At 44.3% G+C, this 72089-nt stretch overlaps 1 protein-coding gene and 1 long non-coding RNA gene across 2 annotated transcripts in view; both read right to left on the reverse strand.

The window, feature by feature from the left end:
- Positions 1–18724: 18724 nt before the first annotated feature.
- Positions 18725–57440, reverse strand: lrrc4ba (leucine rich repeat containing 4Ba). Its single transcript, XM_086185145.1, has 3 exons — positions 56973–57440; positions 26186–26733; positions 18725–21060 (listed from the first exon to the last, which is right to left on the reverse strand). The coding sequence occupies exons 2-3, from the start codon at positions 26429–26431 to the stop codon at positions 19102–19104; spliced, it is 2205 nt and encodes a 734-aa protein (XP_086041271.1). The 5' UTR covers positions 26432–26733; positions 56973–57440; the 3' UTR covers positions 18725–19101.
- Positions 57441–66146: 8706 nt separating this feature from the next.
- Positions 66147–72089, reverse strand: part of LOC147244735 (uncharacterized) — a 15921-nt gene continuing 9978 nt past the window's right edge. The window contains exon 7 of the long non-coding RNA XR_015110081.1: positions 66147–67152. This is a non-coding gene — a long non-coding RNA (uncharacterized LOC147244735). The remainder of the gene's footprint in view (positions 67153–72089) is intronic.

Consider the following 72089-nt stretch of genomic DNA (forward strand, 5'->3'; position numbering starts at 1 on the left):
TATTGCAAGAGGGCTACGGCGACGAATGTCAGGAAAAGCTGTGAATTTCTGCGCCTCTAAATGATGTAGTAAAGTCCAAGAAGGTATAAATTTTCTTCTTTTCCCACAGAACCGGTGCAGGTTCTAGGACTGGTGCTGCTAAAGATGTTCAGACCCTGGGCTCTGTCCACTGTACTGGTTGCACAGTGAGAGTCACACACCTGGCAGAGCTGCGTCTGCACTCACGTCCCAGCCAGGGCCGTAGAGGTGATGGAGAGGCTGGTGAACTGTAATATTCAGGCACCCACATACAGAACAGATCACACAAACTAGGATTCGCAGTTCCCAGTTGGAACAAATGAAAAAACGGGACGACCTGAGACCCGACATGAAGCGGTTCCCATGCTTAGGGAAGGCCTGTTGGAGCTCTGCTGTCAGTTTAAAGTTGCTGGGTAGAACTCCCAAAAAAAAAAGTTAGTGATGGAGTCCAAATACTGCAGGTTTTTTTTTTCCTCTTGCAAATACAGACCTGTTCAAGAACTCAACACCTATCTGCCTTCAGTAACTTCCCTGTCAGCTGTCTCCAAAGAGGAAAAGCTCCATTAATTGTTTTTTTTTCCCTCTCCGGCAGTGGTTGTGTTTTCCAACTGTAGTCCGTCCCCTGAATACCGAGGAGCCGTTTTTATCAGCAGCATCCACTCAAGAAACTTTGTTTCTTCCCGCACTCTCGTAGCAGTGAACGTCCCACAAGACTTCGGATTCCGAAACTCAATTTCACTAATACAAAAATATAAAGACAGATTTATCTGGCAGAGATTTATCTGGTGGTGACTTAATCAGCATTCCGTGTATCTGTTTGGTAAGAGGTTCAAAGTAGCTCATTTCTATTTTTTTTTTAATGTAAAATTCCAACGTTCCGGCATAAACTTGGCGTGGTTAAAAAGCTGGTTCTCTTTTAGCTGATGACATCACTGACCTCTAACATACAGCAAGAGAGCGAACCCTTTCAGGTGCACTACATTTTTGTGCTGCTTGTTTACCTCCTAAAAAGCGTCTTTATTCATTACTAATACAACTAATTTCCTCAGCAGGATCCCGTAACAATCAGCCTCTCTCACTGAGTGGGTGATTTTTTTTGTTTTTGTTTTTGTTTTAATGATTTGTAGGGTTAGAAGCATTACCTTCCTAAGCCTTGTCTTGTTTGGTGCTGTGGATCAGACAAGTCTGCAGCTTCTCAACCTTAAAATGTCATCCTTTCTTTCTGGAAGCTGAATGAAGTGGAAACAAACATAAAAAAATGAAGAAAAAAAAACAAAACCCAGGACAGAGGTGGAGCAAGAGGGCCAAACTTTTCAGACACGTCCCGTCCTGGGACGTTGATATCTGTTTGCCTGTCACAGCCGTGTGTAAGCTCACCCGTGTTTATTCCCTCCAAACACCTGATCGCATTTCCTTTTTTGCAAAATATCCACGATGAAATGAAATGGAAACTGAAGCTCATCAAATATGGACATGAATCATCCCAAGTCAAACCGTTGAGTCCCTTCAGCTACGGTGAAACATTCCAGCTGAACTGGAAAGATTTTCACACTAAAGTAACAATTTGTGTCACCATTCCTCATCACTACCAGTAACATCACCCTTCATCGGTACACTAGCTTGATCCAGCATGCAGGATGTGTCATAGGTTGTATGTGTCATCTTGTCTTCTCTCTCTCTCTCTCTCTTTCTCTCGAGTCGCATTACCTCTCCTCTGCAACCTGCGCTCTAATCGATAACTCATCTCTCAATGTCGATTCGCCTCTCCCCCCACAGGAAAACAAACGTCCTTCCACAGGACAAACAAAGAGAGGGGAGGGATGTGTATGTGTATGTGTGTGTGTGTGTGTGTGTGTGTGTGTGTGTGTGTGAGTGAGGGGGGGGGCTAAAGAGGTAGGCAGATAATTGAGAAAACACTGTAAACCCCATGAAATAGCTAAATAGCCTGTTGTGGGGAGGAGGAGGGGAAGGGAAAGGTGGGAGGCGAAGGTGAGGGGAGGTGTGAAGAAAAAGCGAGGTGGAGAGGTGGGGGGATTGAAAAGGTATATGGGATGGATGATTAGCCCCTGTCTCCAAGGTTACACTTCACAACTGTATCACTGCGGAGCGGCAGAGCTGGTGAGGGAGAGTGGATGAGGGAGGGGGTGGGCTGGGGGCTCTGGAGGGGTGACACGGATCGTTCATCACCGGAGACTAAATTACTGGAGACAAAGGCACCTGTTTCCCAGCTCTGACCTTCACATCCAGCCTTGACCTCCAGACGAAGCTCCCCTCCCGGACTGACCACATCGACGACCACAACCCATGTTGACCGCCAGAGCAGAAAACAAGAGACAAATGGTGGCGAGGATGAGAGTGACATGAGACAAGCCCCAGAGGAGGGGGGAGGTGAGGGGGGGGGGACACTTAGGTTTCAGTCAACTGCAAGAATTGGCATTTTCATGAAAAGGGGAAGGCAAAAAAAACAAACCAAAAAAAACAAACAAAACGGAAACTTGTTTGCTGCTCATCATTAGAATTCTCCCCTTCCTCCTGCATCCCTCCATCCAATCACAAGTATTTGAAGCTAACGAGAGCTGAGAGAGAACGAGAGCCTCGTGATTGAGTTGCATGCTGTAACCTCTAAATTGCGCTGGATTTCATGCACTCTGTTCCAATCTTAAGTACATACTTGCTCTTCTACCCTTAAGCCATGTAGATACGAGTGTCAGTGAGGTGAAAGTGAAAATTGTTAGGTGGTTTTGCATAATCAATTTAGCGCAACTGGATAGCATGTAAGGGAACAGAGGTGGTGTCGCATCAGCATTTTGAGGATCCGTCACATGACTCCCACAGGAAGAGCGCTTGAGTTACTGATAGCCTTCTACCAAGAGAACATGTCACACTTTTTTATATGGTAATACAAACCATATTATATTCATGCACTCCAGGCCTGCATGCTTTAACATGGATTGTGTGTAGACATCATGCAAAATAGGGGACAGTTTTCTGTCTCTTTTTTTTTTTTTTTTTGCTGCTATTTCTTATGCACACGCCCACACAAACGCTGGAGGAGTAATGACATAATGTGTAACTGGATTACAAAAATCTGATTACAGAATTTGCTGAATTTTTGATGTAAAGAAAAAAAAAAAAAAGAGAGGGAGAAAAGCTAGTTGCTAGAATCCCAGATTAAAAATATTAACTGATACACAAGTTTAGGCAAATAAGTCCTCACAATGTCCTCATTCAGACCGCACTGATCACACCCACTTGGCCGGTGGTCCTGAGTGACCCTTGATGTTGCCTTCAAGCATCAGTTTTCAATAAATTTGCGGCCATTTTAGCGCCTGAAGTACAAATAAAGCAGCCTTCAAAGGCAAAACATCTTAGAGTCAATGCTGTGACTGAGGTCAAGCTTCGATCACGTCCGAAACACACGCCAATGAACGTGAGCCCCGTGATGGCTGACAGTCAATAATCATCATAATCGATCGGCGCAGCTACACTTGCCGCTATAGGAGGATTTTTTTTTTTTCCCATCGCGATCACACACCAATGCAGCCCTCCAGGCACCAAAGATGACAACGTCTCCATAGAAACAGCAGCAGCTTTAAAAACACGTTTCATTCCAGGTGTGTTTGACAAAAACACAGACGAACAAACCTCCACTTGTCAAAGGGTTAGAAAATTCACTCTGACTTTGGTGCTTCTTACTTGTTGAATGCCAGAATTTTGACGTCGTGGTTACAGTAGCACGCTGTAATGCGGGAAATGTCGTTCCCCGCCGAAACTCTGTCACCATTGTTGACAGCGACGAGTGTTGAGGGCACTGATGCCTCCTTTCACTCCTCCTCCGAGCTCTGCACCGCTGTCCCTGCTCTCCCTAACCTGAGTTGATACTGCTGCCACCAGCCTGTAGTACTGCTACTGCCTGATTCACGCAGTATCTTGTTGTGTTTGACTTTGTCTTGGTCGGTACTTTGATGTTAGCGTATTATCCTGTCAATTCCACTGATGCAGGTCAACATGGTCATTTCAGATCTGGAGAGCAAGTTTTCCTCAGGAAAAAGTACTTTGGTGTAGAATTACTACTCCACAAGTTCCCTCGACATATCATCTGTGAAAGCATCACCGAGGTGTCATTTTGTCGTTGCAATTTTGGAAACAAACATGAACCATTATTTGTGTTGGATAGAACTAACCTCCACTTTCCGCCCTGTCTTCTTCTACAGATTTAAATCTCACACTTACACTGTTGTCTTCCACCAACAACCAACCCCGCGTGAGATCCAGAGCGAGACATTTTCCTGAGACGCCTGCTTCTTTTTCATAATAGCCATAATAGTGTTATAAAAACAAAGTCAGCCTATAGGTGTCAAAAAACAAGTATTGTGTTTTTTTGGGGGGGGGGGGGGTTTGAAAAACTTTTTTAAATTTCTCCATTGCTGCAATTTGAGATTGTGGATTATAGTGCTTTTGCTCGATATTCCCCGAACGTATTTCCCTGTCAATCATTTAGGTCCAATGACATGGAACTACAGAGTTCTCCTTTAAAGTTTCCCCAGCATTTTAGGTCGAATCACGTCCAGTGTTGAGAGTCACTGATTATATTTCACAGTTCAAAACCTGGACATTAATAAAGTCTATTTTCACTGTAATTCTGTTCCATCATCCATTGTGTTCTCTTCAAGCAGCAGTGGGTTTGAGATTATTCCTTCAGTGTTACAGGCCAGTGGACGGATGTAATCTAATCCCGTCTTGCACCCGACAAGCACATATAACCACACATAGTAAGCCAATAATTGTAACCCTGAGTTGGTAGCATTCAGAAGCTGACCCTTTGGCAAACCCCCAGCCAGCACAAGCTAAGTGTTCACCGCAGGCTAAACAGCATCCTACAAATAACACTCCCACACACACACATGAACACAAAGGCACACATGCGTACATGTGGGCAGACGTGGGGCGCAGGCGTAGGTCAGCCACATGGGTCACGGTACACACCCTGCAGCCAGCCGGTCCGCAGCCTCGGTGTCAAATCAGCTTTAACACACTGACACAATGCCTTGGTAACACTCACGCACACTCTGCAACACTGCTGAGGCACACTGAGAAAGACTGATCCCGACTGAAGGAAGAGGAGGCTCTCGGGAAACTAACAGCGACGTGGAAGAACACGCAGATGAATTCACTTGAACACACAGGCAAAATAACCCGCAGACACACGAGGCTCGTCGCTGTTGTGCTCCAATCTGGCACACATGCTCCTCCACTTGCTTTCTGTCTTGATGATTTAAGCTAAAGGTTGAGTCTGATCTTTTTAAACACAGGCCCTATTTTCACATATTTTGGAGAAAAAAGAAAAAGAAAAAAAAAACAGAGCCAAAAATGGACTGGATTCAGTCCAAGATTGAGTGAAAATGCTTAAACCAGCAGCTGCAAAGTAATCCCATCAGAGCAGGTCCCATAAAAGTGATTGTTTTCTGACACCGACAGCCTCTGACAACATTGTAGAAAAGATCCTTAAAGATGCTCCTCTTTAAGTGCGGAGGCTTCCTGGTCACTTCTGTGAGGACGCTGTGTGTCCCGATGTTCCGTGTAAATTCCACGTCCCTTCCGCCTCTCGGCTTCAGCCCTCAGGATGATGCAACGGTAGAGTCCACTTGAAAGGCAGAAGGCAAAGTTGGTGGGTGAGAAGGAGGAGGAGGAGGCGGAGGAGGAAGAGGGACATTAATAGAGCTCACTTGCCCCTGTAGTCATGATGGATTGCCGGTCAGTTACTCTGATTATCTGGTTATTGTTAGTTACACCTCTAGATTGTTTGCCTGTTTCGTCCATTCACAAACTTGGCTTTTAATAAGTTGCTCAATGACATCAGAGCGGGAAAGACGAGGAGGCCGCAGCGCTTTGTGGGTAACGAGCACATCGGAGTTAATGTTGTAGTTGACTCACTCCCTCAGCCCTCCAAGGGTCCCTCTCACAACGCTCACTTGGGCCTCCAGAGAACTGGAACAACGCGGAGGTTAACCCTGCTCTTGTAAAAGCATCTTTCTTTCTTTGAGAAAATAATATCTTCGTGTTGTGTCTCCCCCGTTTGCCTGGCAGTCGTCAAATGGTGAAATACAGCAAATTGCAAGAGGCGGTTTATTGTGTTGTCATTCCTGCGTAGCACAATTAGCCAGAACTTGTTCCACCGTGTGGTTTGTCAGGCGAGGCGGGTCATTTAGTTGCAACGATGCTGAGCTAAGCATGTTTGAAACGTTTTCGATTAGGGCTGCGACGAATGATTGTTGCAATCATCGATTTTGCTTGGAAAAGAAACAAAAACACTGAAACGATGAGTCAGTCATAGCTGGTGGTTTCTTTTTTTCAATTAATAGTCGCAGATCTATTGTAGACATCCTGGTGCCGCATCCGCTACGCGCCGGCTCTGCGCTGCCACAGCCTGACATTCTCCGCTCGGTTGTGGAATTCTGATTTTATATTCAAAAATCAAATCGTTGTATTTCCATATTAGATATTCCTGCGTATTTTTATCAGTCAGATAGAAAGAACAACCAGGCGAATTGCAGTTTCCGTCGTCGTGCAGACTTCCATATTCTACTGCATGCAGAAGGAAACACTCTTCATCTGATGCGACTGTACAACTTCATCATAATTAGTGTGAGAATTCTTCCATCTGTGGTCAAACTCTTTTTTTTTTTTTTTGCAGTGACCTTGACCTCTGACGGAAAAAAAAAAACCATCTTTGAGCCCAAGACAACACGTGAAAACCAATTTAAAGACCATCATTAAAACGCAAAGTTAAAATATCATTGAATATGCACAAAGCCTGATGGATTCGTTAAAAAAAGAGAAAAAAAAATCAACTTAAATCACATCAAATTTCTCCAAACTTGAATTTCGCAGCAGACGTCCTAACTCCCGACCACACAGGTCCTCTGTCATTAAGCGCGATTGCCCACTCTTCCTCTCACGTTCCCGCAACGACTCACCTCCTGTCAGACTCGACATGGAGACCAGGGTTACATGAGGGACACACATCTGGGATCCTCTCCATTATGATGACACTAACAATTCCAATCTGAGCCTGTCAGTGGCACACAAAAAAAAAAAATAAAAAAAATACACACACATGCACATTTTACTGTGACACAAATACTCACCCCACGGGAATATTCTGCAGCCATTTCAGTCATAGCATTCTCGCCCAGTGTTGGACAGGTCCCAGAGTATTTTGGGATGGGAAAGATGGGGGCTGCGGTTTTTAAAACGCTATCCTTTAATGAACCTACAGTCAAAAATAAGCACCACAATTTCACATTGGATTTTTGTGAAAAAACGTTATTTTTATTTCATAAATTTCTCAGTATGGCACATGAACAGAGATTGAATGTTCTGAAAAAAGATTTGGCACAGAACCTTGAAGCAGAACGAATCCACCCTCCTCCACACATACACACACTCTCTCAACCACACACACACACACACACACACACACACACACCCCAGTGACATGTTCCTCCAAGTGTTAATATGCACATCTGTGGTTAAAACAGGTTAAAACACAGTCTTTAGAAGCAATCACAAGAACAACCATAGTCAATATTGCAGAAGAAAAGCCGAAGCGAAACAAAGAGGCAGATGGAGGCCATGTTTAATTGAACAGAGGGAAGGAAATATCAGAAGCCTTGGTTTGTTGTTCGGTTTGTTTTCCATTTTCCTGAGAGAGGATCGGAGTGTTGAAGGGGGCCAACGGGAGCGTGGGAGAGTGTGTGTGTGTGTGTGTGTGTGTGTGTGTGTGTGTGTGTGTGTGTGTGTCAAAGGGGTTAATACAGAGCCAGAGATTGACATCTAGCTGCAGGGAGGGTGAAAATGGGAGAAGGTGGGAGGAGTGAAACAGGAAGCATGAGGTAGATCGAAAAGAGCGGAGGAGGGGAACGGGAGGGTTAAGGGGATGAGAAGCACGAGAGGAGTTAAGGGGAAATAATGCAAGATGTACTCTCCTAAGCAAGCGTCTATGTGTGTGTGACTCAGTCAGAGAGAGAGAGAGAGAGAGAGAGAGAGAGAGAGAGAGAGAGAGAGAGAGAGAGAGAGAGAGAGAGGGGCCATGACTGAGGCTTTAGCTACATTTCTGAAGGAGAGGGTGAGAAAAAGGCATAGAAGCAGGAGAAGTCAGCCGTGCTCCTCCTCTGCATCCCCTGGGTCGGGGACAGAAAGGAGTCACTTCTCCTCAGGCGCTTGGTGACATATAAGCGCCGCAGCGGCCCTTCCTCCTTCATGTCTTTATCTCCGCCGCACACAGATACACAAACACAGATACCGTGCACACTCCAGTGCACACAAGTACGCACGCAACCAACTCGGACGTATGCATAAATATGCATACTTATGCCTCTCATACAGATATAACATACACAAAGCACAGAGAGGGCCTCTGTGTGGCATATTAAATTCATGCACACATGTGCAAACAGACTGCATGGATGTGATATGGAGTGACAGCATGTCTCTCAGTGTCATCTTTTATTCCTCCTGTCATCCTTTTCAATCTATCCATCCATCCTCTCTCTATTTCTGTCTGCCGCGTCCTCCCTTGTCACTCGGTTTCCTCTTGGCTCCAAGGGTGGGGAGGCCCGGGGCGACAGAAGCTGTTGCGTAGCTCTACTGTAGGCTGCGTCGTGTAAACATGGCACAGCCATGACGGCCGGCGCAGAAAATTTGCAGCCCGAGTACAATGGAGGTCACCGTCGTGCCTGGCGAACGTTCCATGCAGAACATCACAGGTAAAAAAAAAATACAACTCGGGAGGTTGATGTCACTTTGACTGAAAGCAGAAATGGGAACAGAATGAGGGAAAGGACATCGGCTGATTTGCAGTTTCTTCACCATTAAAAGCTGCAAATCAATCAGTGTTTGCTTGCTGTTGCTTGATTCGGCTTCATGTAGCTGGAAGACGCGTGTTGAACCCATTTTTACTTATGAAATGAGGTTACAAAGGGCCAGACCAGATGAATAAATCAGCACCAATGAGAAATGCAGTGCGCCTCACTGGCTGACATGTGCGGGTGGAGACAAAAAGGGTAAAGAAAAATCAATATCTGCAGTCAAAGTTTATTTCATATTGATGCCTGTTTACAACCCTTTGCTGTTTTTTTTGTTTTTTTTAAACTTCCTTCCCCCAGAGGACGCTGCAGGTCTGATTCAAAGCCCAGCTGGGGAGGCTGCTGTCTGGGTCAGGCCTCGTTGCTGCTCCGGCTTCACCTCTCTAAGCACTGACAACTTCTGACCCTTGTTGTTGACGTACAGTCTGGCTTTGACCTGCCATCCTCCTGGGCCTCTGCCACCTCAGCACATAGATACGGGTTAGACAAGTCTATTATCAAACCAGCTTATATCCATATGGCTGTCACTATCTTCTCACTGCCCCCCATATGGAGCTTGAACCAGACCTGAATTTACACTTCAAAGCCTTGAAATGTACTCTATGGCCCGCGCCGAGCTTCAAACAAACATCAGACACAGCAGAGTGTGATTATGATGCCGAGCCAAGGTGCCCATAAACAGTAAATCAGGGAGCCGGGCTGCTGTGGGTAGATGGGAATGTGCATTTGGAAACTTAACTGTGCGCCCGTCCTCAGAGAGGAGCACAGCTGCTGGGTCAGCACATCCTTTAAAGGTACAATTTGTGAGGGGATAATTATAACCCCAACAAGCAGGCAACGGTCTGGCTTGTTGTGCAATATCACTTTGTTCCTCCAGAGGCGACAATGAGTCACCGTAGTGCCGCTCTCTCTCCAGAACTCTTCAGCCAGTGATGATGTGTCACTGTGGCGGGAAGAACCAGCCACTAAAGCCAGACTCTGAGCGAGAATGAACACACAAATCAGTTTCGCGTCTGACAAGCTCCATCTTAAACAACCCAACATGGTCGAGGCAGTCCTGCTCAACTCAAAGCCCCATGCACCCACTCACTGTTGGCGCCCGCGCCCACTGCTGCACGCGTGCTCCCAGTGACAGCTGCGTGGGTGTCGCATGCAAGCATGGAAGGCAGGACAACCAAGGGAGGAGCGCCGATTATGAATCTTTCAAACTCGGGTATCAAAAAAGGAGCACTGGTGGTCGTGGGTCACATTTCTGAAACTTAACACTGTATTGAAAATCCAAAGGTTCTCTCACATTTCTGTGTATAAATTAAAGAACCATAAGAAGAAACGGCCCATGGTTAATCAGCCTGATGCGCAAGCGAACAAAGCTTCTACTCCACCACAGAGAACTGTTGGAATGTAGAGCAGCTGCTCAACTGCTGCTCTGAACATCTGACGTCGAGTGCATATCCATCAGCTCTGGGAGAAGGACCTCTCACCTGGGACTCCCCCTGAAGTTTCTGCATTTTTTTTCCCCCAGGGGCCTAAGACAGAAAGATGCTGCATTATAAAAATACAGTAAAACCACGTGAGGCAAATTCTGATTTGTGATTTTGAAAGTTTGATTGATTAAATTTTGAGTTTCACCCTCAGTTCATTCTAAAGAAGCGAGCAGCTAGCTAGTTTCTTACAACACAGGTGGATAAATGACCCTCTGGTATTATACTGCCCCCTGTAGGCCAGTAGTGGGACATGAGTCAGTCACAGATGGTATCTTTAATAGTTACAGATAACACTGACCTGAACTTCCACTTAGGACTTAACAACCATAACAACACAGGCAGGCTGGGTCCCTGCATCTCATCACACCCTGCAGTCTTCCAGCTCCTCCCATCTGGTGGGTACAGAGCACCAAAACAGCCAAACAGTTCCTTCCTGTGGCTGTCACCAGATACAATGGCAATCGACAGTGCCAAAAAGTCCACTAACGCATGCTGATTTGCAGCCTCACACTATGTTGGAGTCTAAATACTCAAAGCCTCCTTTGCCAGTCAAGCAAAGCGGGCTCTGGTTCTTTTTCTTCTTATTTTTTTAAGGTGTTTGGTGTCCAGGTTATTGGTGCATCACTGCCACCTGCTGTTCTGGAGAGTGAACTCTCATTATCACAGACCCGATCACTTCCAGCCAATCATATGGTGCATCTCTAAATATTCTCCCCAGCCCACGAATCACATTGTGTGTGAGGTCAGCCAGTTTGTTTGACTGACTCACACACACACACACACACTCACACACACACACACACACACACACACACACACACACACTCACACACACACACACACACACACACACACTCACACACACACACACACACACACACTGCTGACTGACTGCTTCAGTACACTTCTGAAAATGTTTGCCTATTTCTGGTAATGACACAATAATTCCCCTAGGAATAAGATCATTTTAACACTTTGGTTTGATTTCTGAGCTTTTCTGGCACCATTGGCCATCAGCTTCAGGAACAACCCTCATAAAATCATCACCGACTGTACCTTTTCATTAAAGTAATTCCATATTTACTGTTAATAATTGCACATGTTGTTAATAAACCCATATTTATTCCAGTAACTTTGCAACCTGTCCCACTGCCCTATCGTCCACCAACCTCAAGTCGACTTGACATGACTTACTAAAGATTTGTTGTAATTTTTGCACTCTTCAATATTGCACCGACCTGTGAATATAAAAGTGTGTATATCTGTGCATAGTTTCAAATGTTGCTTTTTCCAACCTGTTGTCCTTGTTTCAGCTCTCTGTGAATCCTGTGTATAGCAGTGGAATAACTGGAGTCAAACTCCTTGTATTTATGCAAAAAAAAAAATTTTCAACAAATAAAGCCGATTCCATTTCAGGACGAGTCGGATCGCATCGCCAAACTGGAGTTTTGTGAAGCTCTCCTGGGGGAGGCGGTTGCTCCAGAGGAGCTTTCTCAAAAACCCATCAAAACGAGCCACGGCAACCCAGACTGAGCTCAAATCTTAAATCTGTGTGTTGTGAGCCCAATCTGGTCGTAGCTGAGTAAAAAACCTTTCATCAAGCAGCATCTAAGAAAAACTGCCTTCTTTTGAACTTGGTGCAACATACTTCTGGAGTTCACCCTGTGGAGTTCTGAAAGGGTTTCATGAGCACAAAGACTGTGGAGTGTTCTCAAATAATAATGAAAAAAAAATTTTAAATTTCAGGTTTCGACATGAAGATTATTCCTGATATTTTCTTTATAAAGCATTCAGGAGATGTTCTATGTTTAAGCATTCGTTCCCTCTAATGGGAACTTTACAATTACATGGACTGTGAGCGCGTCTCATTTTACTAGTTCGCTGACTTTTCTCGGTTTTCTGACACACAGCTGAGCGACACGGACGAGATGAGACACCACTCATCCCTCTCACGTCACAGCCCACACACACACACTGACAAGCCCCCTCCAACCTCCTCATAGCTCAAAGCTCGCAAGATGACCAAAACGGACATCTTGCGACCGACGGCACGGTTACCAAGGCAACAAGGAAATAAGCCATGTGCTAATGTCTCATCCCTTCTCAAATTATGGGCTCTTTCGCAGGATATAAAGCACATGAACTGAGGTGAAGCGCAGCGGTTGAGAGGTTTGTGTTAACCTCCACTGCACTCAGGCTGCAAATTGTTTAAGAAAGCCCCACCTCAATCAATAAATCACTCAGTCAGTCAGTCAGTCAGTGTGTGTGTGTGTGTGTGTGTGTGTGTGTGTGAGTAGTCAGGTTTGATAAGTGGCTCATGTTTTCCCAATGATGACAAACATTCACCTCATCTCAAACTCCAGCAGAAGCAGCAAGGACAACAACAACAACAACAATAAGAACAACAACAGCAACAAAAAGCCTCATTCTCTCGTCACCTGATGGAGGAGAACGACCCGGCTTTCAAAAAACTGGTAGCATCGAATATGGCTCAACGACACAGTGTCACACAAAACACTCCGAATCTCAGCAGCCGTCATGAGAGAAGATGAGCTGCAGCGCTTCATCACAGCCTTGCTGGCCATGTGAAACTATTAACAATAATGTTGCATATAAATTACATCGGTTTGATGCTTTTGGCCTCTGTGAGAGTGAGAAAATTAGCACTAGTGCCTCAGCACATGCATCATTGACACCATTAAGTATCAATAATGCATTGAGCTCTGCTGTCACTTCCCGGCTATTTTAAAAGGGAGGTGTCAGAGAAGAAATTAAGCACTGCGGAGCTCACAGCGAGCTTGTACTTCCAAGGTTAGCATGTGTGCAACACCACCCAGTGGGACAGGCACAAGTGTGGACATGGTTAGACACCGTGTCCAGAACCTGCAGATGCCCCCCCACCCCCCACCCCCACCCCACACACCTGATAAAAGGGACCTGGTCCAACATGAGAGAGGAGCCCCAAATCATTCCCGTCGTTATGATTATGACTAAAATGTGATTGAGCATAAACACAACCACATTAAAAATCACTTTACCAGGTGTTAGGCTCATATACGCCTGAGCAGGGAAAAACAATAAAATCAAATGGCACCAATCAAACACGCTAACCTTGACCAGATGGCTAAAGATGTAAACAAAAGCATGACCCTACACTCTTAAAGGGACAGTACTCCCAAATATCCAACTTCAATCATCATCTACACACCATCACACTAAGGGAAGGGCAAATTAAGTTTTGTGTTTTTAGTGGCTGCTCAAGTTTTATAGGAAAAGGTGTTGCAGTAATACCCCATAAAACTGAAGTGAACGGGGACCAATTTTCAAACATTAAAAATATATATAATAAAACCATCAAATGCCTCCATGCTGCTCATCAGAAGTAATCCAAGTGTCCCAAAGCCTCGACGTGCCAAGTTGTTGGAAATTCCTCAGCAGTCACTTCAATTGTTTGGGAGATTATTTCATTCTATTTCATTTCTTTTTTTCTTTTTCTTTTTTTTTTTGGTGGGGATTGATGGAAATGAATAGGAAAAACTGCAAACTCACAGTATATCTAAGCGTCGCAGCCTTTTTAACCACTGCTAGTTTTCATCATCTGTCCCTTGAAGGGCCTTTAAAACATCAAACACTGGTAAAAACAGAGCGTACACACAAACAAGAAACTCAACGTTGTGGTACACTTTGAAAAATTGATCAGAGTTCAGTACGTCTTGCCAAAGTACACATATATTGACTATTCATAAACATCCATTGTACTGCAAAGCCTCTTCCAGTGAAAGTCCAGCAGTGTTTTCTGGACTAAAAGTCTTCACCTGACCCTCCGTCTGTATGAGGGTGAGCAGGTAATGACTGTATCTCTTTTGTTTCGGGGGGTGAACTCTTCCTTGAAAAAGACAGTGGGAGTGTTCCACTAAGAGCAGACAGCGTTCATCAGTTGGTTTATTCCAGTACACACAGCGAGAAGAAAAGAAAAATGTTTCTAGTCGGAGTGTCAGCGAGAGGATCATAAACGCAGCCTGAAGCAGACAGACAGAGCTGGTTCAAACTGGGGATTTAAAATGGAGGTCTGACCGCCCCTCCTCCCTCCATTCCTCCTTACACAACCTGGCTAGCCCACCTAAAGACACACACACACACACACACACACACACACACACACACACACTCACACACAGCAGTATTGCATCAACAGCATGTATCATCTTTTGCCATGAACAGTGTACTACCACTTCACATCATTTCCTTGCATCATTCAACTGAGCTGAATACACACCAAGCACACGCACGCACACACACACACACACACACACACACACACACACACACACACACACATGAGGGATTTCATTCACTGGTTTCACAAGGGCCACTCCTGAGGGGCCCACGAGTTTCTGTGTGATGACGGAAACTCTCATTGCTTCGACTGAAAAACTGACTGAAGTAACTACTTTACCTCCAAAACACTGAAATTTATTTAAGAAGGAGTTCATTTCCAAGCATCTGCCTCCATTTTACCTGCAGTAAGAAACAATAAACAATATAACAAGACTCTAACAGAATATGTAAACTTAATCTTTACCAATAAATGTTAACGTTATTATCTATAAAAGGTGTGATAAAGTACCATGTATCATAAATACACTTCTGTTGTTGTATCAGGGTTGAATACGAATCAAGAAAACATCATCAAATTACAAAAAATATGCGTTACAATCACCTTTGATTACTTTTTAAAGTGTGCATTTAGGTTATAGTTACATTTTAAAGGATTATTTGATCATAAATTTGATTCTGTCTGTAGAAGGAGACATATTTAAAACCTATTTTCTCTGAGATACACATGGAAGGAAAAAAATGTCACAGAATTGCTTTTTTTTTTTTTATTTTGTAACCAGAAATCATGAGAACTATTTGTTCTGCGTTGAGAGCAAAGGAGTGATTGCATATTTGAAATGTGCATACGACAATAAAACATAAGCTAGAGGTATATTTGGAGAACATTTTTATTCCCTTTCAGATTCTGAGTAGTTCACGCTAGTTTTCTGTGTTTGTATTTAATCTTTCAAAAATAGTTAGATGTTTAAAAAGATGGAAGAAATGTCTGAGGGAGTTTTTAAAGGGCTTGGTTTTAAATGTTTAATTTTGAAGTAAACCAAGGATTACATTTCCAGTCACCAAAACTGCCATGTAATCTCTGATTGGTACATATATTTCCAAGGTGTCTGACTCACAAACACACAAACCAACTGCCTGAAAATTCATTCGGATGGTTTTGAATTGGGGATCGACCTCCTGCCTCCATTTGCACAGCTGGCGGCCGCGTTGACACGCGACATTCAACGAGGAGGTAATGGAGCGAACAAAATGCAGCATTTAAAATTGTAAATGTGTTATATTCAATTGAGTGGTAGCGGCAAAGAAAAATGTCTGGTCAATGCTTAGTTTCACGTCCTTGTCTCTGCCCGTCATTTGTGCGTTTTTTCTTTCTTTTTCTTTTTTTTTTTCAGGTCCCTCCCTCCACAGCAGAGTATTTCCATCAGAGTGTTGCGAGTGTGTTCAGTGCTCGGTGACTCAGACACTGTGGCTCTGTGAGTGTGCGTCTCCTGCTCTCTCTAACACCGAGTCTCAATAACATGGCCTTTGGTTTGTGCCACTTCATCGGCGCTATAGGGGCTACACAACGCTTTCCAAAGTGATGAGCTACTACAGGCGATAGGCAGGGCCCGAAGTATCAGAGGAATTGGGGGTAAATAGCTTTTGTAACAGTCCTTGCTTTCAGCCACCGCTGTACACAACACACACACACGCACACACGCACACACGCACACTGCACTCATACCCACTAGCATGCCCACATGATAATTTCTCCGTTATTTGCACACACCGAGGCAAATGAATATGTAAATAACTTGTGAGGGTAATGTGGATCCCTTGTGCTGGGGAAGGAATATGTTAATGACTGATGCAGCGTGTGAGTGTTAATCACATGTGTGGGGCCTATGCAAATGAAATGCATAGGGGATAGTGGCATATAAATCGCATGTTTCACTGACAGAAAGTCAGTGGTGTAAGAAATATAGATGCTGGTGTAAACAAATCAAATACATTAAAGAGGAACATCATGGCGCCAATCACCTGACAAGAGGGGTGGGGGTGGAGGGGGGTGGGGTCCTCTAAGATGGATGGGTGAAATTCTACTCTGTCTGCTCCCGTCTATTTAGCATTCGAAACCAAAATCAAGACACTTTGATAAGGGCTGTCGCAGTGGCAACAGTTGCCAGGGAAACCTGATGGCAGGATGCTTGTGGAGGGGGCGCGAGGAGGGAGGAGGAAGAGGAGGAAGAGGAGGGTACAATGCTTAGGTTGATTTGCTACCATTGAAGGAACACTGGCCGCCTCATCAAGATACGGCACCTTGAAGGAACGTGACTGACAAGGGGCAACAGGGTGCCTTACGAGGCGCCGGCAGTGATGCCGTTTGGCGCATTAGTCTGAGTGAGTAGTCATGGCAACGAGGTGTTGACATAGCGCAGTCGCACCGTGATGGTGATGACATTCAGCACAGAGTGAGTGTGAGTGAGCTTGTAAACCAGAGCAGGGCCTTTCCTGTCCCCCTGTGCAGAAAAATAAGCACCCAGTGCTGACCATTTCACATTCGCTATGTCTCATCTCAAGCGGAGCCAAATGGGATACAAACAGTGATACTACAATTAAAGTTGAATAGAACAAACAAAAAAAAAACAAAAAATATCCACCAAATTTCACAGATGCCATTTATGTGCCAGGTTTTTTTAATTTTCAAAGTGACCTCTGCTAACAGAACATCTCTCATAATTATAACCAGTGTAATTATCTAAATATAATAACAATAACAATATTACAATAATGATAACACTTGATTTAAAAAAACGGAAAATAATCAAACTAGATAAAAACCCAAAATGAAAAACACTTATTGTAATAGTTTTGTTTTTTAAAAGATCTATAAGGTTCTATATTTTTTCATTTAACTGTCCTTTTTTAGAAAAAAAATCCACCCGCCACTGTATACTGTACTGCATGTCACCTTCTCCTTCACTGAACGAGGTTTGCTTACCTTTAAAAACGCCTGTCGTCCATTTAGCTCCCTGCTGCCATGAAATCCACTCAAACACGATAACACTGAGATACAGTTGTGAAATAATCCGCTGCAAAGGAGCAGTCTTCATCAAAGGTTCATGTCCTGTCTTTAAGATAACATGAGGAGGTTCGGACTGCGTGACACATCCCAGCAGTCGAGTCACTCAGGGTTGGACTGAGGAAGCCATTTTGGAGGGCTAGGTTATTTCCCCGCTGACGCATGTGAAGTCCATCGCACTTGCCGTCCCTTCGCCAAAGTCCAACAGGTTCAGTCATAAAACAACTACATACAAATGAAAAAAAAAAAAAAAAACTCATCAATTTGTAGGCACAAGTAGTGATAATAATGGTCATACGAATGATAATAATGATAATCATTTTGACATTTTACAGCATGCTAAGCTAGCTGCTTTTTAGATACACCGTTTTGAATTATAACAAATAAAGCCTGTTATCATTACTATCATTATGATCATTATTATTAATACTACATTGATACCAAATGATGCCGTGAGCTCTAGTTCATGTTTCCGTCGTAGAGCGTGACGATCTCCCTCCTCAGACGACCCTGTTTGTGTGACAGGAGAGGGAAAACACTCGCGTGTCGCTACAAAAAAAAAAAAAAAAAGGTCAAAATAAATTTACTCGAACACAAGTGTTTTGTTTTAGCTCCCGCTCAACTGACGCCACGCCAACGTGACCTTAAGCAGCACAGTTGGAGCGGCCATCTTGTTCCAAGTAGAGAAAAGTCGAAAGGGGCGGGCCACTACAACAACTGTGTGTATCTTTATCTTTATTTTTTTTTAATATATTCTTCGCACGTTGTAGTTCTCAGTCAGAAGCTTGATAAAGATTCTTTATAATTTATTTCTTTGAATGAAAATATATTTACGGTATATATAATATGTACGTTCAGTCTCTCTCTCTTTTTTTTTTTAAATCTCTCATTGTCCTTTATGCTGCAGGATTTGTCTGCTCCCACTCTGTCCTCCCTCAAGAGTAGCCAGTAAAGGTGTGAAAGGGAAAAAGTGTTGATGTTCTTTTGCCTCGCAAAGTACTAGGTCTGATACGTGTGTCCTGGACAGAATCGCTGCTCTAATTTTCTCTGCTCTGTTTTAGTACTTCCTGGAAACCTGCGACGGTGCTGCTCACCCCAACCATTGTTTGTTATTCAGCGTCTCTGCCAAACACCAATCTGACAACATGTTCAACGGCCAATATTACGCCCCCCCCCCCCCAATATATATACACCGAGTGTGTCTGGAAATATACAAAGCAATCTGTATAAAACCTAGAAAGGTTCATTGCGCATGTATATTCATAGCTTTCCACTGTGATTGTGGATACAAATGAGTTGGCTTGATTTCGGACTTTGGCAAACACTAGTTGGTTGCACTGGCAATTGAATGATTCTAATGTTTACATTGTGTGTTTGTGTCTGCTTTAGCTGAAAAGTGTGTGCAGATGCCATTTGTGGGACGAGTGCTGTTCTTATAGCATCTCTTTCTCTTTCCTGGATTCCGTCCATAAGGACAGTAGGCTACAATCAGTCTGGTGTACTTGGTCTTACAGGCTCTTTCCGTCTCTAATTCTTACTTCCACTCTCTCATTTAAATTTGAGTCTCCTGCACGTTTTCCTTGGAGCCACTCTTGAAAAGCAGTGGCTCATTCTGGCCTTTACCCATTAGGCCTTTCAGAGAACTATGAAGACTCAACTGGGGAAGGGGCACAGGCGAGGGTAGTGTGCCACCCGTGGGCGTCCCCGCACTGGTGGAGGTGGGAACCTGGGAGCAGGATATGGACATATTCTGAGCCTGAGAGCAAGGCGAGGGGTTGTTGTTGTTGTTGAGGCCCATACCAGGGCCTGTGCCCAAGCTCAGGCCCATCATGTTGTTGTTAAAGTGATGGGTTTTGTAATAGTGGTTGAGGTGCTCCGATCGGGCCAGGTTAGGCAGGTTGACTATCTCTGGGTGGTGCATCCTGAGACTCTGGCCCCCTCCTATTCCACTGCTTCCACTCTGTGTTACTGTAGCTCCTCCTGAGATGCCGCTGCCTCGACCGCTGGCCCCCAGCTCATCCTCCACATTGATGATCTCAATGGCACGAGCAGGACCGTGGTGTTTATGGAGCTGGTGTTGCTTCCTCAGCTTATAGAACACCACCAGCATCACAGCTGCCATGAAGGTAATGGCTACAAAGCAGCCAATGATGATCTTGGTGGTCTTCATCACATCATCCAGGCCTGAGAAGCCTGGCTCAGTGATGGGCACAGTGAAAGTGGGTCGGGTGGCCCGAGGAGATGAGGAGGACCAGCCCACTGACAGGGAGGAGGCCGTGGTAGGAACACCCTCTGACCATAGGTGGCCTGATGGTGTGGGACCAGGGTGAACACGGATGAATGTTTCATTGATGGCAACCAAAGCTGAGTCTTCATCTCCAGTGGTCTCAACTGTTTCCACGGTGACTGTTGTGAAGTAGGTGTAGTTGACACTGGCATCGGCAGCGGTGACATTGAGGACAGCGGTTGCGGTTGTATTTCCAGCAGCGTTGGTGACCATGCAGGTGTACTGGCCCGTGTCTCGCAGGGTGACATTCGTGAAGTTGAGCGTGCCGTCATGCAGGACGGATATCCGAACCCGGTACGAACCATGGGTCATTAGAGTGCCATTAGGAGTGATCCAATTGACCGATGTTGTGGAGGTGCTTGTACGACACTTGAGCTCCGCCGCCATACCCTCTGTGACATTGAGGTCTGTAGGTGGCTCCACGATGACGGGCGCATAGCAGGTGAAGTGGCTCTGGTCAAGCTCTCCAATGTACTTGCCCTTTAAGAAAGGTGGTGCATGGCAGCGAGCGCAGCAGGTGGTGTTGCTGGGCACTGTCTCTTTCAACCACCAGCTAAGCCAAAGTACATCACAGTTGCAGACCCAGGGGTTATGGTTAAGGTGCACCCTCTCCAGCTGGTGAAGGGGAGTGAAGAGGTCATGGGGCAACGAGTGGAGAGAGTTGTGGGACAGGTTGAGCTCCTCCAGGTTTTTCAGGTCATCAAAGGCATTGCGCTCGATGACGGACACCTGGGAATGCATGAGCCACAGCTTACGTAGAGAGACCAGGCCCTGGAAGGAACCGGGCCGGATGATCTCCAGCCTATTTCCTGACAGTTCCAGCTCCTCCAAACGCACCAGTGCTGTCAGTTTGGGAATGTCCTTCAGCCCGCACATTCCCAGGTTCAGGTACCGAAGATTGATGAGGCCCACAAAGGCTGCATCAGAGATGAAATCCAACTTCTTGAGCTCACCGAGGTCCAGACGACGTAGCGAGGGCACGCGGTGGAAGGCATAACCTGGTAAAGTCTCAATGGGGTTGTTGCGCAGCCACAGCTCCCGCAGCTTGCTGAGGTACTCGAAGGCATGTGATGGCACCAGTGTGAGGCGGTTGTCGAAGAGCTCCAGCGTGTTGAGATTGGGGAGGCCATTGAACGCTCCAACTTCAATCTGACGGATCTGATTCTTGGAAAGCTGGAGGATCTCAAGATGCCTCAAGTGCTTGAAAGTGTCTGACTTGATAACCTACAGGGAGTGACAATGGTAAAGTTAGAAAAAATACATCTGCAATTTTTTCCAGTGTGTAAAATTTTTCATGACAATTGATCATTGTCATTACTGGCTGTTGCTTCAATCATCTGTGTCGATTTCAGATAACATAGGATGCTATGATCATGCTAGTCATTTGAAAAAAGAACTTTTCAACTTTGTAGAATGTAATCTCTCTTTTAACGGAAACAATAACTACATGTTAACTTTTTTTTACACTGAGAGATGTTAGACATTTACAGAACTTTATAAAAAACATGTAAAAAAAAAAATCTTTGAAATCCTCCTAGCATTATAAATGAATACATCAAAGGCATGAACATGGATGCATTCATGTTTAAATAAAAATAGTTTAAAAAAATATTAAATAAGAAATGTAAAATGTAAAATCATATATTTCATCTGTCGCAGCAGCTGACCCAATTCTGTTTAGTCTCGGTACTGGTTTGGATGTTGGAAGCTCTGTGTTAATGATAAACACAACTGTGACGGATTTAGTTGCACTGAATGCATTGTTCTGCAGAACCAGAACCAGAGCCCGCTAACAAGCACGTTCTTGATTTGATCCCTCCGATTTCACCCCTAAAATAAGAAATTTCATATGAAAGGGGCAGCGTGGCACAGCATGATTTGTGGAGGTTTTGTTCAAATCTTTATCAACAACCGAGTTGCTCAAAAACGCAGACTTGAACTCGTTCTTGTCAACCACATGTGCATTTAATTTGTGGAAACCTGCATTTAACCACCCTCTCCCGAGCTTTGAGCTGCCACGTGTGTATTTAACTGAACGTGCATGCTCTTGTTGGTTGGGGGAAACCCACACAGACACTTGAAAACTCTACACAGAAAGAGCCTGGGACAGCCGGGAGTGCAGGCAAACTTTCACCCACACACTCAATAAAATCTATGCCAAGACTAATGACATAATTGTTACAGGCTGCACAAAATAAAATAATCTCCAGTCTATTTTTTTTTCTCCCACGCAACCATTTGACATCCCCCAGAAATGATCCTGCAACATCAGTGGAGGACCAGACCCCCGGGTGCACAAGCATCGGTTTAAACAATTGTTGCAGCAGTTTGTTTCCACAAAGTACAGACTAGGATATACAATAGTTCGATAACAATAAAATGAATAAATGACATATGACCTAAATTTTATGTCATTTACAAGAAGTAGAGCTGCAATGATTTAGTCAAGACGAGTTGCCAACTATTAAATAAATCAACTATTTGGAGAATCGGTGTTTCTTTACAGCTTGGGGATGAAGCTGAAATGAACCAACATCATTTTTTTATTGTAAACATCAATACAAGCTTACAACTTTTTAAAGCTCCACAACCCTCAAGGCAGGATCTATGTGCACGTATAACTGTGGCCCAGTCGGGCTTCCTCGACCATGTGACACGGGCAGACGCTCAGGAGTGATGCAGGAGCGAGACACTTGAGTTAAATATCGTTTTTTTGTTTTTTGTTTTTAAGGAATCGATGCTAAATGAGTAGCCCGTGAATATCCAAGAATCAACTCTGTACTATCGATCTCTCCGTCCATTGTGTTTATCAGAACGTAAAAAAGTTGCCCTTCATCGTTTGCACTTCGCTATGTGATGAACGGGAGGAAGGTTTTCAACGCTTGCTACGTTTCTGGTGAGTGTGTGTGGTAAACCTGGTCCTGTTTCCTAACACTGGCTGTATTCTGCTCCAGTAACTAAAGTGCTCTCCACAGAGGGAAAAGTGAGACTCGGGGGACTGACACATTAAATTCCTTGATAATAAGTGTTGGATTATTCACATAAAGTGTTGCCACAAATCACCACCGAAGACAAAACTAATTTAATTTCTAAAAATGTCTCAATATTCTGCGCTACACTTTTTAAAATCAATTTAGCAAATTAACAACCCTCGAGAAAGAGTGCCACGGGCTCTGGACAGCATGCACTAGAATCTGTGCGGTCCAACTGGGGCTTGTTTGGTGAGAAGTCAAAGACACGCAGCTAGTGAGCGCGACTAAAAGCCCCTTAAATCTCTGACTGTGTGAGATATGTGTGGCCAAAGCCCTCAGTGAGACACACAGAAACTCCTGGAGTCGGGCCACTGCCTCTTCTGAATGTAGAGCAGGAAGGGGGAGACAGACAGAGAGGGGAGAGAGAGAGAGGAGGGGGATGTTAAGAGGGGGTGGGAGCTGTCAAAGCTTTACTCTCAGGGTACTCAGTGAAGGAAAAAATAAGCCAGAGAATCTAGGATGCCTTCAGGTGTTAAAACATTTTTAGATTTTTAATCATTTCAAGTGGGGCTGCAGGATACAACAAACCGAATCAGAATTTACAGGCTAAAAATGAAACGTAACGAATATTGTTTTTCATGTGAACGGCGTCTCTAGAAATCATGTGGCATCATGTCCCATTTACGCAGCGTTAACGTCCCATCATGTCTAATAAGACATCGGACTAATAAGAGCAACACACAGAGCGGTCTGACATGCAAAGGGATGCACAATTTTAACAACATTTGCGTAACTCAATGCTTTTCATTAGAGGGGAGAACAAAGCGCTGTCTGCAACATGAGGAGAGATCCAATTACCTCTAACGCTGCTGCAAAGAGCAAAATCAACCCACTCTGTTTATAAATCTGGAGATTCATGTGCTTTGTATCGATGGTTTGTACTTAAATGATCGTCCCTTGCAGCTGGAAAGCCACAAAATGCTGTCTAGGGACTCGAGATAAATTGGAAATGCATAAAAAAAAGGCAGCACGGTGTCATGGAAATATGCCTTGCTTTCAATTTATAAAATATTCCCTCAGTTCAGCTCTGGCTTAAGTGGCTTTTTTTCCCCTACCGTTGTTACCGCTTACTTTTCTGCCTTCTCTCAGAACTGAAGTTTCAAAGAGGAAACCTGTATCTACAAGTTAATCCTAAAATCCACACGTAGCAGCACATGTTCTTTCAGATTATGTGTGAGAGACATAAATATGTTAATATGAGTGTGTGTGTGTGTGTGTGTGTGTGTGTGTGTGTGCGTGCGTGCGTGGGCGCACCACACAAGACTCTCATCCATCAATAACTCCAGAATATACATATATAAATAGCAACAATTTGAATAAATCAATGAAGTGAGTCGATATGATCCGAGCTGAAAATAAACTGGTAAAAAAAAAAAAAAAAAAAAATTAAAGATGAATAAAATTGAGAACGAACCACGACGCTCACTGTCCGTCTGAGAGACTAAACCAGCAGTCAATATCATTTACTGACTTCAGGAATATAAAAATGACTTTTATGGTCATCTGTATATTTTCCCCTGAGATATATTTTGTGTTTATGTATATATATATATATATATATATATATATATATATACACACCTCTCCACAAATACTCAGTAACTAAGTGATCTAAAGGGAAATTCAGGTATTTTTTTCCCCACTGGGTTCTATTTCTGCGTGTGTTTTGGTGTGATAAGGGTTCTCTGAGGTAGTGGGGGCTTCCCTTTAAGCTCGGTTCCATTAAGGTTCTCCTTACATTATGGTTCTAGATACCACTGTCAGGATCATTGCGTGAACTGACCCCCCCCCCGCCCTTTGTCAACTAACTCACCAAACTAACCTAATATCATCATTTCATAACCACAGAGGCACCAAATTCCTGAAAACTGTCCACCTTAAGTCACTGATGAGTTTCTGACTCATAAAGAAGCAGGAAAAACAGAACAATTCCCACTAAACCACTGAATCTCTTGAACCAAATCCCATTCATTTCGGCTGCTCTACTGTATGTGATGACCTTTGCTCACTAATATTCTGTCACCTCCATTCACCGGGCCTCCCCCGACACTGTCTGGAGACCTCCAGGGAGGCCCGTCTCAAAGAAGCGCTGCTCACAGGGACCATAATTATCAGGATTGTTCCAATATTGAGCAAGAATGTTCACGGCCGTTAACCCTGGATCGTGATATCGGGTACCTGTCAGAGTCCATCCACTAAAACTGCTTCAGAGGTCTGATATGTTTACGACAACTCACGCTGAAACTCTCCGAGTGAAGAATTCAGGTATTGGAATGCGATGAATGTCCGCATTTACCACATATTACCATATCAGTGAACCGGAGCAGAGAGAATGTCTCCATGGTGGAATGTCTTTTATATGGATGGTCTGCACGAGTCCAGCACGAATGAGAACTTGAAAATAAACTGGAACAACAGTTTCATCTGCTGAGTCTCAAGTAAACGTCTTGTTTTTGTTTATTTATTTATTTAATTTGCAAAGCCATCTCTCCCCCCCCCCCCAACTTAATCACTTGGTTACTTTGGAATACAAGTTAAAAAAAATGGTCAGAAATTACGCGGTGCGGCGTGGCTCAGAGGTGGAGTGACCGTCTAGCAACGAAGGGTCGCTTGTTCGATCCTCACTCCCCCCGGTGACCATGTCCAAGTATCCTTGAGCAAAGACCTCTAATTGCTCCTGATGGCCCTGTGATGGACTGGCGTCTCCAGGGTGAACCCCACCTCTCATCCAATGTCAGCTGGGATAGGCCTCCAGCCCCCCCCCCCCCCCCCCAAGACCCTTAACAAATAAGCGGTATAGAAAATGGAAAATGAATGGAATTAGATTAGGATTTGATATCAGTTCTGGATTCCACCACTTATCATGATTAAAGGAAAAAGTAAAATATCTCATCCATGTGAATTCCAGACTGTATTTTCTATCAATTAAAAGCCATTTGAGGAGAAAAAAAAAAAAAAAAAAGCATCCGGATCTGGTGAGGAAACCCTCGACAGGGATCATGGGAAACGATAGATCAAGGAAGTACGTGAGATTTAAGAGCGATGGAGCTCCACAGACGTCGATCTATGAAGGGTGTCTCACACTCACACACACACACACACACACACACACACACAGTCACAATCTGGGCCCGTCAGCAACTCAAACAAGCTCTTTTAGTGGATGAACATTTACGTTGCCGCTGCTTTGCGGCTGTCGGCCAGAGTTCTCACTCAGTATTGGAACGGTTCAAACTATTTGGGCTCCTATCAGTCATCTGGAGTCAAACCCTGCTGGAAAAAAAAAAACCAAAAACCTTTGCAGGTCTCCGTCTCACCTGTATTGAGTTCTCCTGCAGGTTGAGGTATCGCGTGTTGACTGATATGCTTTCTGGCACCTCCTCCAAGTTTTGCCTGGTGCAGATGACTCGGCTGGCCTGGTTGGAGCAGGTGCAGAGGGAGGGGCAAGAGGAGGCGGCTCCCACCAACTCCGACCCAGGGAGGAGGAACCGCAGTAGCAGCTGGGCCAGTAGAAAGAGGAAGGGGGAAGGGCCGGGAAGGCAGGTCAGCGTGGCAATGCGCATGGCAACTGGGACATGACCTTGCTCTTTAATCCGAAGGTACAGGTGAGGTGACTCCACACTGGTGGATTTACGAGAATAACTTTGTTTTCCCTTTGGTCCTCCACTGGCAATTTGTTCTTTCTAATTCCGCATCCTCTGAGATGTTTTTTTTTTTTGTCCTCTGTCGATCTCTGTGGTTTTTTTTCCTCTTGTTTTTTGAACATAGAAATATGCAGATAAACAGATGTTATTCGCTTTTTTTTCTGTTGTCGTCTGGGGATTTGACTGAGGCTTTTTGTGAAGTGAGACAAACCCAGGAGTTACTGTGGAGGAACAAAAGAGAGAGAGAGAGAGAGAGAGAGAGAGAGAGAGAGAGAGAGAGAGACAGAGAGAGAGAAGAGCCAAAGAGAGCAGATATTAATGACAGAACACACAGACTGCGCTTGGTGTTTTCACCAACACAGGATGAATAGAACAAATAATAGGTAGACATCTATAGCATAGCTTATCATGGGAGGGATTGTCAAAAAAAAATCTTTGAGCAGCATTAGAACTTCTGTGTCACTGCTCATATCAAATCCCACATAATCCCTGAGCAGACATTTTGTCAGAAATCAAATCCTTGCACTCAGGGCAGGTGGAAGAGGATTTCTGTAATTAACAGTTCAAGGTGGTGGTACGGAAATATGGAAACACACACACACACGCACGCACGCACGCACACAGCGTAAAGTAGGACAACAAGGTATTTCTGTCTCAACATGACTGCACTTGGAATGTAACATGAATAAATCAGACGACACTAACTGTGTAAGTGTCGAGAACAAACTGGTCACAGTCGCACCGCCACAAAAGCGGACGGAGAAATCACGAGGACATCGGCGTGCGTTGAAGATGTACACTTGAGTCGAAAAACTGTATTAACCCGCGCAAATGTGCAGGGAAGTCGACGGGATCTTCATGATTTCAGCCACACCCTGGTGGTGAGACGTCTCTACTCCCACTCTTAAACATTTGCAGATGCGAACGCTCTGTTCATTTGCTTAAATCAAGTCCAGGAGGGCCGCCTGATCAGTTTGTGATCTCCTCTTAAAAGCCTGCACGTGACGCACCACGATTTTATTTCCTTAAAATGAATTTATCGCTGGCACGGTGGTGCAGTGGTCAGCACTGTTGCCTCACAGCAAGAAGGTTCCGAGTTCGAGTACCAGCTCAGGCACGGGGTCTTTCTGTGTGAGTCTGCATGTTCTCCCTGTTCCTGCGTGGGTTCTCTCCGGTACTCCAGCTTCCTCCCACAGTCCAAAGACATCAAGAGGGGACCAGGTTAATCCAGACTCTAAATTGACTGTAGGTGTGGCTGTGAGAGCCAGTGGTTGTCTGTCTCTATGTGTTGGCCCTGTGATGGACTGGTGACCTGTCCAGGGTGACCTTAACCCCCAGGGCAACCCTCAACAGGATAAGCGAAAGAAAATGGACGGATGGATGAATTTATGGTTATTTTCTGAATGTGTGACTTTTGTCCAGTCTAACGGATCCACGCCACTCGGTAGTTTTAAACGGTTCTTCCGTGCGCCACTTATGTGGTAGCATGTTCATCAAAATCAGGTTTGTTTGTTTGGGGTTTTTTTTTCTTCCAGGCTCTCAAAACATATTTAAGCGTAACAGTTAATGGATGTTTCGCCGCTTTTATCTCCCAGCCAGAAGATCTCAAATGTATTCATGTTTTGAACTGAAGTGCAATAAACTGCAAACCCCGTGATAAGAAACTTTACTGAATCCAAACTCTTATAAACAAATATGATGGTGGTTGATGGTGGTTGAGGCTGCAGTCAGATCCAGTGTCCCTGATCTGACCCTAGGAGATATAATTACATTAAAAGTACTGATTCAAATTAACCCGAGGATCAATGTACATTATTTTCCACATTTTTTGTGTGTGGGAATAATCTAGTAAATGTCTGCATTTGGGATTTCTCTAATAATTCAATACACACGTCCTTCCAAAGCTGAAATATTTTTGTGTAGTTAGCTAGTTGGACAGACTTAAACAGACTTTCAAGAAAAAAAATTAAAGTTGGTGTTTGAATTTTGAGAGTCATTCAGTTTCCCTCTTAAATTCACTGGTTTTCTGTCCAAAACAAGGTTCCATTCTTCCATCCATATCAAAATAAAGTGGAACAACAGTTTCATCTACTGACTCTCAAGTAAACGTCTTGTTTTGTCAGATTTTGTCTTTTTTATTTGCAAAACATTTTTAGAAATCACAGATGTACTGTTCATCCCACAGATGTGATAAATACTAAAATATCACCTTCAGGCTTGAAATGTTTGGGTGAGTTAATTAGTCTGTCTTAATCTGAACACTTGTTTTCTGTAAGGCTCAGAAAAACTTACGCGACAGTGACGAGGTCAAAAAATGGTTGCGGTCCCATCCATCCATCCGTTTTTCTACCTCTTATCCTGTTAAGGGTCACGGGGGGGGGGGTGGAGCCTATCCCAGCTGACTGGGACAGGCGGGGTTCACCCTGGACGGGTCGCCAGTCCATGGCAGGGCCAACACATATAGACAGACAACCATTGGCTCTCCCAGCCACGCCTACGGTCAATTTAGAGTCTGGATTAACCTGGTCCCTCTTGATGTCTTTGGACAGTGGAGGAAGCTGGAGTACCAGAGAGAACCCAGCAGGAACAGGGAGAACATGGAGACTCACCCAGAAAGATCCCGTGCTCCAGCCGGGGCTCCAACCTGGAACCTTCTTGCTGTGAGGCAACAGTGCTGACCACTGCACCACCGTGCCGCCCCTAAAAAAAAAAGGTTAAAAGGTCATAAATTAGAAAACCTGTCGCACAGAAAAGTGATGCGGTGTCAGATTTTATCCCTCTAAAAGCATTTAATTAAAACTGAAATGAAACTAATTTTGCTGAGGACCTCTGACTCATAACCCTGCCAGGGCCCCAGACCCACTTTTGGAATCCTTTCTTTTTTTTTCATCCTTACTGTACTAGGTTAGTTCCTCTGAGATTAAAATCTCCCTTACAAGAGTTTTAAATGCCCCCCTAAAAATCTAGAAAAGAAAATGTGAACTGTGTGGAGAATTTGAGGGTTTCTTCTTCTTTTTTTTTGCCATTTGGAGGCGGAAAAGCAGACGTAACCGTTGAGGGAGCACATCAATCAAAAACCTTTGACTTTAAGAGCACAAACTTCTCCAACTGTACACAGAGTTGGATTTTTGCAGGACACCTTCCTCCAGTGAAAAGTTCAGAACTCAGAACTTCCATCTGAGGAATGAGAGGAAACATCACCCAAGACAAGCAACGTGTGCTCAGAGGTGGAACATCAGGGATTGCCAAACACACCAACCATTAATAACACCACCCATGTCCAGTGGTGTCAAGCCCGCTCTCATTTGTTACCACTAATTATACCGAGCTATTACAATTAATACCATAATGATATATTGATTTTTGACTTCGTACCCTCATCACATTTAATTAAAGTCAGGTCCCAGGCCTCAAAAACAAGAAACCAGCGGCTTCTTTTTTTTTTCCAGAAGCACACTGGGGCTGAAATGCTAATTCCAGTCCAGCACTGCATGCTCTGGGGGCTGGAGGATGGTGGTGCAGCCTGCATTAACACTAATAGACGGCCAGCCCGAGTCAGGCTCCAGCAGCCTGCAGAGACGCGGAGCCCCTCTGCCCCTCCGCAGGTTGTTTAGACCTGAATAACCTTAAACGAGGGCGCGGAGCAATCAGGATCCGGCTATTAATGACCATGGTTGTAATGATGGGACTTTGACATGCAAACTCATTTGACACGCCGAGCATCCTCACTTGGCACAGTAAGAAAGGAGACAGGGGAGGAGGAAGAGCGAGGAAGAGAATGAGAAGGAGAGAGGGATTATTAATCTGATAGATGACTGTATGGCTGCAGGCAGAGAAGGAATTATCAACACTACAGTAATAGATGAATACTGAACAGCTGCAGCGAGAAGAGAGAGAGAGAGAGAAAGAGAAGGGGGTAGAGATGAAGACATATGGAGGGAAGGTTGAGTGAAAGGGATGATGAGGGATAAAGACCTCGAGATGGGTATAAATAGTGTGAAGAGCAAAAAAGAGATCAGTAGTAGAAGGGAGATAAAAAAAAAAGGGAAGAGGGAAAATAAGGAGGGAGAGAGGCATTAATATTAATAATCCCTTGCTCCGTGAGAGAGAGAGAGAAAGAGAGGGCGAGCAAGGGGGGGCTCAATGGAGAGATGAATATAAAGCAGACAGAGATGGAGGAAAGGGAACGACAACACAGAAGACAGGAGGAGGAATGTGAAACAGGTGGAGAGAGAGAGGGGGAGAGAGAGACAGACAGACAGAGAGAGAGAGGTTTCTCCAGGATGAGTGGGAGGTGCTCGGGTGTGGGTGGGAGGGGGCAGGATTGATCAATAGTGCTCTCGCCGTAGTTCAATGACATTAAAACACACACAAGGACACTATGATAAATCATCTGCGGTCGTTGCCAAGGCGGAACCGGTGTTAGTGGGACGGCAACGGCTCGTCACATCCTGATATCCAGCGGTGGCGGCGGATAAAAATGAACTCACGAGTTATTTTTGATTCCACTCACCTTTTTATGTATTTTAATTTCCAGCCATCCCCCCCTCCCCCCCCTCGCAAGTGTCAGAGCTATTTCGGGCATCTTCGGCAAAAAGGTGCAAAAAAAAAAGAGAAAAAGCGAAAGGAAAGGGAGCTGTGAAGGTTCAGGTGGAGGCAGGAGTCTATGGAGAGACTGAGACTAGTTGGAGGTGACAGCTGGTTAGAGGCTGGTTGATTGTATTCTGCCTCGCCACTGTCACTATCCACATGTTCGACCCTACCTGGAACTCCCCTCCTCATCCTCTCCCTCTTGCTCCCTTGACACAGCCCTCCTCCCGTCTCCCATCCCCTCCTATAAAACACTCTTCCTCTCTGCAAACTCTTTTGCGAACTCATTCAACTCCCCCTCCTACCTCCTTCCTTATATCTCCAGCCCTCCCACCCCCACCACCAACCCCACCCTCCCCCGTGTCCAGTGGTGGTGGTGGAGGTGGGGGTGGAGGTGGAGGTGGGGTGGGGTGGGGTGGGGGGGTAAACGCTGCTCTGACTTCACAGTTTGACGAAAGATTAACCTGCTACAGTGATGCATATTAACCCTTAACCCTCCTTCTTTCTCCACCGCACATAAACACACTGCAGCTTCCTTTCCCCCCTTTTGCACTCTCACTCTCTTTGCATTCAAATCTTAGCCAACAGAGTTACCATGGTTACCTATTCACCACTCCATCCAGCTGTATCCCACCAATTCCACATCCACCCCTCTCCTCCTCCCTCATTAGCACCCTATACACTCTCCTATACAAATGGCATCAACCACATCGGCGCTGCTAAAAAACCCACAAGGCTGCGTTGCACGGGGCCACGTTGCTGTTTTTAGCTCGGATGACAACGCCGCTGTGATCCAGACTGATTCACTATGAGACAGAATATACCTCCATTTATTCACTCTGTTGCCGCAAATGACAAGCAACCATGAATAATGAGAGCAAAGGTCAAGATCATTTTTCTTGGCGTGATTATGCAGCAGCAAATTAAAAGTTAAGTAAACTGACATTATGGAAAGAGAGAAAAGATATTCAACTCATATTCACACCGGATGTCCAAGTTTTAGCTCCTTGAAGGCCCAAACTTTTGGCCCAGATCTGCATCCCGACCTGAGTGAGAGGCGCGCTTCACCTGCCAGGTACGACTGGCAAACTCATGCCACCTTAAAGGAGAGATTCTCGCTTGTCTGGGCTTCCACAAGTTGAAGGCACAAATACTGAACCGAAAGACGTTTGCCGTCCGACGTCACTTCTCTGTGACTCCAGAACGCAGAAAGAGTCAGCCACGGGTATTTAGCATGAAGCTAATGGCAATCGGCTGCTAACAACAAGGACAACAACAACAAAAACTGCCCCAAAACATTGTCTGGTGATCCATGGTAACCAAGAGGTTGTTGTTATTTGGTTGGTTCTCTCTCCAGAGGCCAGAACCCAGTAGTGGGGTGGGGGGTGGGGGGTTGGGGGCACGAGCCTCCTGTACTTCCGTACTCCAAACTAGTAATGTGAGTCCAGACCAGCCACCTTGCAGAGGAAGCTCCATTCGGTTGCAACATTCTCTGTCTTTCTATCACCAAACAAAGCCAGCGAGCAGCGGTGGGTTGGGAAATCACCTGATCTGGTAGTCAAGTTTTACCCTCGGCTGGCGCCAAAGACTTTAGCAGCGTTTCCTTCTGCGTTTCTTACAACAGCGGCTGACGCAGGAAACGCCCAAGTTTCAGCCGCCCGCCACTGAACTGGAGAGCAACCATCAGCTTTAAATCGCAGCTTTGAGCCGAGGAAATGTGATCCATCTTTGCCTGATCTCAACCTAAAATCATCAGTTGATAAAAGCATTTTCTTGTAATGTTTAAAAATTATTATTATTAATTTCATTCAAGGACGACCGACCAGATGAATGTCAGTTAAAACAGCTGCAGTGGGAAGCAGGCGGGTTTCATATCGTCCGCAGCTTGGAAAGTTATGGACCTTCACTGTATGAAGATCATTCTGAGAATTTGGGGCTTTAAGAGAAGACGCAGACTTTGCACGGTTCTTTGGAGAGTTCTGCTTTCGTGACCATCGTCTTGGTTTTTGTTTTGCTTTTTTCTTTTTCTGTGGTGTGCACTGGAAACTTTCAACGGATGGTCGCACATTCAACTCTGACCGGCTCATATCTGCACAGCGCAGTTTGAGAAGAGTTTTTCCGTGAAAATAACCGTGATATATTATAGTCATAATCATGTCTGGACTCTCTGGGCTTCTGCTCTGGCCTTTTTTTCCAGTTTGATTTTTTTTTTTCCCTGTGTTTTCCAAGTTTGTGTCAAAAGTTGTGTTTTGTGTTACTTCTTGCTTTGTGTGATTACCTGTCCGTCTCGTTCCGTCAGTCTGCGTGTGCTGACCAATCAGCTCCTGGCCTGCCTTGTCCACCGGTTTCAAAGTGTCACATTAGTTGTTAATCGCTTCAGTCTTCATCACACTCTTTATTCAGTGAGGCTCGACCAGAAAGTTATTGATTTAATTTCCCTATTTTCATACCGAGTTTTCTTTTCTTTTGTTTTTTTCGTGCTCACATTTACATTTTCGTATTCATTGTGCCACATTTATTCAGTTGCTTCCTGGTCTGTCTTTGTATTCATGTCAAACCACTTCATCATAGCAAAAGTTCACTCTTTTTCTTTTTTTTTTTTAACTTATTAGTATTACTTTTCCCTCTTGGCGAAACCAGAATTTAGAAAACACAAGCCAGTTACTCGTTGCTGGACGCTGACCAAAGACTAAAAACCGCAAAACCAGACTTAACATCAGGTTACAAACTCGTCACCAAGTCTTCTTTCTTCATAGATATTTCGGTCTGAGAGAGACACAACTTACTCAAACAGTTCTGTTCTACGTTCTTTGAACTAAGCTGATGCATTCAGTAACGTTCCTCCCGGTCTTTTTTAGCCAGGACACTGCTACGCAGTATTGAACATACGTAACATCTGGCAGCACGACTGGATAAAGAAGAATCAACTGGTAAAGGATACACAAGCAATGGTTCAGTCCTTCAAATGCAATAAAAGGAAGGAGGTTTTCTCGCGAGCCTCCCCCTTGATCATCAGTGCTTGTTGTTCCCAGTTTTTCTCTTAAATTCTCCCTTGAGTAGCTTCAAAGTTAAAGAAAACATTTTCCTGTCACTGTGAAACATTCCATTTGACGTATATTCTCGGTCCTATTAAAGATTCAGAGCTACTTTATCAAAGCAGCGCAGTTACATTAAATGAAAAAAAAAAAAAGATTCGAAATGTCCGAAGCATCATGTTATACATTCAGTCCTCCGCCATGATTGAGACTGGCATGTTTGATTTCTTTAGGAATTTATAATACAGTCTGTGCATCAGAGCAATGCTTGGTTGAATGTTTAATGCAGGACTTGCCAGGGGCTCCGTAGGGTTGAGGAGGTTAAATCTTCATGTTTTGATCCTCACTGCACTGATGTACGCGGTGAATTTCATTTCATAAAGATTATGGCAGCCTCTAAAGGTTGGCTGATTAACTGTGGATCATTTTATCCTCCACTACATCTCCGGCTGGGGCCAGGGTTGCTGAGACAGGGAAGGTTTCCCGGAAACTTTGCGGAAATTTTCTGTGGGAGGTTAAACTCTCGTTAAAATCTTTAAAATCTATTTTTCTTTTCCTGTAAAGGAGTTTGAAATCGTTCATGGGAACTTATGAATATATGGGAGCAGAGGGAAATAAGTAGAGGGAATTAGCAGGAAATGATGTGGATTAATGGGAATATATGGGAACTAACAGGAATAACTTGGACTTTTTGAGGTAATTTGTACCAGCTTTTTTGTGAGTGTGTGTGTGTGTGGGGGGGGGTTATAGAGAATTTGTTCACTTTCAACTCAGGCTCTACACACAAATCACTGGAGTTAAAAGTGTCATTTTTGGAATTTGCATAACAAATGTTTGCACGCTTGTCCGCCCGTGAGACTGAAAAATGTTTATATTCATGTCTGTATATGACAAGATAAACACGCTCAGTATCAGCGACCTCAACACTCCCTCCGTATTCCAGGTCATTTCAGAGATGGGGAAAAAATATTTTGTTTCTCTCTGTTTTTCAGGTGTCTGGGCTTGAACATTTCTTTTTGACAGCTTTTTACTTTTACTCCCTGCAGTTTAACACAAATGTCTGTACTTCCAACTGATCATTTATAAAGACTGATAGAAACAGGCTTTTCACTTTAGTTTTGAGATATGACAGGAGAAAAAAAAATGCAAGTTTTACCTGGGGGGGGGGGGGGGTTGATAATCTGTTCGCTCTCCAACAAAAGGAGAGGAGGAAAAGCCCATAAACTTCAGTGGCCACTTGACAAAACACACAAAGGAAGAAGGAGAGGATGTGGGTCACATGTAGGGAAGCTTGACGAAGACGTCCGCCACAGTCAACCGTTAAAAAAGAGGAACCGAGACGAGTTGGTTAGAAATTGCGTCTGGATTAGTGAAGGGTGTGATCTCTGGGATTGGTGAGGTGGAGGAGGAGGAGGAGGAGCAACATGAGTGACAACATGGATGGAAGAGAACCAGCCGACGCTGCAGCAAGATCAGAAGACTCGACACGTTTGAGTACATTTCAGGGCCTGGGTGTCTGTCTTTTACGCGAGTAAAAACATTCACCGCCTCCGGTTATTCCTGTATGTCAATTCCCGCGGGAGGTTTCTCAACTTTGGATCTTCCCGAAATGTAACAATTCCGGCTGACACCACATGTAAAGTGCAGGAGTAGGAGTGCAGGGTTACGCTACTTTTGTCAAACCACGGCAGAGGACCATAAATTGACCTTAAAATGGAGCGATAGAAAGTTTTCTAACGGATGCAATGAGAGAGAAACAAGCAGAACGATGCAGTGGAACAGGCAGCGAGCCGAACAGACAGGAGCGCACTCCCTCTCTCCGGTGTCCTGTCTGCAGATCAGCATGGAGGCCCATCAATAATGACTCGACACACACCAAGATGGCAGCTCATGCAGCCACGGCAAGAAGAAACGGGGGGAGAGCTCCTCATGACGGTTGTGTGCAGTGGGAACGGAGCCACGACCTTTCCAGATCACAATGATCTCTCTTGACAGTCACACACACCTCAGACGTAACATCGCTTGAGACGGATTTAATCCCAAACAGCAGACAAGAAGCGCCCCACCAGCCCCGCCAGCGACAGAATGCTTCATTGCAGCGGCTCATTCACTCAACTTACCCAATCAATTCAATCAATTAACTTTTTATTAAATTCCAGTTAGCTCCACTCCATGTCTGAGTTGATGGATTTGATCGCATTTTTTTGGATCAATATCAATATTGATCAACTGCGACGACTGAAGCACTTCATACGAGCAGCAGATTGCGAGACATGAGAAGAAATGAGCTGCAAAGACTTAGTAAATGGACCCAAGCAGATTTTTCGGGCATCCTGTGGGCATTTATTTTCCTGTTAACTTTTTACTTTAATTCCCTAAATTCAAACGGGGAAAAAAAAAGAATCTATCGTTTAACCTCAGGTGATAAACACAATAACGTATTGTTCTTACGGTCTAATGTGTGTTGAGCACACACGAAGACACGTTTGACCAGAGATCAGCTTGTCCTGTGTGTGAAAGGATCCACAAGCCTGAAAGTTCAAATTTGTTTGTTTTTGTTACATAAAGAAAAGAGCAAGAAACATCTGAATCAAGACTTTTTTTTATATTGTGAATGTAAAAATACATATTTATATGCACTACCAGGAAATACCTTATTATTATTATTATTATTATTATGGAGAAAAAAAATATCTAAAAAGGAAACCTTCTTATAAGCAGCTAAGTTTGACTTTCCCCATCCAATCACAAGAGCCCAACATCATAAAACCGCTGTATGTGGCTTTATGGAACAGCAGAGTTCGACTCTACCGTACCACGACAAGAGGAGACACACGTTTCAACGTGATGTGGAAAGAGTTCTGGTGCTGCTGTGACACCCTCCGCGTTCACTGTCCATCTGGCGACAGCGACCATCCACATGCGGACCCACAGGAATGCCACGAGAATTCTGAGCTCGCTGTCCGTGGTTGAATGCAGCCGATCAAGCTAGGCGGAGTTTTGTGCCAAAATTGTAAGACGAAGAAACTCGGCCCAGTGGGTGATGGCCAGTAATTATCGTCGTTTTGATTTCAAGAGGATACATTCTCTGTTGTCCTACAAAGGGAAAACTGTTTTGAAAAAAAAAAAAAACCCATTTAAACTTTATTTAACTACAAAACTTGTGCAGCTGTTACAGCTGATTTTGGTTCCAAGTGGAAAAACAAGTGTAGACAGAAGAGTGTCCTCACTTGGCATGAAGCCTAGTTTCCCTCAAAATACAGACAAAGTCAAAGTGTTTGCATGCAACATTCGGCTCTATACCAGGAAATATGTCTGTTTTCAGTTCGCTCTTAATCTGAAAGTCATTTTCAAAAGTCCTCTAAATACCATTGGGGCTCAATCTTAATTTATAAAAGCCATTCAGGCTCCCAAAGAGGCCAGCTCCTCCAGTGAGCTGCATTGGAACACAAAGCGCCAAACCAAATCAGTCTCATCTCACTGCTTCTCCTTATTAGACAGGAATATGATGGACCACAATACAATCAAGCCGGCGGCTGCAGCGAGGTCTTCCACTCTCGCAGACGTTAATTTCTCCCGGCCTTCGCAGGCCGAGGTGGAGCTGCTCTATCACAAGTGTGATCTCCATGCTGCACAGCTCATAAGAAGCAGACAAATTTAGGAGATGATAAATCAGCGCTAATATGATTACCTCAGTGTCTGCTGGTTGACATAAAACCACCACTAAATTTTCACTTAGCAGGCGCTCCTCACTCAGTTTGTCTGGGAAACAAAGCAGCCGATTCAGAATAACACACGGGCTCGACTAAATATAAACCCCCAAAGCTGAATTTAAAATATCTAGTGCTTCACTTATCATTTGTTTCATGTCAGATGGTAATCCTGCCACAGTTGCACCATAATCAGCCCATTATAATCACATCCAGACTTTCCACAGTCTGCCACCAACCAGCATTAATTTCTAGCCTCATTTTTCCTCGGCGCTCAGTCCCATCCTGGTCCCAGGCTAGTCTATCACACTTAAAGCTTACACTCTTCACAGGCACTTATAAACATTTAAAGCATTTGACTAACCGCCAGGCAAAATTGACTTTGGGATGAAAGACCAGGGGGCTTTTAAAAAAATGAAAAGGGAACTTCTGCATCAGAGCACAGAAGCCCTGATTTAATGGAAAACAAAAAAAAAAGAGCGAGAGAGAGAGAGGCTGTTTTCTTTCTGCAGAAGTAGCCGAGTCACACACAGGGTTTTCTCTTTTTAATGATGGTGGTGGGGAGGGGCGGGGCGGGTGGAAGGGGTATGAGGGGCTATGACAGAAGGTGCTTGTGAATAGTTGTTAAATGGGGGGCGATGGTGGGGGTGGGGGGTATTGTGCTGGATGGAGGAGAGGAAGCTCTGCACTTCCTTCCCTCGTATCTCAGACCTCCTCCTCCTCCTCTTCCTCCTCCTCGGTGGTGTTTACCCTCCCACCCCCCTGGCACTGAGAGAAAGCAGGACGATCGCTGGCCTTGCTTGGTGAATGAAGGCCTGACGTCACTTGCCCACACACACAGACACACTGTAAGCACTGTGACTAATAGTGTACTAACGTCCTTTGTGTTGCCTCGGTTATACCTGATTCATGTCTGGCTCCCATGGGAGGGAAGGAGCCTGCACCCCCCCCCCCCGGGTTATTGAAATATTCACACGTTAAATGTTAGTACAGGTGAATCAATGATGCAAGTCGATAACCCTCCACTGCGCACACACACACACACACACACACCAACACACAGCATAGTGATTTAAAGACAGGGTGTGTTACGCCAGCATGCTACCAGATTCAGGTGAAAACACTACAATTGTACTTGGTATTGATTTTCTCCTTCCTGATATTGTACACAGTGATTCCCCCTGGAGTATATGTTTATGTAGACACCTATTTGAGTTACTCATTGACTCAGCCTGTGTTGGATGGTTGATATCGTTTAATGGCTGATAGGCTGTAATGGGGCAAGCAGGGGAAGGAGAGGAGGAGGGCAGGAGCCGACTTGGGCTTGAATTCTTTCGGTGTTGCTACCATTACACAAGACTGCAGGCAAGACGGTACAGTTGCATCCTCAGATATTCCAGCAAAACCCACCCTCTCTCCTTCCTGTGAGTACAATCTCGTGATTCCTTGGGGATTAAAAATAATTTCTCCCTTAATTGATCGCCAGGAATCATCGTCCTCCAGCTTCCTGAACATTTACTTTAACCAGGATCTGTTCTTCTGCTTCTGCTTTAATTTATTAATATATTTGTTTTGGCTGGACAAAATAAAAACACTCACGCTGCAGTTCGCATTTGCTGCTCACGCACTCGGAGGGGAGAGATGGAAGATCAAATGAAATAACCCCCGGAAGAATATCATGATTTCTAATAAATGCAGACAAGTTACTGTTTAATTGCAATAAAATAAACTTTTCAAAAAGAGACTGTGAGCTTTACATCAAGATAAATCAATTCAGCACAACAAATTGAATTAAAGATAGGGAATTCATTATTTAATAATGTAAGAAGGGCTTAATAGAATGCAAACTGATGGTATTCAAACTAAAAATGAAAGCGCGACATTAATTACAAGATTTTTTTTTTCATTTTTAAAGAAAAGTAATTTATAAGATGTTCTTGAGTCTGTAAAACTCCTTTGTTTCTTTTCATGCCCGCGATGATGCTCCGGTTATATCAAGTATAACACATCCATGGTGTGGTAAATCTGGGACTTGTACATCTGAAAGTACAGAAGGCAAACTGAGCTCATGATGGGATGCTGAAACATGAATTAGACTCCAACTCCTTGTTTACTGATCAACCTTCAGACACACAACTTTGGTTACTCCCAAAGTCACACTTTGCCCCATCAAAGTACTCATTTGGGTCTTTGGAAAAAAGACTACATTTTACCATTGATGAATATGAATGCAAATCAAATCCGAATGTTAAAAAAAAAAAAAAATCCATTTCAGTCCCGGTCATTAAAAATATATTCATTAATTTTCATGAATGCAACCAGTTAAATCAACAGTTTGTTCATATAATGCAGGAAAAAAAATGATTTTTTTTGTGTGTACCTGTCCATATTTTAGGACAAGGTTGTGTAAGGTGGCTGTGAAATGTAGTACGACAATTTTGTGACTTAAAAATTTAAAATACTGGATTACTAAAAAAAAAAAAGAAAAAAAAAAGAAAGGTGATTTTATCTCTGGATTACTTGAAACAAAACACAACAACAACAAGACTTTTAGATTATTTTCAAAACATTTTCAGTGAAATAAACTGTTTTGAATATTTAACATATGCTCAAATTAAATGACTCTAACTTAAACAGTATCACAGTAGCCACACCTTTACTGAATGAATAAATGTTACGGAAGAGAAATCTCCTCCCACCGGTGCAGAGGTGGGAGGACTTTTGCTGTTGCTGGTCGCTATGGGGCTCCATTACTGTAACTTCAAGCTAAATATACATGGCTAGCTGTTCCTGCAGTCTGGGGCAATAAAAACAAAAACAAAAACAAACAAAAATCCTCAAGCCTTAAAAAAAGAAACACCTCTCGCAATTTGATTTTAAAAACACTGCTGCTCTTATTTTGGAGGAATAAGGCTGGCTGCCAAGGCTGACAAAAAAGTAAAGATTTCGGATTACTACTGTTGTCATGAGAATGTGTCGAAAGTCAGTTATCAATCCACAAATTGTAAGTATTTAAGCTGTCTGTCTAAGCTAATTAGTAAAATTTCATATTTAATGTGGTCTAATTACTTATTTTTGTAGTCTGATTACATAATCCCGATTAAATGTAGTCCAAGAAAAAGCGCAACAGCCTCATGAGCATTTGTTAACTCCTGGAATTCAACATCCTAATCAGCACTTGTCCTTGTCAGTAGGACAGGCTGTACGCACACACACACACACACACACACACACACACACACACACACACACACACACACAGACTCCTTGCCCGTCCAAAGATGCACCGTTGCTCTCATTAGGATGCAGGATACAGAGAGAAGCCCTGATCTATTCAGAATGGCTCCTACAGGAGCAGGGACCTCCTCCCCTTCAGAGGGGGCTAAGAGCTGCAGATTAAAAGTCACTGTGTTCATCAGCCTGCTCAAGCATTCCCATTAACAGAGACAGGGCATTACCTAGCACACATGTTCAAGGCCCTAACGGGGGGATTTGTACCACATGTCCTATCACGCTGCGATGAAAGTCTTTCCAACGCTAACATCTTCACATTCTCTTTGCCAGCTCTCAACTTCAAATGAAATCTACTTATTACTGTCCGATCTGTGGCGCTGCCGGGGCGGCCTCTGATTTTGTGAACAATTAATCTGTATTTAAGGTTGTTAAGCGTGTTGATACACTCGATTCCTCCACGCTGAAGCAGCAGCCACAGCCAGCAGCTCATCAAAATGTCTCTCAGCCATTTACTGAGCATTGTAAACTGCACAATTTTGCAGGGTTGCTCTAAAACCTCTCTCCCAGTGTTTCCGAGCCGAGCGTTCTTTGCTGCCGGCTGTTTTGAAGAGCAGAACTCGTTTCAGTGTTTCAAGCTGCCCTCACTTTCTTTTCTATTGCTCAGGAGAAAGCATGTGAGTGTTGGGTATGTGATTTCTTTCAAGGGGTCAAACTATAGTGACTCCATGGGATTGTTTGAGTGTGTGTTTGGCGACATTTCTGTTATGGGGTCAGTGTACGTCGCATTCAGTGTTAGAAGTACAAGATACAAGCTGCTGTGTGTTTGGATTTATGTATCACGTGGATGAGCAGAGCTGCAAGGTGACTTTAGGAATGTTCTCTCTATGCTTCCAACAAACAAATTCTCATCTAAAAGAGCAGGGCAGGGATGAGTCCTAAAACCAGGAAGTAAGTTAGCATCGTTGAGCCTCCAGTTCCTTCCTCTCACACTCAGTGTTTTGTTTTGTTTTTTCTTTTAAACGTGTTTATAATTGAATCTCTGAAATAAAGTCAGTGTTTCACACTTGCTGAAGATATTTTAACGTTATGCTTCAGGGAATAAAATCTATCAATTAATGCAACACTTGTGAATTCTGACATGATTATATGTCTTAGCGGCCGCTAAGAAATGGTTGACTGACAAGCAGAAGAAGCGCAAAGCTAGTGGCGGTGATGTGACATCCAACTACATTCCTTTTCAGAGTTCTTCTTTGTCTTTTGGCTGCTCTCGCTGGAGGATCACCACCCTGGATCACTGGTGGACAGATTTCTCCACGGGTGTAAGTTTTTATACCGATGCCCTTCCTGACACAACCCCTCTTATCTGGGTCTGGGACCAGCACGAAGGCAGCATTGACCTGTGAGTCCCCTATGGCTCAGGGTGCAAGCAAACAGGTTCAGGGTCTTGCTCAGGGACACTTCGACATGGTAACTGATGGTCGAACCAGTGGCCGGGTTGATAGACAACCACTGTATCACTGAGCCGCACCGCCGCCATGTGTCTGATTCCAATAACACTTCAGAAAGAAGACCCAAAGTCTCATCAACTTTTTTTTTTTTTTTTTGCCAAAAGAGTTTAATTCATCAATGATCCAAAAGCCTGACTAAAAATCCTCCTGCTGACCCTCGCTAACTTCCAGGTAGACCTCCAAATATGTCACCCCTGCAGAAATCTATTCCAGATTACGTTCAGTTTAAAGGACAAGTATAAGAAGAATATGGACCAGGGATGTCACTAGAAGCAATACTTCTGAAATACTTCTGCTACTGAAAGTGCCGTAGGTACTGGAAGTATTCAGCATCATAAACAGGTGTAATGGGGATGCCAAGTGCATCACCAGGTCTGCAGATTGTTGACTAGGACAAATAAGAGTCCTGTATGGAGGCAGCAGCCGCCAGTGGTTCAGTGTTAGCAAGTGCGCGAGAAAGACGGCTGCATCAGGTACATCCGTGATACAGTACGATGTGGCTGGTACTGCAAATCACCTCTGTTAAAATCACCGGCTACACGCGTCCCGCGAAAACCCAACGCAACACGTCTGTATATGTTGCCTCTACACGTGATGGCACACTCCTCCAGGTACATAAAATGGCAGAAACTACATAATAGCAGAGGCAACAGATCAATCCAATGTGCATCTATGAACCTCTGTAGTTAAAATGACCAGTAAACATGCAGAGCACCTGAAAATGTCTGAGACATTCTGGCAACTTAGACGACACCGAACAAGAGTTGAAAAACTGCCACTGCACGACTTGGGTAGTTGTTAACGAGTTCAACAGCTCTGTAGCTGCCAAACGTTTTATTAATCAGATGAGCGTAACTGGAGTTCAGTTATTGTCCGACATGAAACTGACTAACCGAAAGTAATGTTCAACACGTGATGTGAGCCAAGGACCTGCACGTGAACAGTTAAGGCTTCGTAGAACTTGTTCTCGCTCCTTCAGGGACACGCCAGGTTTGTTTTAGTGCCCGAGGATTTCTGAGTACACGGCTGAATGAGGATGACACAGATGAAGTTGTTGAGAGTTTGTAAATTCACATGTTGGTCAGTTTTACTACTCGTTTCCTTCATCGGTCTCCATTAGCTTTGAAGCTAAAAATACGATGCTGGTGTTCTCTGAATTCTGAAGTCACCAAGAAGTGATGCAGGGGAGGAAACATCTTAGTGAGACCCTGATAACTAATTGGAGGAAAATTATACTTTTGGGTTAAGTTTCACTTTAAGAGCCAAAATTAAGTTGGTGTTTTGTTTGCAAGCTGTGGTCCAGATGAGGGAAAGACCTCAACATCGCTTCCATGAGAGGGAAATATCTTCTTACCTGAGTACTTCAATTAAAACCACTAAAAGATTCCATGGTTCAGTTCCAGTGTTTGTAATTGCTTTGTTGAAGTTCATTATTAGTTCATGTTTAACACAAAGCACTCAGACAAAAACAAAGAGGAAGTGTAGTCATTTTTACTTTGGTTTCAGTGGGTGTTTTTAATCAGCTGTAAAAGAACTACAGCCGTCACTTTAATTGGGGAACAAATAAATGCATCGGCGTTCTAACTGGTTCCGCTGCGAGGCAGACGAGACATCTCCTGCTTAGAACCCCCTGAAAGGACAGCCTGAATGAATCCAGAAGATTGTATCTCAGTAGAACTGGAAATTGGCACTTCTTGAATTATTGACACATTAAAGTTTGATTGACTTTGATAACTGGATCGATTACCCTTAAGTATAACGGCGATTTAATAATGGCTGGCTGTCCAAGGGACTTTATACTGTTTTCAACAAAATCTAAATGGCCTCACTGTATTTAACCTCGGACAGATTTCTTACATAACGCTGCTGCCTGAGAATGCAAAGAAATAATATCCAGCGACATTTAAGAATACAGTAAAACTGTAGAAGCTTAAAAAAGCTCTATCTGCACCACACTCTCTGTGTTTTTCATTTATTCGTGTGTCACACAATCGTTTGCACGGCTGAGGGGTTTCGTGTGCATCATTATTGTGGTGCAAAGGACTCAGAACTTTCCTGATACTGGATTTCTGGGGCTGAAACTGATATTTAAGAGTAGAAAAAACACGGTTTAACATGGTTTGATGTATTTCATTAATGTTAAGTAAAAGTACTGCCAACAAAATGTGCTTAAAGTATCAAAATTAAAACTCTCGCTGTGCAAAATGCCCTGATTTAGAGCATTATTCTGGTATCACTTCTTCTGTGACTTCTGAAAAGGTGCATATGTTTTAATACTGTCTTGGTAGAGATCATTTCAAAATAAACCCATCAACTCCGGGGCCAATACCAATACAGGTATTTAAAATAACCATTCGGCCAGTAACGGATACTAACGGGTTTTTGTTTGTTTGTGAAAACACTGATGTGATTTTTTTTTTTGTTTGCAGATGTTCTATTTTTTTTTTAAATTAGTATTACAATTTTCATTCCCCCCTTTTCTGGCAAAACAAAACAAAAATCCTAAAAACCACTCTTTCGACGTCTGTTCATATCCTCACATAAACATCAGCACTGCCACCAGTGAACACAGATGGTAGTCGAGAAGGAGAGAATATTGGCTGAAACATCAGTACATCCATATAAATAACAAGCTGATCATATATTTAGAATATAAAATATTGATCGGCGAGTTTTTCCCATTACACTGATGCAATATATCTGTGAGAGGCAAATCTATCAATCAGGTTGTATTGTAAGTCACGCGGTTGGAGGCTGGTGTGCTGCACCCAATTGGAGCAACGGCACAGTTTGAGTTAAGAGTTGCAGTAAATCTCAAGCTCTCCACCTGAGCACCTTCAAAGTGCTAACACTCACGTTTGTAATCAGTCATTGTCGTTAAAACTACTCGCTCACTGCTCAAGGTCAAGGTCAAGGTCATCATTAAAGGATTGCAGAGTTGGGAGCGCTGCCTCCTTTCATGACACACGTTGTCGAGACGGAAATGATGACATGAGCTAGCAAGCCTGCGAACGATCGAAAATAAAGAGGGAATAAAACAGTGCACTGCTCTGTCAAAGAGATGTGCAGATTACAACAAGGTAGGGCGCCGAACACATCACACAACCACCAGTTCAAGGAGACGGCATGTAAAGGATGCACTATGATCCATAAACATAACGGGATGCAACAATGTCATATTGCTGCATACTGAGCCATAGCGCAATGAAAAGACAAGAAGGCATTAATGATATGCGTAGAACAAAAGGATCTGTGCAACATCTGCAACACTGCAGTGTACAACATCAGATTTTACACTGTAACAGCATTTGAATTTTACTTCAGCCAGAAAGTGGGTTTTGCCTCTCAAGTACTCACAAACAGGTGTCTTGACATTTTTCCCTCCTGCGTTTCTTCCTGGTGACTCCAGAGAGCAGAAAGAGCCAGCCATGTATCTTTAGCTTGAAGCTAATGGAGACTGACAGCTAACAACAGCAAGACTCTCCTCAAGTGTCAGTTAACAAACACTCAAGCACATCTTCTGGTGTGAGCCACGTCTTCTCTATCCAGCTGTACGCTCAGAAATCCACAGACGCTTGATTTGAGCGAAGAGTAAAACAAATGATTGGCTGCACCACATGACTGGGAACAAGACCTGAACCAGAAATGGTACAGTTCGCTCCTCTCCTCACTTCAAACCAAACAGTTGTGGATTACAGAGCATAAAGAAGCGGATAAAGAAGTCAAACATTACCCGACACGATGCACTTGAGAGTTTGCAAACAAATGTTTTTGGACTGTTTTGCCGTAGTTAGCCGCCAGTCTCCATTAGCTTCAAGCTAAATACACAGTGCTTGTGGTTCACAAAGAAGTCAGGCACGAGAGAAAAATTACTTTGTGAGCTCAAGACACCTACTTGTCCGTATTTCGAAGGCAAAATACACATTTTGGGTGGCGTATCACTCAATTTCGCTTTCAGAGGTGAAACAAAGGGAATGAACGTAGTGCAACATGTGGGGCAAGGGTTAAAATGTCCGTCCGTGTACACAAACCTTTACATTTTAGTGTACTGGTATCTTTTCACAAGTAAACAAACAAACAAACATCAAATGCATGCAGAAGCTTGGCCTCCTTCCATTCAGCCTTTGCCATGAGTGACACACTGACTAATACACAGACAGATAAACACTCACACTGACAAACACGATAAGGCCTGGCCCAAGCATCACTGACATGGACTGACTGATGGACGTCTCCATGGAGACCAAGACTGACACAATGTCTCTCGCAGTGCGGTGCCAACTAAATCAGGGAGGTGAGGGAGGGAAAGGAAAGGAGAGATAAAGAGTAGAGACGCAGTCATCGCCGGAATGATTACGAAGCAACGTCGAAGTATTCCAGCTGAAGCAATGCACATGTGGGCTACCAGGCCACGTGATGCTCATCGCGCCCTCACACCTCAGTCTCATCCCGCCACTTGCACCTCTCCATCACTTCATCTCCTTTCCACAGCCCATCAATCCCCCCCTTTTCTCCTCCACATATGCTCTTCTCCTCGCTGGCTTTCCTTCCCTTCACCTAAGGCATGTTTATTTCCACACCTCACCTCCTCTGCCGATTTCTCCACCCTTCGCCTCTCTGCGGGCGCTTCTCTCCAGCTCTCTCTCGCTCTCTCCCACGCTGTGCGAAATGGAAGCTCTCACAGAGACCTGGGGTTGCCATAGTAACCTGCCATAGTAACCACTCACCATCTTGCGTGTCTCTGTCACGTCGGCAGGGGCTCGGGGCATCCACGGCCCTGCTAAACCCTGCAGTGTGATGGCAAATGTTCTGGATCAGTTTTACCTTTAACCTCTGAAAACATCGACGATACTTCAGGGGGCGAGGGGGGGGGGGTTGGCATATTGATAACTGATGAAATAGTTCAGGTCAGTTTGATAAATCACATATCACCTGAGGCACAAAGGCTGATGGGAAAAGTATGCTCAAGCTTTTCTAGTGTTCACAAGCTGATCTTCCTTCTCCCAAACGCGCACCTGCAGGACGGCCTGCCTTTCCAGAGCAGTTCTGCCTCTGAACTCAGCTGCATGTTTGTTAACTGAGACCAGCAAGCAAACTGGCATTTCCCCGATTCAAAGTGGCTGTGCACCTCAAAACTGATTTCAAAATTCTCCTGTTAGTACATAAAGCTGTTAAAGGTCTCAGTCTGACCTCTTCATCACATTTGCTCGTTTCCTGTGAAGCCTCTAGAACCTCCAGGTCGTCTTGTTATTTTGGCCCACGCCTGCCTGACCTATTAGTTCTCTTCTTAGACAATTCCACACCGTTCAGCCTGGTCGTTAGCTCCTCTCTCTGACTTGTCAAGATCCATTCCTCTCACCTGTTCTACGCCAGGTGTTCTTGGGCTGTCCAGGCTTTCACTTTCCAGGTGGTGTGCAACTTAATGCTATCTTTGGTATCCTGTCCCGGTCCATTCTGAGGGAAGCCATCTGAGCCTGCTGATCCCCTCCTCAGCGGGCTGAACCATACATTAGGACACTGCCGTTCTAAAGTCCAATCTTAGTCTGAAAACCGTATTGCCTCCAGATTGGCTGAACCATTGCAAAGAGTCCACAGGTTTTGGGAAGCCTCCCTTCCACCTTCCGCCCAAGCAAAACCTTCAGAACTTACTTTCAACAGAATTGTATTTATTTATCCCACTTTTTATGTACAGAAATATACATTTTAACCTATTATAGCTGATTCCCTCAACTATTTACTACTTATTTCTGGCTTTTATCATTTCAATACACTTTTTTTTGTATATGCAGTTTTATCCCTGCACTCCTTTAATATCGAGTTCTTTATTATTAATTGTATTATTTTCTTTTTTATACTGTATTTCACTATTATTCATTTTCCACCTTATTTCTCCATGCCCCTGGTGTTCCTTCACTGTAGATTCCTCATTTCCTGTTTTTACTTGTAGCAACGATGTCGTCCGGGACAGCGGGTGGTGGGGTTTATAGGAAGAGTCTGACATAAATGAAGTGCGACTGAGCGATAATATTGAATTAGAGCTCGTTTAGAATTTTGTTAGGACAAATATTACATCATAGCGATCAATGATCACTGTTCCAAGTGTCCACGCGGGGAAATTGGAGCCTTTACCGCTGCACCAGCCAATCTGAAAGCTACCACAAGAAAAAGAAAAAAAAAAGTGCAAGAGGGGCAAAATATATAAATAAACTAGCACAACTGAGTCAACAGTCTACATATAGCAGGCAGAGTCTGGGGAGTTGGAAAACAAACAAGGAAAGCGTGTACAGCTTCACGTATGAGAGTAATGGTCTCAACCATACGGCCGCATCTGTAATTCATCACAGCGATGATGCGCGGCTTCACTAACTAACTCCTCTGTGGCTCTTAGGGGCCTCCAGGGACCACTGCTGACATGTCTCCTCACACCCCTCTAGAGCCACCATCTCTCCATGAGATCAGCGCCACCCCCCTCATTGCTGCCCCCCCCCCCTCCCACATGTCAGAAAATCCCAAAAACGAAGAGGGACCTTTTAACGCATGTGATCTCGTGCGCCAGCGAGCCCACGCTTCTCTCCAGGCGTCTCGCCGTGATCCGTCGGCGTGCCGTGGGACACTGTAAGGGCTGAATCACAAGAAGTGAAAAAAACAAAAAACAAAACAAGAATGAAAAAAAAGAACTGTTAAGCATCACACTTTTGGTCATCAGGGTTATAATTTCATGTTTACTGTGCTCACACAGTCATCTGTTTCCTGCTGTCGACATCATCAATATTTATACTGTCATCATCGTCGGCATCAGTATGCCACGACTGTTGTGCCTCCAGCCAGCGCAGCCAGCCACTGAGGCAGACAGAGGAAAGGCCCCAGCCTGACTCTGCAATGCTGTATTGAGCTCTTATGCCGTCACTGACCCGAAACAAACTCCCTCAAGACTCTGTGCCTCGATGCAGCCAAGCCGGCTGTAGCTGCAAAGCATGGTGGTCACTGAGGCCTGACTGCCCTCTTTACCCAATCACATTTACTAATACTCAATCTGACCAGAAGAAGATAATATCGCTCCTCTTTGCCAAACTCAATATTAGACACGCAGAGCTGACTGCTCTCTCGAGCCGACTCATTTCAAACAGCATGAACCCGGACCACATCCTGACTCAGTCACTCAAGTGACCGCCGTGACACCCAAGCAGGCTGCTACTTTTGAGTGAATTTACTTGCAGGGAAAGCGTTCGGAAACACGGCTGCCGATTCTCTTCCGCGGAGGGCGCACAAGGTCCCTGTGACGGTGGTGGTTAATGTTACAAGACAAGAACATCCGTGTCAAGCTGGGGTGCCGAGTCAGAATTGTTTCAGTGCTGTCGAGTATCCGAAGATGCCTTGTCATTCAATACCACATTTTAATACCTCAATCTCCAAGATGTCAACATGCTGAAAGTAAAACGAAGGAGTTTAAAGACACAAATTTAAAAAAAACTTTTCAAATTAAGCAGCTTTACGTTTTCAAGTTAGCAAACTGTTTTCAGTGGTTAGAACATGAAAACTGAGGCCTTGTAATGTAAAGTTTAATGTTATTCTATTGTGCTAAAATGGGCTTTAGCTGGTATTCTAACTAGTATCATTGGCAACTGGCAAAGGAAGGTAAAAGTATGTGTATTCTGAAAATTTAAGAATGATATCCGGCCCAAGTTGGAGCCAAGTAGCAGGAAATGAATGTTCAAATCCTGTTAATAACATCACGTTTCACAACCTATCAGATAATATTCTCATAACGCTGTATTTTTATGACATAAACAACACAAAACTGTGACAATGTTACAGGGAAAACTATCGGAGCTTTCACACAATATGAATACAATGAGATTCTCTGACAAATAATCGTTATAATGACCAAGTATGAAAGGCAAATATTAGAGCAGCTACAACGGGTAAGATCAGAAAAATCACACGACGTGACATCCAAAATCCAAGCCGTTTGTAAACCAAAAAACAAAATATTAAAAATCACCCGAAGCGTTTTCTTCCTGAACCACTTCAACAAAAGGATCCTCCTGACTTTCCTTTGAGAGTGAAGTTTGTCTCCTCTCCCTGCAAAATATGTGATTATTTTTCCTCCAAACCACGACGATACTTCTCTCTCGACTGAGGCTTAAAACACAGCGACCTACGGAACATCGGCGGAGTTGATCTCTCACCTCGTCATCTCGCTATGTTAGCCCGATTTAGAAAAGCCAGATTTCAGCCGGATTTCAGTCTTAGAATTTATCTTAAAGGTCCAGTTTGAGCCAGACTTGAACTTCTTCTAACATCATGTAAATGTAAACTGATTGTTGCCGTGCAACCGCCACGTCAGTGTCGAGGTGGCTGTCATTCCCTCTTTGAGATCAGATTGTTCCCTGATTGAGGGTGAGGAAATAGCCAGAGCCCATTTTTCAGACATCCCCTCAGCACTTTAGGTCATGATGAGATTATAATCCTCCAGGGAAATCTCAACATTTATAATTACGTCAATTCAATGGATTACAGCCTTCATTTTGTGTCGTTAACCATTGCCATTCTTCCATCTATTATTCAATAATTAATGCCCGGACAGTCATGATCCCTGAAGGCCAACACCCAGGCCTGGAGCCTCAATCAAACCAATCACAGCTCATTAGATCCACCTCACTATCACAGGCAACGCTGAGCTGTGGACGGGTCAGTGCTCATGCAGCCCCCTGGTCACTGAGAGTCAAATCGTGCCATATCATGCACAAAAACAGAATCTCAGATCTCCGTCCCAGGGTTCAGGCACGGCACGTGGCGACTGGCAGCGACATGTGTGATATGTCCCCAGCGTCTCAGATGGGGGCTCATCGTGCTGCATTATTAAGGGACAGCCGGAGGTTGTTCCCACAATTTTCAGCCTCCCACGGCCGATCAGCAAACTCTCTTCCTCACCCTTCAACCTGTGTACATCAGCAAGTCGTGCCGCCATCAATCAATGACACCGCTGCCCTATGAAGAGATCAGCGACCAGCTTGCCCTGATTAGAGTCGTTTTTGTGTCATCTATAATCTCTGTCTCACTGCCATACACACACAAACCAGCGAGTGTGCATTAACACACACACACACAGAGCAAATTTAGGGCAACAGATACTCTCTTTGCATCCTAATGTAGCAGTGAAAATGTCCCTCAGAGTTAACACAGCCTTTTTGTCCTCTTTGGTACATTCAGAGGAAAAGACAAACGCGCGTATCATTTATTTATATAGTGGACTCCTCACTCGTCATGTTCCCATTTCATTGTCAAGAAATATTTAGCAAAGTTTGGAAATGTCACCAAAAAAAAGGAAACGTGATTTAAGTGTGTCCCTACCAGCTCGTCTGGGGTGAATAAACAGGCCAGATTTCATCGGGAGATGGCGCTAAAGGGAAGGTCATGGAATACTGCAACAGAGTAGAAGAAAAACTGCTTGTGTTTGGCTGTCTACCGACAAAAAGTTCCTTTCTATTTGGTAACTGTTAATACCAGTTAGTATCGGCCGTACTGAATAGCATCCAGAAAAGAAAAAAAAAAGGTTGGAGAAATCCAGAAAGATGCAGAGGGTGGAAACAGCAGCTCAGTCACGTGAGTTAAACGCCAGATTTTTTTTTTAAACAAAAAAAGGGTTTCAACCTACTTTTAACACTTTGTCAAAGTAACTTCGCTGTATGCTCACTCTTTTGGGATAGTATACCTCAGTATGCGTAACAAAAATGTATTTTTTCCCATTCTTTTGCCAGTTCCATCACGCGTGGAGTCATCGGCTGCATCGTCTCACCTGGAGATGAGGAATTTCACCAGGGGAAACAAGCTACTCGACCAACAAGAGGGGGCGCTAGCGTGTAGCGAGCAGGACACACATCCCACCTGCCAACAAGGCCAATTGTGTGTGTATGAATGCCAAGCCAAGCCAGAGGCAACACGGGGGGCTCAACCAGTGGCCCCCATGAGTTACAAGCAACACAACGGACCACTGCACCACCTGGGAGCCTCAATATGCATCAAAATCCACCGCTGAACAACAGCTACTGTATGTTTGTTGCAGGAGGCTTGTCCACATCTTCCCTGGAAATAATCTGCAATGTCTCCTCGATTCCAGCAGCGTTGGGGCGGCGAGGGCCTGAGAATCACACCTTCCCTGCAGGCCAGGTGTGCCGGTGTAATTTAGCATGTCCCTGTTAACCTGCTTGCTTGTTTTCATCAAGCTCATCGGCCATGCACAGATTCTGCATTTCAGGAAATAAAGAGCAGCCTGGCCTGATTCCTCCAACGACTGAAACCGCTCAGCTGGCACTTCATTTGTGACATGGAGAGGATTGGGGGCTCTGTTTTGTGGGACAACTGGGACTCGTCTGTTAAAATTCACAAGACGACCGTCTTTTTTTTTTTTTTAGACCAGTGAAAAACTTCAGGATATCCCTGCTTAACCTCTCTACACCCACAAATCCAGGGGAAAAAAAACATGGCATTATTGTAAGTAACCTCCTAAAAACCTGAGGGTTTTCTGAAAGACTCGATAGAATTATCAATGTCCACTAAAACCTTGATTTCTATGCCTCTGTCGCGGATAAACATGCAAAACAAACAAAAAACTATAGACTTTTACTTCTTTGTGGGAAAAAAAACGACTTTCCTTAGCCTTCCTGTCAATCAAACATTTTTAAAGTCAATAAACAGCACCTTAAATGACATGGATGTTGCAGCCCATGTTAACAGGGATGTAAATAAAAATAGATCTGCTGTATTAATAAATAAAAGAACGCAGGACTGTTAATATGAGTGAAGGAACGCACTAAACTTGAAAGATTGTCTTTCATTTGCTCAACCCTGACGAAGAGCTTGAGGCCAGCAGTGAGACGTTTGAAATGTGGAACCGTTCACGGGTGCCGAATCCTTAAGTGGGAAATAAAGTGAATAAAACATGGAACTAATCTGCGTTGACCTTTCCTTGTGAGTCCCGTTCAAGTTTAATAACGTGTATATTAGGTCAAGAGGCGTCATGACTTTCAAGACCAGATTTGACCCTCCCACACCAAGGCCTTTACTTATTCACCCCGGAATTTCTTTGCCGACAAATTCCCGATGATCATGAATTCCTGGCCCCTCCTCCAGCCGTAAAACCACATCGCATGATCAAGCAGACCCCCTTGTTTTCTCCCAGCAGCTGCGTCTCACCCTCGTGGATGTTATCAGTCAATTAAATGGCCACATTGTCAGTTGCTATCACTGCCATTAGAATCCTTCTCACGAGGAAAACTCCCCCTAACCAGCGGGCCAGATATCATCTATTATAATCATTGATCAACCAGTGATCGGCTCACACCCTCGGGGCCAGTTTACCTTGAAGGATTTCTGACGGAGACAGAAAACCATTCACACCGTCAGTTGGGTATTCAGTTTATAATTTGTTTTATGTACAAAGAATCCCCCCCCCCCCATCCTTCACAAACAGTCATGAACAAAATGTAACACTTCAAATCTCAAAGTTTGATGCCAACAGGTCTAAAAAATAATAACATCAGCAACACGACACCAACAACGGTCCGTGATTTCCCACTTCTGTGACGAACATTTTCATTACCCTACGTCCTCTGAAACTTCTGTTCGCGCATGAAATGTGAAAAAGAAAACAAGTTGTTCTTTACCAGTGTTTGCGTGACTCAAGTTAATGAGTGGTTTGATGCAACATAAACACGCATTCATGAACATTAACCAAAAGAGTTGTTCCCCCCCCCCCCCTCAGTTGTTCTTAACCAAACTTTAATATTCATCTGTTAGTGAAACAAATTCAAATGAGTTTTCCTTTCTTTTCTGGCTGTGTTTATTTATTTATTTATTTAAAAAAATTAAAGGGTTCCTTCCCTTAAAATTATTCTTTAAAGATTCCATGACTTTTCCAGGTTTTTCATGAACCCTGAACACAGATTTTTCACCCAAGTTCCCCTGGGAACGATTCCTAGGGCCACCACAAGCAGCATATGAGTGGAGGCAGCCCTTTATAGGCTGGCTGGTGATCGGCTGCTGCTCTAATCAGAGGTGAGAGGCCTTTGCATTTTAAAATATATTCTGAGGGAGGCTTTCACTGAGAACCTTCTTGCTGATTTGTTAGTCAGCTTACAACTAAAGCTATCGCCTCACGCTCCACCAGCAGATGGTGAACTCTCCAAGAACTCCAGGCTCAGGAATCAAGGTTTCCTTCTCCAGCTGAGTCCAATCACAACAGCTCCAACAGACACAACAACGTCCACCTCACAGGATTCTGGAGGAGTTCAAACTAAACGATTCTCCACGCCTGCATCAAAGCCTGCTCTCATTCCCCCTTCCTACTTTTAAAAAGTGATGCTCTATAATTGGCGTATAAGCCACGCAACTGTCAGCCAGGAGCGACATGTCCGGACACGTGCAGGCGATATTCCGGCCTCAAACCCGAGTGCTTTGGTTCTGGTGACAAAACCCAGATATGAAAACCCAGACTAGAAGGTGAAGTTGCCCTTTGACTCGACCGCTTCGCTGCACACAGGTCTCCGGAACACAAGGCCCTCAATGAAGATTCCACTACCTGATCTGTCCATGACTCAAGACTTCCGTGTCTGTTAAATCTCGCAGATTTACTCCCTTTTCTCAGGTCACCCCCCCCCCTTCCGCCCCCCGCCGGCCTCTGGAGGACATCTGCCACTTGAATCATATGAAACACACACTGAAAATTCAAATTGATGGCAGCCGTTCAACAGGCTGCTGCCGCCTCCATCCACCTCTCAGTAACTGGCCCATCTTGGATTCATGTCAGTTTTGTGGTTGGGGAGGTTGGGGAGAGTGGCTAAGTGACAAATTTCAGAATAAATTTCCAAACTTTTAGGCTTCACTTCTGAAGCAGTGGGACGTCTCGATGGTTTTTGATGTGCGGAGCCCGAGGCCTCTGCCTCTCTACATGATATCATGTGACAGGCCTCTCGTGAGGCTGGGGCTTCATTGTGACTGGTGCTGGCACAATTTCCTGATTAGCTAAGAAAGAAGCATCACTTCCCCTTGAAACGTCCACACTATGAGTGGATGGATGCTTTTTACAGTTAAATCTCCTTCAAGTTTCACGTCATTAAAGCCATCTGAAACGGAAATGATGCTGCGAAGCAAAGGTTTTGATACGTTCCATCCACTGCAATATTTAAAAATCAAATTAAATTCAAAATGAATGCATTAAAGACTCCCAAGAAATACAGCAGTAAAAGAGTGGTCCATAATTGGACCTTGCAGATAAGGAAAAAAATCAATAAAGACCAGGCATCTTCCAGTAATGTGTCCAAAAAGAAGTCTTACATCCCACCTGAATCCAAGTCTCTTCCTCGTTTTAAAGGATGTCTGCTGGAACTTGCAGTGTTGAGGGGGACCCTCCTTGTTGGAGTCCCAGCACACACCCTCTCTAGTCTAATCCTGCCCCAGTGCCCCACTTCACCTTCCAACACCCCATTAATAACTTATTCTCTCTATCATAAAACTCAGGAGATCATCCAGCTGGTCCTCGGCTGGCACCGACTGCCAACAATCTCCCCCATGCAGTCCCAGCTCGCTCGGATTTCTCTGAAACACTGCACATTAGCATTTAAATCCTCTCATAACCGTATCATTGTGCTGCAGATAGAGGCAGAAGATCTTCATTCATCAGTCCTAATCTATCTGCTCCTTGTTCTCAGCCGGAGGGGCCCCCAGGCTCTGACTCACAGCTTAACCCACCGCGCTTTACCCGCAAGGTGCCTGCGTATTTTCATCCAAATCTGAGGTCATCAGTCGGGGCCAGTGAGGGTAACTGAGCCCCGGTACACAAATTAACATTGTAAACTCTCCAGATTAGGAAGGAGGGGGGGGGGGGGGGGGTAATGGAGTGGAAGCATCGCGTTAACCGGATCAAATATTAAGCCCGTGTCAACAGCGCCAAGGTTAGATTAACTTGAATCCAAAATTTAAAAAAAAAAAAAAAAAGCAGAAGGAAAAGTTGCAGGGTTCCCGAATCAGACCCTCTAAGGCGCACATATGACTCGTCATACATGTTATTCCTGGATATCAGAAACCTTTAAAGAGGCCTGGACCGGATCACACATGACGAGAGGACAGTTCCCTCTCTCTCTCTCTCTCTCTCACACACACACACACACACTCTCTCTCTCTCTCACACACACTCTCACACACACACACAGGCGCGCGCACACACCGGGTCATGAATGCGGATTTCCATTCCAACGCATTAGTAGTTTGCTGCGCGTGGATCGAACGCGCGCAGGCAGACACACAGACACACAGACACACACACACACACACAGACATGAATCCGCATGTATGAAAGTCGGCCGACGTGATGGAGGAGACTCACCTTCACATCAGGGGCGGTGATGCTGCGATGAAATACGGCGACACATCTCTGCTCGCTGGTCGGTACTCCGAGAGCTCTCACCTTCCCACAAATAACAACGTATTCCACTGCAGAGTCGCCGCCGACGCTGTCTTCTCTCTCTCGCTCTCTCTCGCTCTCTCGTCTCTCTCTCTCCCCCTCTCTCTCTCTCTCTCTCTCTCTGATTGATTCACTCTTTCCAAGTGCTGCTGCACTGACACGGCTGGTAATGAGAATTTTCTCAAATCTTCAGGTGGATGGAACCACTGGCAGTACAGGGATGTTAGAGCTGCAAGTAAATTTATTTATTAATTCGCTGCAACAATTTAAAAAAAAAAATCTGCAGACATGAATGACCCAGACAGACCTGGAGGAGATTAAAAAAAAAAAAAAAAAAAAAAAACGTTAATAATCCCACAACATCTCACCTTCTGATCATTTCTATTCCCGAACAATGGTGAATGTGTCTGTTAAATGTTGGAACATACACTCCCGTGTCTGTATTTTCTGGACTGTGATGATGTTTACAGCTTGTTACAGGGAACATTCACTGCTTTACTGGTTCCCTTGGCAACGCTGAAGCACACACAGTGCTGAGCCCCACCTGTACAGCTCATCGGACTCGCCTGCCATTTCCATCACATACATGCAGCACGGATTGACATGCTGAGATGGTGGGAGACGAGTCAAGGAGAGACAGAGGAATTTGTCCTGTAGAGAATGACATTGATCGTAAGTGGGAGTAGTTTAGGAGAACCCCTGCCCCCCAACCCCACCACCCCCACCCCCACCCGCCCGCCCGCCTCCCACTCTGGGATGGAGGGAGGTTTATGTAATTAAAGGAGCAGGAAGGACGACAGGGTTGTCGAGGTTTAAGGTCAGGTTAAGGTCCGGTCAGGGTTGAGTTGTCAATCCCCTCTGGATATTGTGTGGGTGTGTGTCCAGTAGAGGGAAAGAAGGGGGGGGGTGATGGGTGAGGAGGGAGGAGGAGGAGGAGGAGGAGGGGGAGGGGGAGGAGGGAGGAGGAGGAGGGAGTGTTCAGACGGGTGATTAGTGCTGGATTGATAACATTCTATATCGAGACTCAGAGGATCGCTCTCTCACATCCTCACACCTCAAACACTCCATCACGTGTTCCCTCTCTCTCTCTCTCTCTCTCTCTCTCTCTCTCTCTCTCTCACACACACACACACACACACACACACGTCTTGTTTCTATCATTCAGAAGGCAAACGAGGTAATGACTGACCCCTGTAGTCTGGATGCAGCAACAGGGTGGCCAACCTGTTTCTCTCGTTTCTCTCTCTTATTTAACATTGCACATGGCCTTGGTTGCCCTTTTACCACTTTATGCACAATATGTAATCGCACACACACACACACACACACACACACACACACACACACACACACACACACACACACACCCCCATCGCCGCCTCTGCAGCGAGGGTCACGCCGTGTCCACATCCTGTCACAGTCCTCTGTAATTCCTACGTCTCCTGCTCAGTGCTTTTGCATTGCGTCGCTCCTTCCTCTCTCCCCTCCCCTGCTGCCTCCCTCCCTCTATTAAATTTCCAGTCACACAACAGTGCAGTGGATATCCCTCCCTCTCTCTAACTCTCACACTCTTCAGCTCCCTCCCTCTCTCTCTCTCTCTCTCTCTCTCTCTCTCTCTCCCTCCCTCATACACACACACACACACACACACACACACACACACACACACACACACACACACACACACACACACACCAGTCTGTGAGGGTGTTGTCATCGTCCTGGATCTCTCCTTATCGCTTGCTCTTGATATTGACTGCTCTCTCCCCTCCTTTACTTTGAACCTCTCAATCTCGCTCACTCTTGATACAAAGCTCCTCTCTCTTCACCCCCAGTTGTCTCAACGCCCCCCTCACCCCCTTCCCCTCTTTGCCTCATTATTTAAAAGAGCCCCCCTCACATTTCCTCCTCCCCCAACCCTCTCTGTTTGTATCTCTGTACTGCAGTGTCTGCTCAGGCTCATGGTGTGGAGTGTAACCTCCCCTCCCTCCCTCCCTCCCTCCCTCCCTCCCCTCGCTGTGGTGGGTGTGCAGGGCTCGCTCCATCAGGCCAGCCTTTAACTGACTGATTGAGTGGACACCACAGGCCGATAAATGAATAAAGATGGGCGCCACTGTGAGGATTAATGTGCCTCATATGAAGACAGAAAGCTTGCCATCTAGTATTTCTGCCTCTGCCGTGGGGACGCGGCTCTCCTCCTGTGCTGTCATATTGGTGGTGGGACACGCAGGCGCTTCCTTTGCCCTGGGTTATGTTCAGGGCCCGGGGGCCTCGGCGGCGGTTGCTGCACCAGGGTGACACCTCTGCAATTGCCGTGCTGCGCTGGTGGGGAGAAGAGGGTCAGATACGGCTGAGATGTTGAGAACACACAGCCTGGGTTTCTCTCCTCACGCAATCTCAAGACTGAACTCTCCACAGCCTCTGAGGCCCTAACGGAGCCCTGATCCGTATCTGATGGCGAAACAGCACGCCACCGGCTGCAGAGATTCTAACCGGTGTGATACTAAATTGAACATTTGGGCTGTCGAGACCAGCAAGTGAAGGTTGAATGCTCTGACGCTCATGCTTGTGAACACGCTGAAAACTGTTTTCCTCCACAGAGAAAGAAGACTTTTAAACACAAGCTCCATCGCTAAAGCCAATCCTCCTCCTTTACCAGAAATATTTGGCCTCCATTAAGGCCGATTGATCTTCCCACAGCCAGGCCAAGTGGACCAACAAGAAGACAAATCCAATTCTAGGTGTTATTTGCTCCCTCAACCTGCATCTTCCTCCTCCTCGCTCCCCATGTGCAGGCTAAACTCATCCAGCACCACCACCATCACAGCACATTTGCCCTCTATGTGGCCAGACTTAATAATAAGACTGTCTCCCCTGCTCCTTCATTGCTCGGCCCTGTCAACGCCTCCTCCGGCAGGGCGTAAAACAAACTCTGCCCCCAGGCCTAAAAAACCCATTATGCTGAGCAGCGCTTCTGTCACCAGGCCGTATAATCTTCATCGCTAGCCCACAGCCGTCCCGTGTCCGGCCCTTAAACTGGTCCACTGCCTCCTCTCACGGTGACAACGGCGACAAACCACAACGCGTCGCGGGAATTTTTCACTTTAACGCGACTTTCGCTTTCTCGGCACCAAACAGCTCCAACTTTGGTCGCATTTTCAGAGTTGTCAGCGTAAGGTTTTAAGTTTATAGTTACATTGCATAAGTTTGATCGTGGGTTTTTGTTGTTGTTGTTGTTGTTGTTGTTTTTATTTCAAAGAAAATCAATCGTCATAGATCCAGATGACGCGAGTTAAAAGGACCATTCAGACTCTGATGCATCATATCGGGGTGCTCAGTTCATTACGGGGGACAACGGTTGCCTACGTGACTGAACTTCATGTTGATACTTCTAACACCATTTCATACTCATGTGAACCTGAAGCCAATGAAGGGAGGGATGAGTTTGGTTTAAACTGAAATGATGCAACAACAACAAAAAATACAAAAACCCCAATTTAAACTCATTTGCGAAACTTTTATCAGAAGTCAGAGGCCACGTTTTGCTTATTGGTTTACTTTGCAGGAAAAACACCATACAAAGAATTTAGAAACACCACATCAAAATTGTACGCTTCTGCCATGTGAGCCTGTCAGAGTGACCTTTGACCTTTTTTTTCCCTTTTTGAGTCCCAGTGGAGGTTTGTAATACATTTGGAGAAATCCCCTCAAGGCCTTCCACAGATAACATGTTAGTGAGAATGGGACGGACATCCCTGAGAAAATAATGCCTCTGACCCATGGCATCACTACTTAGATATGTTCCTTCACAATAAGTACTTGTCACAGCGACCTTGACCTTTGACCTCCACAATCTCTTTAGTTCCTCCTGAGCCCCTGTGGATGTTTGTGCAGGAGTTTGAATCTATTCTCTCATCACCGTGAGGTAAATCTTTGTATTTTAATATCATAAAGGGTTTTTGAATTCTGCATCCGTGGTGACATTTTCACAGCTTACACCGCCGGACGTGTCACACGTAATCAGAACTTCCGTCCGTGTCGATGTGATTACTCTCAATTTTCAGAAGGGGGGGGGGGGGGGTTAAAAAAATACACACTTCAGCTTTGAGTGTAAATAAGAAAACTTAAAAGAACACAACTAGCGAACAGCAAGATTTCATTTTGTACAGCAACTACACTGAGCTTATGGAATTACACTTTTAAAGCCTCAATTTTCACTTTAATGCATAACTATGATGTAGTTGCTGTAGGACAACGACGTCACTGTTGAGTTTAGCTACTTGAGCAGAGTGAGAGCGTCGCCTCTCACTCTGCCTGCCGTCTCATTACTGTGGCTACAGTTACCGACTGTGGGAAACTGGGCTACATTTCCCAGAACCTGCCTGAACTTGCATTCAACTGTGTGGGTGTATGAGGAGAGAAAGCTCGCATTACAACCAGTCAGAGCGACAGAATGGGTGACACTGTTGTATTTTTGGTCCGTCAAGGTCAAATTATCGGGGTAGAACTGGTTGCTGATGGAAATTTAGTGATACATCAGGAGTTAAATGTCATGCAACGCAGGTAGAATAGGTTTTGTTGATTTTTTTGCACCACTCCACGTTGCTGTTGATGGAGCAGGATGGTGACCGGCATTTGACCTTTTAATATCTGCAATGAATCTTTTCATCAGGCCCCCTCCCGAGGGTCACTTCTTTTAAACCCTATAACCTCAAATTCATCACACAAACCCGAAGCCGAGATAACTCTGGCAACATCACCAGGTTATTTTTTTTCTTTTTTGTTAACTTTGGAAACTCATTCTGTAGATTACATGACATTACATCATTTATCAGAAGCTTTTGTCCAGAGCGAAGTACAACAGTACATTTCATCAAGAGAAGGGAACCAATTGTGCATCACAGTCTTCATCAGCTAAGTCTCTCAAAAGGAATAAGTTGGGTTGTTTTTTTTTCTTTTTTCAAAAAAGGGTATGAAGCGGGTTCAAGGGGGGTTCAGGTGGTTGTAGTCCAAAGAGTCTGTAGTCTCAGCTGAAAGATGGAGTGCTTAAAAAGACGCTATACAATTGTTTTTTACGGTTTGAGTAGCACCTCTTGAGACAAGTAAGCGAAAATTTGGAGTGCCCTTTGAAAGGAACGGGCCATTTTTGAGAACTTTTTAATTCTCCTCACAGCCAGACCAAAAAAACAAAACAAAAAAAAGATGGATACCCTTCTCTCCTCTGTGCTTTACCAGGGGGCTGAGGTACCAGCTGACTGCTAGTTAGCTTAACACAATGAATGGTGGTTGGTGGAAAGTGTTGGCATACCTCAGGGAAAGTCCTTGCTAGCTCGAGCAGTCAGCCAATGTCTGTGGGTCCCGACACAGACAAGAGTATCTATCTTCTTTTCCTAGTCCGGGAAAGATCACAAATAATCTTATTTCCCCAAAAGTTGGCATGTTCCTTTAAGGTTATCTTCCTGTGTAAAGTGACATTTGCAGCTCACCTCCATTATCACTGAACTTTAACATCACATTTTTTTTGTAATTCAGATTTTGTTCAAAAAAAAAAAAAGAAGAAGTCTGAAATGCTACGGCTCTGCCTCTGACTCATATCGACAGCTGTGGATCCCCTCATTTCCACTGTACCCCCTAAACGACCCCCCAGGAGACATAATCCCCCCACAAAGCACGTGTAGACAGCTGCCGCCACAATGGAGGCTTTGAGAATGGCCCAGTTACATTCAATTCCTGCAGCCTCCCCAAGGATGAAGGAGAAATGACTTTTGAAACACTGCTGTAAGGGGACTTCCCAGTTCAGCCTAACATTACATCTGATTTTACCAGGCTTGTCCATCACACCTGATCCACCTGACCACCATGCGTTCAGAGCTCTGGCCTCAGAATCCACCCTTCATCAATCAAAGGCTGCAGAAGTTTTTACCTGCTTCTCCTTAAGTTTTTTGTTTATCTGTCAGCAGAAAAGTACAGAGTCTTTTCAAACATTAACGTACATTAAACCCGGAAACAGGAGTAAATGGACTGCACAAGGTCGAACTTCACGCGTTAATCCCAACCTGAAGGCATTTACAAGCTGAGTTTGAGTCATAGCGCCATCTAGCGGATGTAGGAAGTCTAATCTAACAGACCTCATTTGATTTACATTATAATGACGCTGTGTTTTCTTAACTTTTTGTGCATCAACACAATATTTAGCCAGTGGGTTTTTCTCTAGTGCCCCTTAGTGGATGTGGGGAGTGATACTTACAGTGCAGCATTAGTCTGCTGCGTCGTGCAAAACACAAATTTTTTACCAGGTTTCAACTCCTTCTTGCTCTAGAACACAGTCACCTTTGGGAGAAAAGTCAAGTTTATATATAATAATATCCTATTGATACTGTATATAGGAATTTGTGAAGCTCCCAATACAGGATTGAGTGGGCTGCTGAGGGCTGAGGGTTCCTCAAGAACATACCTCGAAACGTCAGCGGATGAGTGTGTTTTAAATCTCTTTGAATTGTTGGTGACTAGAAAAGCATTAAATAAAGGCAGTGCATGTACCATTTACTTGTCCTTGGGAGTGCAAGAAGTTCCCCAGCCGTCCTCATGTGGCGGTGCCTGGTCTAGGATCCCACCCTGAATGTCGGGTTCTTCGAACATCTGTCCTACGTCCCAGCAGAAACACCGTGTTCTCTGGAACATGTCAACACAGTGGGGCAAGGACCTCCTAATCCACAGCAAACATCAACACAGTGTTGATGTACGTCCTTGCCTGAGGCACCGGCGCCCTCCCTGAACGTTAGCTGAAAGTTTTGTTGCAAATTAAAGTCAAATGAGTTTGACGGTAGTTTGAGATTACACACATAACCTGGTCAGGGATTTCCTCTGAGTCCCCCACAAGGAACTGGAGTACATCACTTCAGAAGGGGCCTTGGGCTACCTTGCTAAGTGCAGCCAGCCACTATGACCCAGATCCCGATGAGCCACAGAAACCACTTGGAGGACACACTTCTGAATCTTATCTATGTCATTTTTATTTATTTGTTTTTACATCTCCTAAACACTCAATTCTATTTTTTCACAGCATCAATAAGAGGCAACACATTTGAATGTTACTATTATTATAAAGCAAAAAAATGTTCTTTACCAAATTAATACACATCCATGGATCTAGAACCTGGGCCGCCAAAAACCAGACTGCTGAATTTCAGACGAATCTGCTGACTGATGCCTCGCCCTGTCCAGCAAGCAGGGAGACATAATCCTACTTCGGAGTACTTCTTTGTTAACATATATACCCAATTTTGATAAAATCAACTGTGTTTTAGGGTTGTTGTTTTTTTGTTTTTTTTTTAAATCAAGTTTTCTTCAATATGTAAATTTATGCAGCAACGTCCTTAAAAACCTGAATGCTTCATGGCCCATTTAGTTGAGGGGACCTCGAAATGGGGTCCAGGGAGCCCCAGGGGTCCTTGAGGGTCCTCCAGGGGGTTCTCAGCAAAACGAGGAGTACTTTAACTCACTTTATGTAAATGCATTGAAACATATTACCTGACAGTAGTGGTGTGAGGGTCTGGGTCCCGCATCCGTGTGAGTCGCTATGAGAGAAAATCCTTCCTGAAAAAATGCACATTAACAACCAAAACCCAAGCCATGACCTCCAAATCACCAAATTTATGCTCTGTTGGATTACAGTCGGACAGCCGTCAGGAGGAAGGGCTGCCTGAGCGCTCTCCATGGTGCTGATGCTGCTGCAGCCAACAGAAACTCTCTCTCTCCACTACGGACGAGTTATTCCAAACTGGGATTTTTATTGTTGATGAAAGACATAAACTCTCTCTCTTCCTCTCTCGTTCTCTCACAAACTCACACACAGATGCTGCCTTTGTGTGTGTGTGTTGTTGTTTTTTTTTTAACCCAACCGCCCAAGACCTTTTGATTTTTTTTCAAGGCACTCTCCCCAAAACCACCTGCCGCTCATCTCTACCTAGTTGCATCGGTGGTTTGAACCTTTTAAATATATAATTTCATTAGAATATTCTCCTGAAATGATCCCGTCTGTCTGATAATTTCCCTGTCTTTGATTGAGGGGAGTTGACATATTAGGAGTTCTGCAATATAAAAAAGTTTGAGAACATATCATCTCACAGTTCCACACAATATCATGGTGGAAAAATACTTTATACATAACATCAAGCCTTCTCTCTGTCCGCCATACTAAGGAACAAACCTGGCCGATGAAGCAAGGGTGTTTAAAAGAGATCGTATACAGTAATGTGTTCAGTATTGAATCGTAAAAAGTGACTGTTTTGGTTTACGTTCACCAGAAGATCAAATTAATTGGAGGTCAGTTCAGCCGCCGTTTAATTTACCACCACTGTTCATCATGTGGTGTTGCTGTTAATAGGAAAGATAGCGCCAAACTTATGAGCTCAGACAGGCGCTAATAGCTGGATGTTGAGATGGAGGCAGATAGATGGAGGTGGAGAGACAGAAGGAGACAGAGAGAGATAGAAGTGAAGCTAAGCCGGGCTCGGAGGGCCGGCCAGTGATTAAGGGATGAACACCAGCCACTGAGGGACTAGTGTCTATCTGTGTGAGTCCATGTGAAAGCGGGGCTGAGGAAAAGCTCAGAAACAAGAGCCCACTGTCATGGTCTCTTAGCAACCATCTCTGTCTCCCAGGTGACAGCGACTGACATCACTTCCTGCTGGTGTGTGTCAGTGTTTGTTGGTATGCAGAATTTAACTTGCATGCTCAGTGTGTGTTTGGAAGGCAGAATGTGGGCATTTATGAGGAGTGGGTTTCATGCGCATGCGGTCAGCCTGATTGTTCGTTATGCCAAGAGAAACATGGCCAACTGATGCCATCTGGTAGGACTACTTGGCACAAGAGGACTCTCTATGGTTCCACGACATATTGGAGTAGTTAAAATTAACACTGTGACACCATTTGGCAGAAAAAGACATTGAAGTAACTGTTTTGTCTATTTCAGTCACTCTCACCTCAAGAGCCCGGGCTGCATTCACTCCGGAGGAGGCAGGACAGTAGCGACCGGCCATCACAAGCGTACATCACGAGGAAAACCTCTTCACATTGATAAATAATTCTTCATGACTTTATTATATCCTCATACACCAACTGTATTATAAGTAAAGCAATACTTTGCAGTTCTGCCTTTTCATTTCTTACCAAAAAGGTGTTTTGTGCTCACTGAGGCATGTATTTTTCCCTCCTGCATCACTTCTTTGTGACTCCATAATGCAGCAAAAGCCAGCGACGTATATTTACCATAGCCTGAAGCTAACAAAAGCTAAAAACATCAGTTTATAAACTCAAAAGTGCAACCAGCACAAGCAAGTTGGTTCAAGTGAATATGCTAGCTGGTGGCACTTCTCCACGCTCATTCGCTCTTGCACCAAACCAAAAGCGTTACCGTTTTTGTTGTTGTTGTTTTTTTATGGCTCATACCAAAGTGTTTGCATATAATGAATGAACATAAGCATGGTTAAGGAATGCGGTCTATATCAGACACCCACCTTGAGAGTTTCAAAACTGACATTTCCGGAGAGTTTTGCTGTTGCTAGTCTCTAATAGCTTCAAGCTGAGTATACCTGGCTGGCTCTTTCTGCACTCTAGAGTCACAAAGAAGTGACGCAGTGAGCAAAAGACGTCTATTTCTCAGTACCCAAACGGCAAAACACATTTGTTGCCTGAAGTATGACTTCATTCAAAGGAATGTAACAGAAAAAAGTAAAATCTCAAAACGTAAATGTAGTTTTATTAATGTGATTGCGTAGCATGATCTATTAGCGCACTGTCAGCTTGACTGTTCACATGAAAACTAGTGCTTGCAATGTCTGCCTGTAATTAACATCAGCTGCTCAGTCCTGTGGAAAAAGTCTATTTGATTCGTTTCTTAATTCTGTTGAACGTTTGTAGCAATAAAGCATAACAGCATATGAAAGCACCCGCAATGACAGCTGGGTTTCAGCCAAAAACCTCGTTCCTGAGTCCAATCAAATGAGGTCCTTTAAGATTTCATCCTCCGTGGTGCCGAAGACTTGGGGCATCCCGGGCTGAGGGACAGCTCCTCTCTGACCTCCAGACATCGGCATCTGACCTGCACACAGGTGTGGACAGGGAGAGCAGAGCGGCGGAGGGATTTAGAAGACTGATTCTGATCAAATTGTTTTTGTCAATAATATAATTATTAAACAAACAGAAGTGTTATTTTCCTGAAGACTGAGTATTTTCCTGCCATTATTTCAAACAGAGCAAGTGAGACAAGTACGAAAGAAGGCTTTCTTAAAGGAACCGGGGCCTGGATTCAGTATGCTGGAACACTGAGCTGTGCCTGGGTGTGGGTTGGAGCACTGTGGTGGGTAAAGGTAATAGCAAGTATACTTTCCTGTGGTGAGGAGGGCAGTTTATGAAGACCCGGCTGTAGACTCCTCCTCCTCAGAATACACTCCAGTAAAGAAGGATAAACGTTGCCAAGGTGGGTGACAAACATACTCAGACACAGTTAGAAGCAACTGGACCCAAATAAGAAAAATTCCAAATTGCCAAGCGCAGTTTGAAGTCATAGTTTGTCTCCATGTGTTACCAAATTATTTATATCAGTACAAATACACAGTTTTTGTACCCTCCAACAAAGGCTGAGCGAGTATTAGGGGAGCAGTTTATCAGGACATCCAGGAACTGTGGTTTTGGGTGATTTTATTTCAGTTAGTTCTGTACATCCAGGAGTTTAAAAACATCCCCAGCAAGCGACGGCAGCTCACCCTAAGCTTAAATTAACAGATAACGCAGTCTGTGTTCGGCCGTCATTGATGGTCGCCATTGCATTTGTGCTCTTCTTTGCTTTCTCAGCGAAGACGGAGCTGACGAGCATTATGTGCGAGTGTGTGTGCTGCACACTCAGCAGATACACACAACCAAATAACTTTGTTTCCATGTGAAACCCAATAATTGCAATTCACTGCCACTTGAACCTGGGTAGTGAATTGAACAATTGATTTTTTTTTTCTTTTTTTTAACGGTTCAGTTTTGTATCCCTGGTGGGGAGAGGCCGTGGACCGTTGCAGCACAGGGTACTCACATGTAAACTGCAATTGATTTGTCAGGCCAGTCAGCGTCTGACTTTCATCTAATGCCGCAGCTGTAAATCTCCGCCTACAAAGTCTGGAGATTTCTCCTGGTAGTTGTTTGAATAGCAGCGAGGATGGCCGCGGACACACCACCCGCCCCTTTCATTTAGTCAAGGACACGCCTTCCTAAAGCTTTGCCAATAACTCGGCCAGGTTATAGTCAGGTCTTTTCCTTTTAAAAGGTCTGTTTACTTCCTTTGAACATCAATATCAATACGTTGCTATTTCCAGACTCATGTACTAAAAGGAATGTCTGGGTGCTTCCTGACCTACCAATGGCTGCCTCCACTGAGCCTGCATTTGAGCCCCCCCTCCTGGTGCCGAGTGGACTGACTGCTGCCAGTGACCCTGGTGAGACATCATTCCTGGCATGCGAGGCACAGACGGAGGAGCCATGTTAACCTCCGCAAATACTTCCAGACGAGCAGTGAAGACGTTGAGAACCTACAGTATGAAACATTTAAAGCCAGGAAGTTCTCGGAAAGACGCTCTCCTCCAGCGCTGCCTCACGTCTGGGCTCAGTAACCCCTCACAGCAGCTACAATCAGCTTTTTGTTTGTTTTGACTTTGGCAGCCCCTCTGAGAATGAAAACTACATTTTCCATCATCACTGCCAAATGTCATAAAAGATCTTGATCTCTCTGGCTCGTGCTGTCTCACGCATTTTTTTTTTTTTTTTAAGAAGTGAGTGAAAGGAGGATGCAGTCGTAGTTTGCAGGAAACAGTGAGGTACTTAAGAAGATTCATAAAAGCTGGGTGAAGAAATACATGAAGACAGATTTTTCAGGTTTTGTAGAACTGAGAGGCTGGACCACTAATGGACAGAGTACAACACTTCTAATCAGACGCAAGCAAGCTGCTGGCCAGTTTTATCAGCTGCCATCATTAAGTAGAAACTAGTTAGACCTTTTAAATATGAAGATGGACAGAAAATCAAGCCCCCGATCAGCTGCCAGCTTCTGGAAGATGCTTTCTTCAAGCACCGCTGCAGGAAGGAAGTCCATGATTTGATCTGATTATGCAGGAAAAACCATCACATGCATCTATGTGCTCCACAGTAAAAAAACAAAAACAACGAAAACAAACCCTGGCCTCAAAACCGCCCTCAACTGACCTCCATCCCATCTGAACCTGTGAGGGAAGATAATACATGCTATTGAACAACATTTGGGGGGCTGTGGCTGCTGCTTCAGTTCATGACCGGATCAATAAACACACTCCATGGATGGAGGGCTGTTGGAGCACTTCAGGAAGGTGTAATATGTTAGGGTTTTTTTTTTGTTGTTGTAGTTTTTGTTACTGTGTAAATTCAGAACAGTCTTCCTGAAAATGCGCCGACTTCCTGTCTACCTACAATCCATTTGAAAATACTACAAAAAAAAAAAAGTTCATTTATAAAGCAATGAATAGTTCAGGCTCAAAATACGTATCTGATCCCGTGCTACATTATTACTGTCACCAGAGACGGGTCCGCATTTGTCTGCAGAGTCAAAACTTTCCTGTTCGCAGCTGCACTTTAGAACAGTGTTTCTCAACCCCTGGGCTGGGGCCCACGGGTGGGCTGTGTGTGTCTCTTTATCTGCTGCAGAATGTTTTCAGGTTCAATTTCACTTTTTACGAGAGAAATTATGTAAATGTAAATAATTCGAGAAATATTCTTCTCAACTCAAGTTTCCTAAAAAATGGGATGGAAGGTATTTGTTCAAGCCATATAAAGTTTGTCAATTAATTTGAGACGCTCAGTTTGGCAAGTTGAGCAGCAACTCTCGGTTGTAGTGAGCAGAATAACGGAAAAGTTCTTGAAGCGCACGCCCAATAAATTTTAAAGATCTTGGCTGTTTTAATTGTATTTATTTTATTCCCGCCTGTATAACAAAGAGTGGTGTTGTTGGACTTCATTAATACTGTGAAAATAGATCATTAGTTTAGATTAGATTAGGTCGGAATAAATTAGATTTGCCGAAATACTTTAAGAGGTGGGCTGAGAACTAGCCTGAAGGTTTTTATACACATCACATTTGAGGTCTTACACTGCAACTTTCTGTCCTGTTTTATCAGAGTCTATACCGACTAATCTTTAGTCTTCATAAAACTCTATTCAATTGAACTGAATTTGAATCCTGCCTTACGAGGCCTTATGTGTTTTATGTAAAGCAATTTGAACTGCCTTGTTGTTGGGATGTGCTACAAGAATAGCCTCACCTCGCCTACGTTCAGGTTAGCTATGAGGTTAGGTAGAGTTAAAGGTGTAAAGGTAGGCTGACACGCTTGATCACTGTTTACTTGCAGAGTCCTGCACTTAAAAACAGCTGATGATAACTGCTTAAAATAGCAGAATTTGAACCTGGCAGCAACTCTACTGAGCTGGCAGAGCTCTGCAGGTGCTGTGCCTGCTTGTACACTGAAGGAGAGACAAGGAGTAATGAAGGGTGTTTCATCTCAACTCTAAGCTCATATTAACTAAAGACTTGAGGGCCAATATGAGGCAAAAAAAACGAGGAAGGCATCAGCGTGTCATCAGTATCAGCACATATCGCTCATATTTCTAATATCGCCGTATCAGTGCAGTTTTACTCAAGGTTCTTCTTATTTGCTTGCCATTAAATGATGATGAAAGAGGAAATATATGATTCATGGGGCACTCCAGGGGAGCAGGGATCTTCTGTGTTGCCTTACAACGCAGGCTTGGTTGAGCATCTGCACAGACTTAAGAGCCAGAGGAGGTGTGTGTCCCACTTGCTGCACTAGCGCCTCCTCTGGTCAGGCCGGTGAAACTTCTCGCAGTCAATTGAAAAGAAACGGGTGACAGAAAATGTATTTATTCATTGTATATTGTGATAACATTACATTAATGTTTTTATATTGGGTGTATGACTGTAAAATATGAGATATCAATAGCAGGTGCATGTGATTATTTTTCCTGCCTTCCTCTCATTGGACTGCAATGGAAATAATTCATGGGACTTTATTGCGATATCCATAATGAACCTTAGTGCTGTCGGCACATTTGTATATTTTATTTTATCAAATAAAAGCACTCACTATGTGATGGAGGAAGCGGCAAAAAAAAAAAAAAAAGCCGTCCTGTGGATCCCTAAAACACACCTTCACCCATCCATCTGGCTGACTCTGAACTCATCACCCCAGGCTGGTGCCAGGTGTTTTCTTGACCGGCAATAACAGTGTTACACTGAGTTTTAGGTCTTCAGAGGAATGAAATGGTAAATGAGCTCTTTACATGGCACCTTTCCACCTCAACAGCACTCGAAGAACTTCACAGTGTTACGCCTCTTTCCCAACACAGCATCCGTTCGTACGCTGATGCATTTGAGCAGAAACATACAAGCTGCTTCATTCTCTCCTTCACACTGATCTTTAGTCCAGTAACCTGTGAAACCCTGGTTGAAGATATTTAGACCCGATATAATTTTTTTATGGGGAAAAAAATAAACAAACAAACGTGTTTTGCAATGAACAGAACAATCTGCTATCTCATTCCTGACGAATGCCACTCCAGGGCTTTGCACAGAGAAACCTTAACTACTGGTCCAAATTGAAATTTTAATTACGTTAAGATTGCTGTAGTGCTTCCCTGTTAGCAATGCTGCACTGAATATGTGATGTTACACAAGGGGCCAAAAAGAAATCATTATAATTTCATGTCTTCTGCCGTCTCTAAATGCTCTGATGCTCACACAAGCACGGCTTCCAGTTACATATAGGGCTCAGGCACTGTGTAAAGACATAAAATTAGCAGGGCGAGTAAACAAGCGCTATCACCATCGATGAGAGGAGGCTGCAAGGAGAAATGTAATCTGATTCATGTAAACCCAACATTGTTAGACAGAGGCGCGCTGCCTCTCTCTGACTGTGTGCTGCATTGTTTTAGGACTGTGCAGCAGCAGCA

The sequence above is a fragment of the Aulostomus chinensis genome, chromosome 18 (genome assembly GCF_037954235.1).
Source record: "Aulostomus chinensis isolate RoL2024-O1b breed Wild chromosome 18, RoL_Achi_v1.0, whole genome shotgun sequence".
Taxonomy (NCBI): domain Eukaryota; kingdom Metazoa; phylum Chordata; class Actinopteri; order Syngnathiformes; family Aulostomidae; genus Aulostomus; species Aulostomus chinensis.

Bases quoted from the DNA above. Each gene is read 5' to 3' on its own strand.
- lrrc4ba (XM_086185145.1), bottom strand. From the start codon at position 26,431: ATGCGCATTGCCACGCTGACCTGCCTTCCCGGCCCTTCCCCCTTCCTC. The intron at 21,061-26,185 runs GTGAGACGGAGA...CACTCCCTGTAG, and splicing joins TGCAGGAGAACTCAATACAG to GTTATCAAGTCAGACACTTT.